Genomic DNA, 70,861 nt, shown 5'->3' with positions numbered 1-70,861 from the left:
ACATGCATGAACCCACGACATGTGACAATCTAGATTAAAATAATTCAGCCATTATGAGCATGTTATCTATTTGCAAAGGTAATATGAAAAGCAATGATCATTGAAGCACGAATAAAACCATAAGAGAGGGCCGAACAATATCAATCTAGATTGGGCAGAAGTGTGCTACAAATATATAAAATATTTAAAACATACAACACAGGATAACTTAATGAATCTATTTAGATTTTGCCGTATCTAATAGAGCCGATAACTATCTTGCTTTCACTAAGCATATTGAGCAAACGCCTGCCGCACGGTATCTACTCATAAACAAAGCATAAGCAAAGACTTCTTGATTGTCAAGCAAAGATCCGCCGCACGATCATTGAAAACAAACAAGACTACTTGCATCACGTCTAAATCCACCGCATGATACTAAACATGATAACAAGGTTGTCGGGACTTACAGAGGTCGACGGATCGATGACTCCTCTCGAAGAACTCGACGACACGACAAAAGGACTTGAAAGTTGGCATGGGGCCGGTTGTGTTGATTTGGTTGTGAACCCCTATTACAATGGTCGAGGGTCAATATTTATACCCTAGACAAAACACGAGTCCTAAAAGACTACGATTTACAAAGGAACTCTTAAATAAACTTGGAAACTATGATTCCTTGCCCTAAACTCTCAGAGTCCTTTATTATTACAACTTTCCCGAATGGAGTCACCACCTTCTGAAGTAACTGACTACACAAGCATTTAGCCGACCGCTCATTTTGTTTGCTGAATATCCTTCTTTCCGCATGTGGGTCCACCTGTCATCCTCCAGAGTCGACCAAAATCCAGTGTTAACAGGATATATGGATGATTATATAAAGAAATAGTTGGGGTCGGTAGTGTTACCTTGATGACTCGAGTGACGGGGTTTGAAGAGCTCCAGTCGAAAATGTCCGACTGGGACCCATGCTCGTTGTTTGTGATGGAGTCGGCATGGCCTACATGGTGTGTTACTTTGCTCCTTACCTGTCTCTCGGTGTTATCCTGAGCCATTAGATCGACTTAGGAAGCCCAATGGTCTCTCCTGGCGGAGATCCCGTTTCTAGGTTTTTCCATGTCCTGCCTGGGGATGCGGAGAGCTACCTGTGTGCGGTGGCGCTTTGGTTCTTGCGCCCAGCGTGCGGTAGTGGTAGGCCATACCTAGGCCACGTCCTGTCTGATTAGGCATTGTTCTATCAGGTAGGGCACGTCTCATTGATCAGGGCGCGTCCCATCGTATCCCATAAATCCTTTTGCGAACCCAGAGCAAAATGTCGGACTAGAGGTCATCCACTGTGAGGGAGTCGGTGTTTGTAACACCCCAGGTGTTTGCCACTAGTTAAGCAATGGGTTTGAGCTAAAACGTGGTATATTAAGTGATGATGAAGATGTCAAGGTCAACCTATGGAATTGAGCCCTGACCTAAACTTGGATATTGCACCCTTGCTTTACATATAGGCCCTTTTCAAGATATATGCTTAGGTGGTGTGATTGGGATATCTTCATGTGTCTCACATCAATACCCATCTATACTGGACACTCAAAAAGTTTCATAAAGTTTGGAATCAAAAAGTCACATGAAATGATAAGTTATATCCTTGTTGGAATGATTTTACTAAGTGCTTGAATTGCACTATTAAGTGAATGAGAATATGAGATGTCAACCAAACCTTGCAACCTTGCCAAAATGACTCTAGATGAACTCTACAACAAAAGTCATGAAAGGTTCATGTTGGGCAAATGCCAAGAAAATGCTCCAATGGATCAAAAAGGATAATTTAAGCTTCATTGTGATCCTACTTTGGTAAAGTAGGACAGTAGGTTCTATACTAGTTTTGAGGTTGGACCTTAAATGAAAGTTGTAGTCCATATCATGTAGAACAAACTTTGTTTTTGGACTAAGAGCTAGATCAGCTTGAAAGTAAGTCAAATCGAGGTCACAAGATCGAATTTGTTGTTGTTTTTAGCACTTAGAAATATTCTAAGTCTGGAGTTTCGCTAAGCAACGACGTTGGCATTCCGCGTTCTCCGAAATTTGTTAAGCAACTTAAGTTGGTCCAAAAATAAAAGTTGAAGGTTATACTATGGAGAAGAGCATGCAAAAAGTTGCACTGAGTTTGACCGAGTTTTGACCTCCGAAAGTGAATTTCCGTGACCGTTATCAAGGCGCTGACACTGACAGTTTGTGGCCTAATTACCCACTATTGAAGAGCTCTAATGACCTTGGTCTCTATATGAAAAATGAAGAGCAGTTCACGGGCTTCAAACTTCGTTTTAGGCCCAAAAGTTCAATTCGCACCCGAGACGGCCCAAATCGGCTTCCCACCATGTCCACTCTGTCGCCCGCCAGCTGTTCGCGGAAATGCCCCAATGGATGCCGCGTGCCCCGTGCATGGCGGCCATGCGCAAGCTACGCCTCTGCTCTCCGCCATGTGCCCTCGCCTCCCTGCGGTCGCCTCGCTACTTCTCCACGTGCGCCAGAGCTGCGCCATGCTTTCCCCCACTCGCTTTGCCGCTTCCTTCCTTGTGCTGCCGCTCACGCCCAGCGCCATGGCCGCCATGGCCAAGCTCGGCCTCGCCGCATCCCCGCTGCTTAGCCCTTCCTCTTTCCAAGCCGACAGTGCCGTCATGTTCCTCGCCTCACGCCGCCCCTCCCGCGCCCATTTTCCAGTCTCCACGGCCGTCGTATCGTCGTCGCCACCGGAGGACCGCAGCCACCGCCGCTGCATGCTGCCGGCATGCATGGTCAGGGCACCACGGCCCATCTCCCGGACATCCGTGGCAGCCTTAGGGTGCGTGTGGACCCACTGGTGCTCCCCCGCCCCTCAGCCGCCGACGGCATGGCCTCCTCCGGCCAGAGCAGCGATTCCCCGGCGTTCCTCTGCTCCAAATTCACGTCAAGGACCTCGTACAGCAATTTGAAGAAAGGGAGGGTCCTATCTGCAATGTCATAGACTCATGTGAATAGTGCCATAAGGACTGGTTTGTAATTATTTTGCAGGAACTTTGGAAATTCATAGTAAATCGTAGAAAATTCGTAAAATAGTAAATGAGGACTTTTTGGAATCCTTGTGAAATTTTCTATGCAGTGGATCTATAATATGGCATGTTTTAGTTTAAATATTTTGCGGTAAAAATAGATTTGTGCAGTAAGGTTGTAATGCTAGTTGAATTTGTTATTTTTCATAACTGTAGATCTAGGGCTCCAAATGAAGTGAAATTTTTGTGGCATGCTACTCATGTGATAGTTGATGTGTGATAAAAATTTCATGAGTATTGGATGAAGTATAAGTGAGTTATTGGTTTATCTTGCTCTCACATGATTTCTTGCTTTAGCAACTTGTCTTTTTCATAGAGGTTGCTATACATATTCAAATGAAGTGAAATTTGTACAGTAGACTATTGAGAGGATATGTGAGCCACTGTAATTTTTGTAGAAGTTATTGTGCACTTTTGGTATATGTTCATTAAGTCACCTTGTTATCTAAAATAAATTAAGAAATGCATTAAAAGAATTTATTTGGTCATGGACTCTAGGTTTTCTAGTGTTCTTTAGTCATGTGTGAAATATTGGTAAAGTTGGTTTTTCCCAATTATGTATTTGCAACATAAGTTAATAATTATTTTCTTGCCGATGTGGTTTATGGACAGATCTGGGAACTTAGCAAAGTTCTTCATGATAATGTGCTTTGTTGTGAAACTTGTTTATACAAAAGTTGCAGATAATTCATGTATCTAGCTTCTATTAAAATTTGGTGTCATTTAGCCAAGTAGTTTAAGAGTTACAGCTGTTTAAAGTTGGGTTTCAGAAATGGCTGTTTTCTGTCAATTGTGGACCAGAAGACGGTGTTTGTTGGATCTGTCCCGAAGATGGAAGGACTAAGCGAGTGCTAGGATTTAAGATGTCACCAGGATGGTGCAAGCTAATTGAACTGACTTGTGTCGGATCCCAGGCAAGCCCCGAAGCATTAATAAGTCTCCTAATTTATAAAAGCAGTTCTTTCTATATATGAGTTATATATTGTTGCATTAAGTTGTAGGAGTTGATTGAAACTGTTGATGCATTTATTACTATCCTTGCCTACCTTATTACCTTTTTACCCTGTTAGGTTAGGATCGAATAACTGCTTAGCCTTGCTTAGACCGGTAGCAATCGGTGATATCCGATCACCTACATTATAGGTGGTTACTGGAAGAATTTAGCTATGGAAAGAATGATATCCTGGAATTAACCATGTGTGATGGATAATTGGAGACCGGACAGAAAAAGTTGGAGGCAACCAGACAGGGTTCTGGTGTGCTGTTAGTTTCCGTCTGTGTCGATTAAGGACCGACCGTTGTTGGGCCTCGAGTCATGTTGAACGCATGCCTTACATTTAGCTGGCCAGATAAAGTACCTTCCGACCGTGAAGCTGGGAGATTATTTGGGCCGAGTAGATTGCCCGTAGCGCACTGTGCCAGAGTAGGTGTGGTAGGACACGGGGGCGAGATAATAAGACCAAAGTGCAGTCGGTCGGCCCCCGGGTACATGTGGTTCCTGGCAAACTCGAGATTCCTGGATAGTTGACTCGGTGATCAATATCCCACTTTAGCGGGTGAGTGAGGTTTGTGTAAGGAATAAATCACCAGCGGGTTAGGAATCGATTTGAATCGCCATTGCTCCTGGATAGTGAGCACTTGACTCGAGTTATGGCATCATAGTAATTATTATGGAACAATGATGGTTATCTGGATGGTATGGGATATGCTAAATCTAAATTAGTAACTGGATGTTATTGGTTAATCAAGTGATTGCTATAGTACATGTGCTTACCTAGATGGATAGGTCATAATAAAGATGATGCAAAGTACTTAAAATGGTTTCTTCATGATAGCTTATGCTTTTCGCAAACAAGTCAGCTAGCCCACTAAAGAAAGCCTTGCATAATCCTTGGTGTCACTTTATTTTTGGTTTACGACGGGTAAGTCTGGTTGAGTACATTCGAGTACTCAGGGTTTATCCCACCATATTGCAGGTGAAGTTTTCGGCCTGTTGAAGATGGTGGCTAACCGCTGGTGGGCTTGGTGATTCTATACCTACTTCTCATCTATATGCTTTTGTCGGATGATGTCACATAGGCTAGCAATATATTTGGAACTTATACTAATGTAATCATTTGAAAGCTATGTTGTTTTCACTAAGCAGTTTTGAAACCCAAACTGATACTTTTAATTGTGAACCTATTTGTAATATTATTTCCGCTACAACCCTGTATATGTGATGTGTATTTGCTTAATCACGCGATCTTGGTTGTGATGTTGATTTACCGAGGTCTTTCGGGACACTCGGCGGACTACCGGGTTTATATGAGTGAAAGTATGGGTGTGTCAACGTGTTAGCGGGGACAACCGTACTTGATCTTGTATAAATTGGGCGGTTCTGTCACAGCTGGTATCAGAGCGAGATTAAGCATAATACTGTTAGGTACATAGTTTTAAAAGCCAAGTTTTGGTTTTAAAAGGTCTATTTTAACTAAAACTTTAGCTACAGGCAAATTTGTCAAAACTTATTTGCAAAACTATGCTAGCGACATCCTCCTTTATGCCCAGTTAAGGACTATTAGGTGGCTATCTAAGTACTAACTTTGAGGGATGTACTTTATTGCAACTTTTCTTTTGTCGTCCATACGACATGCTATTGTATGGATGCCATTCTCTTGAATGGTACTGTATGGATCAATTGCCTCTACGCCCAGGTAAGTGTGAGTTGTGAGAGTATGACCGTCCAACTGTCGATCTAGGGAAGAGTTAGCTGTGGTTACTGGAATATTTACATGTTAAACATATGTATATATGAAGGTACTTAATTGCGGGTATATTTATCGGGTAGCTATGGATATCGAAGTATATACATCTGGGGATGTATATATGGAGAGTATCTTAGTTCACTGTTTTCATTGTGCGCTTATTTATCTCTTGTGGGGATGGGCTGCAATGAAATTGCCTGCAGGTATGCTAACCATGAATGCGTAGATGGAATATAGCTGACGACTAGCTATATATCGAGAGAGTACGTGTCATGCCACCGACATAGAACATGATTGCCACCTTAGGCTGGTAATTTCGTGAGGACGAATAGGACGAGCATGCATCATGATTGTGCTTGTGCATAAATATGCTTCCCTTCCTTTGTTCTAAGTACTAAGTAACTTGTGATTGATGTATTGCACTATCTTCCTTGTGTGGAGTTAAACAAGAATGCCTTGTTCCATGTTGCTTGAATAGGAAGTGCTTGAGAAAAGTGTGTGCTTAGCCTTGCTAGAAATAATTGTGGTTACATGCTTAACCTATAATGTCCTCTAGTTTAGCCAAGTGGTGGGTATGTATGCTTGTTATCTAATTAGTGTCATAGTTATCACCCCTTTTGTCCTCGGTAAGCATTCAAGTGTTGAAGAGCGCTATCCTAGAACCACGTCCAAGTTTTGGTAATCACTTGGTGGACACAAGACGTATATGGAAATTTGGCAAGAAGTCCCCTACCCAGTTGTCTTTGGCAATTAAGCTATGCTCTCTTGCGTTGTGTTTTGATTTTCGGATCCCCTGCTTGTTGACTCCTAACCTTGTGACTACCTTTGTTTGCTATCCCTCCTTCGCATAGTGCTTGCTCCTATGCAACCCAATTTGTGCCATGTGAGATTTCTTGTAGGTTATATGTTCAGTAATGGTGCCACGATTAGCGATCTATGGTGCCACAACAAAACCGAGAGCCTCCTATGGGCGCGCACACAAGGTTGTGCTGCTCAGCACGCGCTGGTATCGAGGTTTCTAGTCATGATCCATTGCAGAACTACACCGATATGTTATTCTCACTTGAGCTCTTCCTTGGTTATCTTTCCTTATCATGTCAAGAGATCTATAGGTCGAACTAGATGCAATAGGACTTCCTTCTGGAGTAGTCCAACGGATAACCTTTGAAGAATAGGTCACTAATAGGAACATAAACAGACTGCAAGAGGGTAGACAAGTGACTCTACTCGACGTGACTGTCCCTGTAATGACGTCGATCATCTAGTGAGCAACTTATGTCATTTTTATTGGATCAGAAAGGTGCACCATACTTAAGGTTGAACAAGTTATCAGTTAGATGATAAATGGACCAGGATATTATGTGTTGTAATAGGTCACCTGGTACTTATGAGTTTCCTGTCCAAGTTTTCAATCTTTAGGTGCATAAGGATCACATAGACGAACCGACCTTCTTTGGTGTGACCCCTTTCTACTGACTTCAATGGCGACCATCTATAGGCTTCGACCAAAATTTTTATTATCAAGAGTGAAGATTTGGAATCTTTTTAAGTGTTGAGGGACAACTGATTTGTTACCAGTAGGAAAGTTAGTCTTCAGTTAGGTAACGATCATTTGGTAACTATGAAGGCCAGATCTCACAGAACATGTTGATCAAGGAAACAGCAAACCTGGCCTCGCAATGCAAGTGCTACTTCTTCTCCAAATGTGCTATCAAGTCAATTCCATCCTTGACAATCATGTATATAGTACAAGACGTGGTATCGGCTAGGTAGGAGCTAGCGAAAGCACGTCCCTAGTTTTTAGTCAGCATCTTTGTGCCCCAAGGTGCCACTAACACATGTGTTCAGACTCTATTGGATGAAGTGCCGAAGGATATATAGGAATGGTTCCTTGTCAGTGTAGAAATGCCCTACATGTGGAATAATGTTTTGTGCCCTGCGAAAACAGCCCACAAGTCCAATGCTTGTGCATAGTCAAGTTGGTGTCTAGAACGATGGTTGAAGTGTTACCAGAGAAGCATGCAAGAAAAACTCTAGCCTCCATCCTTAGCTAGGGAAAGGCTGCTGCTACTATGAGAAAAGTAGAGAGTGCAAAACACACACCTCAACGTGTGAAGCAAAGAAAAGGGAGAACACGAAATCTGTCCAGATTTTGTGATACTAAACCGGTTATCTTTCAGCCGGCGATTAGTGACTCAAACGAAGTTGAATTGACCCCAAACTTGGTGATCTCATTCTTTGCTTAGGACCCTTCAATGTCCTAAGTTGGTTTGAGTATTGGCTGAGTAAAACATCGGATTTGAGAGATACCTTGTCGGCTCGGTTGCTGCCATTTCAGAACACAACAGTTTTGGTAGAGGAATTATTTGGATGGTCAAATGGTGTCCGTTTGAGTTGATTTTTGGTGAGTAGTTAGAAGACCCATGGATCTACAAGCCCACCAAATTTTGTGCATATTGGAGCAGTAGTTTGTGAGATATGAATAGAAAACAAAAGGGTATAGAATCTACAATTTCGCTGTGACTGCGATCATCATTTGCATTAGACGGTTGTGTTTGTAATTTATGCCAAGGAATTACAACTTGTAGGTATATTGCTGATTAGACAACCCTCCATACCCTTAAGAAGACTAATTGCACCCCTATGTGCCTTGCCTTTGCCCTCTTAGATCAGCAATGCATGAGCAGTCAAGGTGTTCTAGAAGTCAAAATTGTGCCCTTGCAATTCGAAAGCAATGGGAAAGGTGTCAAACCGCAGATTTTTGGATTATGGTTTTTAAGATATTGATTGGCCTTAGAATGGAAGCCTCGATGACAAATGTAGTAAGAAAGTTGGCTTTGCTACGATGCAAGTCAACCCAACTTGCTATGCAACTGCACCACGAAGGCAAATTGTGTTCAACCTGCTTGGTAGTGAACTAGTCCCTAGTTTTGTGATTACTTGCAACTTATGTTGTCCTCCAAGCCTCACTAACATCCTTCTATGTCAATGGTTCTCTAATGCTGACATGCCTTTGGGTACCTTATATGTGTTTTTACCCAAGAGGTTGCATCAGATTCCATCCAGAATTACTGTTGCAACTTGGATCCAAATGCTCCCTAAGGAATGATCATCGAGAATGTTGAGCCGACAGAGTCAGCTACTATGTTTACCACTCACTCAGCAGACTCAGACCATACAATATTGTTATCAAAGAAAGAACACTGAGCACATGGAACATTATGTAGCCTTCCATCAGTTGACATTTGAGTGATTGCACCGCTACAACCAGTTTGGATATTGGTTAACTAGCTTCTCATATCCTCAAAGGACGTTTACCCGTTTATGATCACATCCTTTACGAGAAGTTGTGCTCAAGCCACTTTAATAGAGAACTGCTTTTCAAACCTTGGGAGCAAATATAGCACCGTTGCAATGAATATCCGTCAACAGACTGCGGTCTAGTGTAAAGTCCATAAGGTCTGTGCTATATCCACTTGGGAAGTAGATGCTGCAAGTATTTAGTCTATGTTTGTATCGCTCTTCGTACATCAAGGACGAAGTATGTAGGACATTGCTATCTTGGATTCCTCCTAAAGTAACAATACATCATGAAGGCCAACGAAGGAAATTCTTCAGACAAAACTTACTACAAAGGACAAGTATCAGAAAGTGTCTTGACCAAATTAGCCTCTCTTATGCTTGAAGCTATGTAGCCTAAAGCTCTGGCTGATATTGGAAAATGGTAGCATGTCTCTCTTCCATAAAAGTCTTTCATCCTGAATCTCGGGACGTGATTCTTTTAAGGGGGAGGGCTGTAACACCCCAGGTGTTTGCCACCAGTTAAGCAATGGGTTTGAGCTAAAACGTGGTATATTAAGTGATGATGAAGATGTCAAGGTCAACCTATGGAATTGAGCCCCGACCTAAACTTGGATATTGCACCCTTGCTTTACATATAGGCCCTTTTCAAGATATATGCTTGGGTGGTGTGATTGGGATATCTTCATGTGTCTCATATCAATACCCATCTATATTGGACACTCAAAAAGTTTCATAAAGTTTGAAATAAAAAAGTCACATGAAATGATAAGTTATATCCTTATTGGAATGATTTTACTAAGTGCTTGAATTGCACAATTAAGTGAATGAGAACATGAGATATCAACCAAACCTTGCAACCTTGCCAAAATGACTCTAGATGAACTCTACAACAAAAGTCATGAAAGGTTCATGTTGGGCAAATGCCAAGAAAATGCTCCAATGGATCAAAAAGGATAATTTAAGCTTCATCGTGATCCTACTTTGGTCAAAGTAGGACAGTAGGTTCTATACTAGTTTTGAGGTTGGACCTTAAATGAAAGTTGTAGTCCATATCATGTAGAACAAACTTTGTTTTTGGACTAAGAGCTAGATCAGCTTGAAAGTAAGTCAGATCGAGGTCACAAGATTGAATTTGCTGTTGTTTTCAGCACTTAGAAATATTCTAAGTCTGGAGTTTCGCTAAGCAACGACGTTGGCATTCCGCGTTCTCCGAAATTCGTTAAGCAACTTGAGTTGGTCCAAAAATAAAAGTTGAAGGTTATACTATGGAGAAGAGTATGCAAAAAGTTGCACTGAGTTTGACCGAGTTTTGACCTCCGAAAGTGAATTTCCGTGACCGTTATCAAGGCGCTGACACTGACAGTTTGTGGCCTAATTACCCACTGTTGAAGAGCTCTAATGACCTTGGTCTCTAAATGAAAAATGAAGAGCAGTTCGCGGGCTTCAAACTTCATTTTAGGCCCAAAGTCCAATTCGCACCCGAGACGGCCCAAATTGGCTTCCCACCATGTCCACTCCGTCGCCCGCCAGCTGTTCGCGGAAATGCCCCAATGGATGCCGCGTGCCCCGTGCGTGGTGGCCATGCGCAAGCTGCGCCTCTGCTCTTCGCCGCGTGCCCTCGCCTCCCTGCGGTCGCCTCGCTACTTCTCCACGCGCGCCAGAGCTGCGCCATGCTTTCCCCCACTCGCTTTGCCGCTTCCTTCCTCGCGCTACCGCTCGCGCCCAGCGCCATGGCCGCCATGGCCGAGCTCGGCCTCACTGCGTCCCCGCTGCTTAGCCCTTCCTCTTTCCAAGCCGACAGTGCCGTCATGTTCCTCGCCTCACGCCGCCCCTCCCGCACCCATTTTCCAGTCTCCATGGCCGCCGTATCGCCGTCGCCACCGGAGGACCGCAGCCGCCGCCGCTACATGTTGCCGGCATGCGTGGCCAGGGCACCATGGCCCATCTCCTGAACATCTGCGGTAGCCTTAGGGTGCGCGTGGACCCACTAGCGCTCCCCCGCCCCTCAGCCATCGACGGCATGGCCTCCTCCGGCCGGAGCAGCGATTCCCCGGTGATCCTCTGCTCCAAATTCGCGTTAGGGACCTCGTACAGCAATTTGAAGAAAGGGAGGGTCCTATCTACAATGTCATAGACTCATGTGAATAGTGCCGTAAGGACTGGTTTGTAATTATTTTGCAGGAACTTTGGAAATTCATAGTAAATCGTAGAAAATTCGTAAAATAGTAAATAAGGACTTTTTGGAATCCTTGTGAAATTTTCTATGCAGTGGATCTATAATATGGCATGTTTTAGTTTAAATATTTTGCGGTAAAAATAGATTTGTGCAGTAAGGTTGTAATGCTAGTTGAATTTGTTATTTTTCATAACTGTAGATCTAGGGCTCCAAATGAAGTGAAATTTTTGTGGCATGCTACTCATGTGATAGTTGATGTGTGGTAAAAATTTCATGAGTATTGGATGAAGTATGAGTGAGTTATTGGTTTATCTTGCTCTCACATGATTTCTTGCTTTAGCAACTTGTCTTTTTCATAGAGGTTGCTATATATATTCAAATGGAGTGAAATTTGTACAGTAGACTATTGAGAGGATATGTGAGCCACTGTAATTTTTGTAGAAGTTATTGTGCACTTTTGGTATATGTTCATTAAGTCACCTTGTTATCTAAAATAAATTAAGAAATGCATTAAAAGAATTTATTTGGTCATGGACACTAGGTTTTCTGGTGTTCTTTAGTCATGTGTGAAATGTTGGTAAAGTTGGTTTTGCCTAATTATGTATTTGCAACATAAGTTAATAATTATTTTCTTGCCGATGTGGTTTATGGACAGATCTGGGAACTTAGCAAAGTTCTTCATGATAATGTGCTTTGTTGTGAATCTTGTTTATACAAAAGTTGCAGATAATTCATGTATCTAGATTCTATTAAAATTTGGTGTCATTTGGCCAAGTAGTTTAAGAGTTACAGCTGTTTAAAGTTGGGTTTCAGAAATGGCTGTTTTCTGTCAATTGTGGACTAGTTTCTGTAAATGGATATATTTGACTTAGTTAACTTGAGAATCATGCTAAGATGATTAAAGATGAATTGTAGAAAATTTCATAATATTTCCATAATGTCTTCTTGCAAGTCATTTGGATGTGTGTAACTCCAGTTATAGCTAAATCTTGTAGCTGCTGTTTGCGTGTCCAGAAATTAGCAGATTCCAATTATAGTGCTTGCTTGTATATTGTTAAGTGTGACGTATGCCTTGAATGATGACTAAGTTAGAGCACTTTAGATCTTGAGAAACTTGTGTCATGATTGGTGTTGTCGTCTTCTTTGCCATCTTAGCATGATAGATTGTGTGATGTTTAAGTTAAGCATCGCAAAGTACTTAAGTGTGTTAGTGTAAACTATGCTTGTCTTGCTTGCTATTTTGTGATGTGTCTCATGGTACTATTCTTCATATTTATGCACTTGCATATTGCATCTCATCTAGGTACGCTAGATGAACCATGTGAAGGACATGATGTTGGAGCCAAACCCGAAGACGGTGTTTGATGGATCTGTCCCGAAGATGGAAGGACTAAGCGAGTGCTAGGATCTAAGATGTCACCAGGATGGTGCAAGCTAACTGAACTGACTTGTGTCGGATCCCAGGCAAGCCCTGGAGCATTAATAAGTCTCCTAATTTATAAAAGCAATTCTTTCTATATATGAGTTATATATTGTTGCATTAAGTTATAGGAGTTGATTGAAACCGTTGATGCATTTATTACTATCCTTGCCTACCTTATTACCTTTTTACCCTGTTAGGTCAGGATCGAATAACTGCTTAGCCTTGCTTAGACCGGTAGCGATCGGTGATATCCGATCACCTACATTATAGGTGGTTACTGGAAGAATTTAGCTATGGAAAGAATGATATCCTGGAATTAACCATGTGTGATGGATAATTGGAGACCGGACGGAAAAAGTTGGAGGCAACCAGACAGGGTTCTGGGGTGCTGTTAGTTTCCGTCTATGTCGATTAAGGACCGACCATTGTTGGGCCTCGAGTCATGTTGAACGCATGCCTTACATTTAGCTGGCCGGATAAAGTACCTTCCGGCCGCAAAGCTAGGAGATTATTCAGGCCGAGTAGATTGCCCGCAACGCACTATGCCGGAGCAGGTGTGGTAGGACACGGGGGCAAGATGATAAGACCAAAGTGCAGTCGGTCGGCCCCCGGGTACATGTGGTTCCTGGCAAACTTGAGATTCCTAGATAGTTGACTCGGTGATCAATATCTCACTTTAGCGGGTGAGTGAGGTTTGTGTAAGGAATAAATCACCAGCTGGTTAGGAATCGATTCGAATCGCCATCGCTCCTAGATAGTGAGCACTTGACTCGAGTTACGGCATCGTAGTAATTATTATGGAACAATGATGGTTATCTGGATGGTATGGGATATGCTAAATCTAAATTGGTAACTAGATGTTATTGGTTAATCAAGTGATTTCTATAGTACAGGTGCTTACCTAGATGGATAGGTCATAATAAAGATGATGCAAAGTACTTAAAATGGTTTCTTCATGATAGCTTATGCTTTTCGCAAACAAGTCAGCTAGCCCACTAAAGAAAGCCTTGCATAATCCTTGGTGTCAATTTATTTCTGATTTACGACGGGTAAGTCTGGCTGAGTACATTCGAGTACTCAGGGTTTATCCCACCATGTTGCAGGTGAAGTTTTCGGCCTATTGAAGATGGTGGCTAACTGCTGGTGGGCTCAGTGATTCTATACCTACTTCTCATCTATATGCTTTTATCGGATGATGTCACATAGGCTAGCAATATATTTGGAACTTATACTAATGTAATCATTTGAAAGCTATGTTGTTTTCACTAAGCGGTTTTAAAACCCAAACTGATACTTTTAATTGTGAACCTATTTGTAATATTATTTCCCCTGCAACCCTGTATATGTGATGTGTATTTGCTTAATCACACGATCTTGGTTGTGATGTTGATTTACCGAGGTCTTTCGGGACACTCGGCGGACTACCGGGTTTATATGAGTGAAAGTATGGGTGTGTCAACGTGTTAGCGGGGACAACCGTACTTGATCTTGTATAAATTGGGTAGTTCTATCACAGTGTTGGAGTTCTTTGCCATGAAGGGGTTTCTTCCATCGAAGGAGGTGGCGCACTGGAGGGCTCCTGGGAGGAAGGATGTTTCACAACCTTGTCCCGGCGAGGTGGTCTCCTTCCTAGCCTTCCACAAGCGCGGATTAGGATACCCTGCACACTGGTTCCTGCGTGGGCTCCTTAATGAGTGGGGTCTGGAGCTACAACACCTCAATCCGATGGGGGTGCTGCATATCACCGGCTTCGTCACCATCTATGAGGCCTTCCTTGGGATGGAGCCGCACGTAGACTTCTTTCGGTGACTTTTCTCTGGGCGAACTTTGCCTATGGGGAATCTGCCCAAGGCCACGCCAATGGGGGATTCACCCTGTAGAGAAAACCGAGCACGGGGGGCTCGTATCCCACGTACATCCCTAGTGACTCCAACCGAGGGTGGCATGGGGAGTGGTTTTATATCAGGAACCCGGTGGAGGTGTCGTTCCCGGCGTTCATCGGTGGGAGGCTAGAGAGGCAGGATAGTTGGTCGTGGAGCCCTTCCCATCGGGAGAAGAAGAAGGTGGAGATCATCAATGCAAAGCACCAGAAGCTCGTGCGGTGCGACCTTGATGGGGTGCGGGTGTTCCACACCCTCTACCGCCATCGGGTTGCTCCATTAGTGGAGAGGGTGCGACCGATGTGGAGGTACGCCGGCTCATCAGACCCTGATCGTGCGTCGCTGGAGGAGCTGCTGGGCGATGAGGTCTGGAGTCACCTCGACCGGATGCTGCAGCTGAAGCCCAAAGAGAGGGTCAATGGAAAGCCCGGACCTCTCAACACCTCAGTGGTGTCTAAATTGGTATGCTCCTCTCTCTTTACTTTGTGTTCTTTTCCCCTTTGCTTTCCTGCTTTCTTTATTTTGAATCGCCTATTTCGTAGGGACTTGATGCTTACAAGTCCCGACCGCACCTTTTGAAGGGGCCAGAGGGCGTGGCCCAGCAGGCTGCCTAGAAGGAGGCAGCGGATGCTAGGAAGAAGAAGAAGAAAGCCGAGGTGGCTCGGTGGAAGTATAAGAAGGAGAAGGAGATCACCCAGTGCATGAAGACCGGGGAAAATAAGAGCGACGTCGAGTCAGAGGATTCCACAGAGGTGGATGACATGATTTTCTCTGAGGAGGAGGAAGGCCGGGAGGTCGTTGCGACCTTGGCGGAGCGTCATGACCCTACGGCGACGTCTATTGGCGATGAGCAGGAGGCGAAGCGGACGCGGTTACCGCACCCTTTAGTGGCGTCGCTGGTTTTGTCCCCACCTACCGCGGACGCGATTGAGCAAGCCAGGCAGTCTGAGGAGCGGGCTTGCACCCGCGCATCGCCAGGACCGGCGCCAGCGAGTGACTTGCAGTGGGAGGATGCCCCGCCTGCTGCCTCGGTCGGCGCATCCCAAGCTGAAGGGGTTGGTGACCCGTAGGCTGGGCAGGAGCCGGTTTGGATGACTCCGCCCCCGGCTGAAGTGAGGGGGCACGGGGCACAGTCCAGGAGCGGTCCTCACCCTACGGGCCCATCGACGCCGGGTCTTGGTTTCAGAGTCGTGTCTCTTACCTCCCAGTATGTTTTTCTTTGTTTCTTTTCGATCTTGGTGTTGAGTCTTTTTGGAGTATGACTGACCTGTACTTTTTGTCAGCGGTCGAACGATGATGGGGTTGAGCATCACCCCAACTCCCATGCAGGAGGTTTGGAAGCCCACCCTACAGCATGCCGCGGTGAGCGGCGGGGGGAACAAGGTGGTGGCAGCGAGCCCTTCCCTTCCGAGGGTGATGCTCCCTAGGTCGGTTGCTAGTACGGGGGCTTCGGTGGAGGTGTCCCTTGTGGCCTCTCCTCCACTGGCTATGGTGAAAGAGGAGAGGGAGACCGAGCTCCCTGCCTCATCGGGTGGAGGGCTACACGGCTCACCCTCGTGGTTGGAGCTAAAGGCGCCGAAGGGAGATGTGGCCGGGACGGTGTCGGAACACCCGTCGATGGCCTGTGAAGCCGAGGTGGTGGAGATCCCTTCAGACAATGAAGCGGATGGCGTGGTGGAGCTGCCAGCACCATCATAGGAACTGGTGGTGGTTCGGTCGTGTAACACCCCTGGTGGTACGAGCTTGTCTATCATCGCGATTTAGGCCTAAGTAAAATTTTTGAAACGAGTTTCTTGGGTTCTTAATTTAAAACGTACTCGACATGATGAGTGAATCATGTGTGACTTAGTTGCGTGAACTCGACTCAACGCCCAAGTCAAATTCTCAGTGCGGGAAGATATTTAGGAAATATCGGGCAACAGATCTAGCCAATAGATATCGAACGATTTGTTCTTTAAGGTTCAGCATGACGAGCAACTTTTATAAATAGAATAAAAGTCATTAATATATATATATATACTCATGGGTTTATTTTGATAAGCATGAACTGACGAGAGAGAGAGAGAACGCAACAGCTTCGTTTATTTTTCTAGCGTATAGCGTGCTCGTTGCCTGGCATTTATTACTGTCACGTCTCATATCGTGGCTTTGCCTTGCTCAGCACCATGACATGGTCCGTTTACCTGCGTCAGTGTCAATCTCTCTCATGCGTCGCATCTGAGTCTTTATGAGCACCAGTCGAGCAGGCACTGTCGAGGAGCCACTACCTCCGTTGTCCCGTCGCTCTGCAATGCTACCGTAGCACGCCGCGCTGTCCCTGCGTTGATGGAGTTGGCCGAACCCACACGCGTCTCCTTGACTGGCTCAGCTTGTCCCTGCCTGCTATGGCTTGTCTTGCCTGCCGTGGCCTGTCTCTGTCTATCTCCTGATTCCCGCGTGCTGCTTTTCTACCTCCTTGTTCTTCTCTACTGTCGAAAGGGCGTCACAGCTCCTGCCTATTTTTCCCCACTGTGCTGCCTCGTTTCTACAGCGCCGTCCTCCTTCTGTTCCCCCGCCGGTGCTGGCCCATCCCCGTGGGTGAGCACACGCCGCCCCGGTCTTCCCACGCTGGACCTGCGATCCAGCTCCTGCCTCCCCCCATGGCGTCGCCTCGCTACCTGCTGCTCTGTCTGAGCCACAGCACATCGCCAGTCCGACCGCACCGAGCTCAACCACCGCGCCTGCGCCCCTCGGTCCTGCGGCTGCCCGCAGTTGCGTGCTAGGCTGACATGCCACATCTGGTCGCCCGTGCCCCTGTCCGTGCGCTTGCGCCCACCGTTGCCCTGCCTCCACCACGCGCGCTGCTCTTCTGAGCAGGCCGCCTGCTGCACGGAGCCGTCCTGCCGGCACCGCAACTCCACACCGTGCCTGGAGCACAGTCCCGCGCTTGGAACGCCGCACCACGCGTGAGCGCCGTCCTTTTCCTTCCCTGCTTCAGACCGGTTGCAGACGCGCGTCTCACTATAGCCGCCCCGTCGCTCGGCTTTCCCACGCACGCACGTCCTCGGTCCATGACGTGTCTCCGCCATGGCCACGCTCATCGGGGCCACGCTGTGCTGGTGTCGTGCCATAGCGGCACGCCGCCCACGTGTGCCCTCGGTCCGCTACTGCCGCGCCCATGTGCTGCAGCACCCGCCTAGGCCGGGTGGTCGCGCCGTTCCACTCCGCCGCACCACGACGCTGTCATGGGCAACTGCTCCCCCGCCGTGCTATAGCCGCCAGTCGCCGTGCCCCTCCCCGTGCCGTGCTCTGCTTTGAGAAATGGTGAGCAAGGGTATAAATCCAAGAAAATATTTTATACAGGGTTCTTTACGCAAAATACTATACTCACGTGAATAGTACGTTAGTACCGCGGAGTAATTTACGGAAAATATAGGGGTTTTCTCGCAAAATGAACCGCCACCACTTCACGTTGGACCATGTTCACCTACCTGGGCCGGCCTCATGCCGCCTGGCTGGGCCGCGCGCTGTGCCTTGGTTCGCTCGCGCCCCGCCTGCCTGGGCAGGCCACGCCAGGCCGGTTTGCTGGGCCGTGCGCCCCGCCCGCCTAAGCCGTGCATGGGCCTGCTGGTCGCGCAACCACCTGGGCCACGTGCACGGATTTCCGAGTTGGGCCGAATAATTAGCTGCTGGCCCTTTTAGATTTCTAAAGCATCTGTTAATTTAGTTTCATAAATAAACTTGTAAAATTCATAGTAAATCATAGATAAATCATAAAAATACCAAACTAGTTTTATTGAGTTTCTAAAATCATGATCCACCTAGTAGTGTATTTTGCTCACCTAGGCTCGGTATGTTTTTAGGGTTGCTCTACATATTTTAAAATGCTTAATATTGTTAAAAGGAGAGCTGGTAGGAATTTCTATGGTAAATTAGTAATAGCGTTGGATCTGAAATTTCTATAGTAGATCCCTAGCAATATTAGGTACTCACTATAATTTTTGTAGCTCTGGAATAATTAGTTTGCTAAATAGATAATGATGTCTTATTTTGAATAATGATTAAATTGATAGAATAAAATAAAGAAATGATTTGGGTTTGATAACGCCTTATGCGACAACAGGGGTACGTAGGCTAGCGTTCGAGCTATCTCGTTAGCTTGTGATGCATGATCGGGTTTCTAAGCAAATTCGCATGTCGTTGATTATTTAAATCTATGCATTTGCATCAATGCATATCATATAGGTACGATGATGGGGCAACGGATCAATTGAAGGATGATTGGGAATCCGAGGATGGTGTCATGGTATTCTCTCTAGGAGGTGATGCAATGGGCTTTCTGTTCAGTTGATGGTGGATGATCCGACGATGCAGATACTAACTTTTTAATATATATCTTACCCAGGCAAGCCCCGGTGCATAACCCCTACTTTCTGTAGTTTAAATTATATTTGTGCATTAAGTTTAAAGGAGTTGAATGAAACCCACTTGCATATATTTTTTTGTCCTATGAGTCTTACTAGTATGACAGGATCGCGTAGAATGCTATGCTATAGGACTCCGGTAGAAGTCGAGTGATTGTCTGTTACTCGCGAGAGATAGAAAATATATTACTATATTATTATCACTTGGAAAAATATAAATGGTGAAAATGATAAATGGTGACCGGGCAGGGATATGGTTTGGGTATTGGTGGGTGTAAGAGGTTGTGTCGCCATGGACGCGGGGCATGGCTTGGTTACACTGATTTCCCGGTCTGTGTCAATTAAGGACCGGTCATTGCATAAGGCTCTAGGCAAGTCATAGACTTATTATCCCGAGCACATACTTGGGTATGGGCGCTTGGAAGACTTGTTGCTCTCTTGTCGTGGATCTGGCTCTTTCCGGATCGACTGTCAGGGTTTTATTTTGGTGGAGTAGGTCCTTGCATCGCACTGAATCTGGGACTCAGGGTCAGGGGCTTGGAGTCCCAGTTTGGATGGGGACCTAGACACCCGAGACAGGAGAGTGATGGGTTGGTCCTGCTTATGCCTAGGGTACAAGCGGGGCGTGTGTTTTCGGGGTACCCAGCTGGGGGCATTGATTCGTGAATCGCTGGGAAATACGGTACGGCTTGTCTACGGTTGAGCATCGTAGTAAGAACTAAAGAATGGAAGATGGAAAAAGGAAGTCTGATTGCTTACCATCTGCTTGAAAGTAGTACATGTGCTTACATAGAATGGTTAGTTAATGAACCAATGCGGCTATTAATAAAAATCCAATATAAGGACGCATGCTTAGTAATGCTTCCTGCAAATGCAATAAACCCACAAGCCAGATAGCCTTGCATATCCTTGGAGTCTTTCTTTTCTCCTATCAGGTAAGTCTTGCTAAGAACAATTGAGTACTCAGGATTTTATTCCCCCTGTTGCAGGTGACAGGTGGATGCTAGAGCTGACCCTTGTGTGTGGATACCTCCTGGTGGGCTCAACGAGGATTCCTTTACGCTGCGATCGTAGTTGTTATTTATAACTCTCACCAGACGTTTTTATAAATGAAAGTTTATAATCTGTTGTCATAGTTGCTATATATCAATACTTCAACATGTCATGAATAGATATTTATTTCCGCTGTAATTCTGACAACATGTTTATATTTCGCTGTTACATTAAATTGTTCATAACTCTGATAATATAATTACATTCCACTGTTATGGTAAATAAATATTATACTCTGATGTTGTACTAAAAGTGATGTAAGAAATGGTTAAATGATGTAAGCTTTATTCTCTCATTTGTGATCCTGATGGCAAAAATGTGGATTTTCGGGTTCTCCCCTGGGGTGTGCCCGACGGAGCTGAGTAATTTAGTGTTCTTCTCCAAGTGCTTAGTGTCTAATGGAAGACAAGCACTCCTGGGAGGCATTAGATTAGGCTGTTCTGCCATAGGTCGGAGGCTAGGCCCTCCGGTAGGCTAGAGAAGGGTGACCTGGAGTGGCCCTACTTTGAGGACCCGTCAAAGGTTCAATTTGTCCTTCGGGATTCCCTGGAGTGTCAGCTCTGGGACATCCTTGGGGGAAAAGGACTTGCCATGGAGTCTGATCTTGCCAAGCTGTCGGTGAAGCTCGAGGACGCCCAGGAGCGGGTTAAGTCTGCCTAGCAGCTGGTCAAGGTCGACCTATAGCTCACCGTGGAGGTGAGTTTCCCATGTTTGTCCTTGACCTCTTAGTCTCTTGTTGGTGGCCTCAGCATGCTTGCTTCTTATTTTTGTAGGGTCTACAGGAGATGTCATCCCGCAAGTCCTGTTTCCTCCAGATGGAGCATGCCTAGATGGCCAAGCTTGAGCATCAGTTGGAGTCTGTCTGCCGCGAGTCCTAGGACCAGGCGGCTGAGGTGACCACGGTGCGGGTGAAGGAGGAGCGTGAGGTGGAGCGGGCGACCACTGCCAAGCAGGGGCTTGAGGCGGCAAAGGCCCACCAGGCGGAGGCTGAGGCGGGGCTACGGAAATCTCTGGCAGACACCGAGGCGGTGCTCTAAAAATCCCTAGAGACCCTTGAGTCAAAGCGGAATGCCCTAGAGTCAGAGTGGAATGCCCTAGAGTTGGCGCAAAAGGCCCAGGAGTCAGAGCGAAAGGCCCGATCGGAGACAGACCAGGAAGTGCTTGCGCTCTAGGGCTGAGTGATGAGGACGGAGGAGGCGAACGCCTGGCTACGTGAGCAGGTGGCCCAACAGGCGGAGGGACTCTCCACCCTCAAGAACTTCCACCTCGGTACGTACCTTCTCTGTTTTTCATCATGTTGGTTTCTTCCTTTAGCTTGTTTCTGAGCTTGTCGCCCTTCTTCCAGAGCTGGGCGGAAAGGTGAAGTCGTTGGGGCAGGGCCTGGAGACGGTCAAGGTGACATTTGGCCAGAATGTGGAGGTGCTGGCCAAGTCCCTTGAGGAGCGACGTGCCCTCGAGGGGGAACTTCACTAGATTCGCAATGTTGCCTAGCTCGTCATCTCAGAGGTCTTCGGGTCAGCGCCAAGTACTAGCGCACCCGCCATCCAGCTAGCGGAGGTCCTAGATGAGGTCTGGGCCTTCATCACACATGGGCTGTTCTACGGAGCGTTAGGGGTGTTGACTTCGGTGGTGACGTACCACCCAAACCTAGACTTCACCACAATCTACAGCGGGTATGCCAACGGCTTGAGCACGGAGGACATCCAATCGCTCGGGGAGAGCTTGCTGCCGCACGCAAGGTTGGTGGCCTAGCAAGTCTCTGTGCAGTGGGTGATGGATGCCCGCCGTGAGGACATGGCTAGAAGCGTGCGCCGGGGGGACGTCGCCTAGCCTGTGGATGGCACGGAGCCTAGGTCGGAAGTGGATATCGCCCCACCTTCAACCGAGCCGGATGTCGTCCTGCCGGGGAGTGAGCAGCCCGTGCCTTCGCCGGTCGCATCAACAGCAGATGTCGTCGGGCTGCCCCAATAGCTTGTAAAGTATAAGTAGTTTAGCGGATGTATAAAGTTAAGTTCATGGGGGAGCCCCCGTGTAAACGTTCTTGTGTACTCAATGACTACAATCGGTTTCGTTTTTTATGATGGAGTCACTCCGTTCGGGGAAGCTTGTCCCTTTCATTCCTTAGTTTTACCTTAGCATAATTTTGTTTTTTATTCTTTCTTTTTTGTACTTGCCCATTCATCCCATAGGCTGCAACCTTAGGAGCCTAGGCGTGGCTAGCGAGGCTCAGCTGCTCGTAACCGTAGGTAGAGGCGGGGTGCGATCGGTCGGAATATTTTAAAGCAAAGCTACGTAAGGTAATTTAAAGGAACGAACTACCCTTTTGTTCAGGTAGGAAGGAGTTTCACCATATGATAGTAAACGAAAAGAGAGGTAGTAGTGCACCCCCGTGGAGCCCCCGAGCGACCCAAGCCAAAAGTGTTCGGGTCAGGGCGCTTTTATAGGAGCAAACATTAAGTAAACAATGGTAAGACTTAATTTTAGGGGAAGAAAATGACATAGCTGTTCCAAGCGTTGGTGAGAATGTCGTCGTTGTCGTTCTTCAGTCGGTAGGCGTCCGATCGGATCACCTCGACCTTCAGTCGTCCGGATCCTTGCCCGCTACGCCCCCTTTCTTGGCCGCTGCTTCTTCGCCTTTTTCTTCCTTTGGTCCGCCGGCCTATCGCAGAAGGCACTTGAGGAGCTCGCAGTCCTTGTAGAGGTGTTTGATGGGGTAGGCGTGGTTGGTGCACAGGCTCTCGATGAGCTTGTTGAAGTGACCCGGAAGGTCCTGTTGGGGCTGCTTGCCTGTGTGATTAGCCGTGGCGACCAACGTGGAGTTGGCCGATCGATGGCGATCTTTTTTTTGTTCTTTTTCTCCCTCTGCATGGAGGGGCCCTTGTCCTAATCCTGGCGCTTGGCCTTGCCTTTGCCTCGGCCTCCATTAGAGCGTTGTGGGAGCGGTGCTCGCTGGATGCATCAGACAAAGGCCTATGGTCCTGGGCCATATGGGCTAGGACTTCAATCGCTGCTATGAGCGTCTCGGTTTAGCCTGAGCCGCTCGTGTACAGGTGGTCGGTGTGGAGCGGTCGCCAAGTCAAGACGAGGCGGAGATGCGTCTTCCTGTGCCATGCTTGGCGACTATAGCGGTGAGCGGGTGGAGTGATTCGTCTGGTGCGTCCCCACTCCCCTGGTGGGGAGAGAGGCCACGAGTCGGTGTCATGATGCGGAGCTCTCTGCCTGTTGAACGGCGGTGGTCTCCACTAGTGCCCAGAGGTTCCGGTGGATCGCCTGTTCCTAGGGGTCGTCATCCATGAGGTCACGCAGAAGCATTGCCATAGTGGCGATGTTCTGATTGGCCTAAGCGAACTATGGGGGATCGTTCCTCCTGTCCATGGTGCTGCGCTAGACCCAATGGGCGTGACCCCAGGCGTCGCTCACCGGTTTATGCGCACGGAGCGCAATGTGGGGAGTCGAGCGCGCTGGCGCCGTCAGCGGCTGATTTAGCCGCTGTTGTTGTAGCTCCTCGTCGTGCTCCTGTGTGAGCGTGGGGGTCTCCACACGAGGGTCTGGAGGGGTGTGAGTCTGCAAGGACTCCATTACCACCGGTGGCTATCCTGGGGCATCTGCCATAGCGCACTCCCGGGATGGACGGTGGCTAGGCGCCACATCACCGATGCTGGCGCCGTCACTCTCAACATCGTCATCCATGAGGTCAAGGAAACAGGTAGAAGCATAGCTCACCATCCCCACAAATTCAGGCGTGAGAGGGGGCGGCGCCGGCATCCTTTGGAGCCCCCGGGCGTACGCGTTCGCGGGCAACACGAGGCCGTAGGGGAACCGGTCGCATGGCGGTCGCGGCAGGGACAACAGGGTCCCTCTGGATAATCGGCGGAAGATAGAGAATAGCAAGTAAATAACAGCATGTACATTACTCATAGCGGAGTTTGAGCAGAGAGTTTGCTCAGAATGAAGCGCAGATGCCTTGTCGTTGAAGTCGTCATGCATCCCGGAGCCGATGGAGGGTGCCCCTCCGACGGGCGCCGGAACAAGTGCCTCCTCGTGGAGGTGTAGTACGCCGAGCCGGTCGGCGATGAAGTCCAGGCTTCCAAAGAGAAAGGATAGGGACGGCTCAGAGACGGGTGGAACCCACATCCCAACAGGTGGGAGTGCAGGAAACTCCAGTGAGCCGAAGTGAGACGTATCGCCTGAGCCCGCCATGGCAAAGGTGGCAGAAAAGTGGGCCATCCGATGACCAAAAAGTGTTGAACGTACAGCGTGTTCCCCACGGACGACGCCAACTGTCGGTGCAGAAAGTGACCAACACGTAAATATTTGTAGTTTTGCCGTACGTTGTGATCGGAGGTGGCCTAGCACTCAATGACATAGGGTTTATACTGGTTTAGACAACGTGCCCTACATCCAGTTTGAGTTAGTCGGTGACTTTATTCCTGAGCCTAGGTGCTCGAAGTTTGTAGTGGGGTTACAAACGAGAATGAGAAAGATGGGGGTACAAGAGGTCCGGTCGGAAGGGCCAAGAGTGACGGGAGCCCCGCTATGAGCTAAGTGTCCGAGCGTATGCTCATGGTTTGAACCTGGTGGTTCTGCTGTTGTGTAGTAGTGAACTTGATCGATCTGAATGAACTTATCTATCTGTTGGAAGAGAGCGCATCTTCTTTTATAGATGAAGGGGATGGCCTTATAAGTGAGAGGGAGGGAGTATGTTCGCTGCTAAGTCTTGTTGCCCACGGCGATGGGTACAAGACAATGGTAGGTGCCCACAATACTGTTGAATGTCAGATCCATGTGGGAGGTTGTGTTGTCTTCTTTGGGTATGGCAGACGTCGGCACCTGCCACACTGTTGATACCTGGAGACATGCAAAGGGTTTTACCATGTTCTCCTGGTACGATTAATGCCAGCGCCCACAACACTATTGATGCCCAGAGGCATGTGCGGGGAGCCTTACCGTATGGGAGTTAATGGCACCCACAATACTGTAGGGGAAAATATCGGCGCCTACAGTACTGCTTAGGTTCCGTCGTGCTAGAAGGGTCACAGGGTACTACCTGGCAGGTGCACAGGGTATGGTCCCTGGTATTACGGTTTGACTTGTGCACCCTGCCTTACTTTCTCCGTCGGTTCCCTAGTCCTTACCGAGTGGGCGTCCCCTGTCAGTTGGTCCCAGTCGGCTCTGATCGCATCAGTCAGAGAAGAGCAGTGAGCAGGGGTTTGGCACATCCCCGATCGGAGACGCGGGCCGAAGTCGGAAGTAGTGCTTTGGCCAGGCCTTCCTGTCGGAGAGGCCATCCAGAGGCTAGCTAGAGACCGAAGCGAGCGCTCCGATCGGAGAGGTGGGCCAGAGTCAAAAAACAGGCGTCGTTCCTCCTCGGCCAAACCTTCCGGTCAGTGATTGGATCACCCTTCTGGCCTATCATTTAGATACTTGGGCCGGCCCATGAGTTGCGCGTTGTCTGCTTGGGCCGAGCCTTTGTTGGGAAGTCAATCCACGAGGGACCCCCGGTTTATGAACCCGACAACATCAATCAGAGCACATAGGCGTTCAAGAAAGGAGCAGAGCTTAGATCAAGGGCTTCTGAGAGATGGTCGACGTATGTGGCCTCAATGACCTCGGCTTTGAGGGCCGCAATTGGACCTTCGAAAGGAAGGTGGCGGGAGGCTCGTATTATCGTGTCCGTTTGGACTACGGTCTCACCACCGTGGATTGGTGCAACATATTTTCTCAGGCAAAAGTTCAGCATTTGGTAGTTGCTGCTTCAGACCATGGGCCGATTCTCCTAGAGTGGAGACTGGCGGTTACCAGGCAACGGCAGGGTAAATGGTTCACATATGAACAAATGTGGGAGACACCCGGATTTTTCAGCAGACTCCTGGCAACGGGAAGGCAAGGCAAAATCACTGAGCAAGCTGTAGGAGAAGCTGAAAGGTGTGTCGGGGCACGTGTCTATTTGGGAGCGCACAACCTTTGGTCAAGTACGACATGAGCTCTAGAAATTAAACAAGAAACGAGAGGAGATGCAGTCAGATCCGGGACGGTTGGGCCCTTCCTAGTAGGAATTGAAGTTGGTTGAGCGAATTCAAGAGCTTAACCACCATGAGGAAATTATGTGGAGGCAGAGATCTCGAGTTTTGTGGTTGACAGCTGGAGACAAGAACACCCAGTTCTTCCATCTGAGGGCGAGCCGGAGAAGAAGCAGAAACAAGATTTCACGACTAAGGAAGCCAGATGGGCAGTTTACCAAGGTTGATCTTGAGCTCCGGGCAATTGTCACCAATTTCTATAGCAATTTGTTTGCTTCTAAGGGTACGGATAATACGGAAGAGGTGCTATCTACTATTCTAGTTAAGGTAACACCTGAAATGAATAGGACCCTACTTGATCCCTACAAGGAGGGGGAGGTAAAGGATGCTTTGTTCCAAATGTTTCTGACAAAAGCACCAGGTCTCGATGGTTTTCCGGCGCACTTCTTTCAGTGACATTGGGAGCTTTGTGGCAAAGAAGTGACAGCCACGGTGCTGAAGCTTCTTAATGGTGAGGAGGAGCCAATGGGCGTCAATGAAACTTTGATCATTCTGATCCTGAAAGTGGCAGTCCAGAGGAAATTGGTCAATTTCGACCCATTAGCCTGTGCAATGTTATATATAAAATTGCATCCAAGGTGTTGGCGAATAGGTTGAAGATTTTCTTGTCTGAAATTATTTCCGAGGAGCAATCGGCCTTTGTCCCTGGCCGCCTCATCATGAGTGCCTGCATTTTATGAAGCAGAAACGAGCAAGTGATCTGAGATCCTGTGCTATGAAGCTAGACATGAAGAAGGCATATGATCGAGTCGAATGGAAATATCTCGATGCGATAATGCGCCATCTTGGTTTCCATCATCGTTGGGTGGACACAATCTTGAGGTTTGTTAGGTCGGTTTCATTTTTAGTTTTATTTAATGGTGACAAACTTGAAAGTTTCAGACCAACATGCGGTATACGACAAGGCGATCCAATTTCGAGCAAATTGGGAGAATGCCTTGTGGATGAAGGGGGTCTTACAATCGTATTGCTCAACGTTGGGACAAAGAATCGATATGGAGCAATCATCCATACACTTTGCAAAGGGCGTCAGGCAGCAAATCCCCAATGTTATCAAGAACGAGATGGAGGTTTATAATGAGGCTTTGAGTGAAAAATATCTTGGTTTGCCTTCAAATGTTGGGACTGCTACAAACGGGGCCTTTAAATATTTGAAGGACCAGGTTTGGAGTAGGGTTGAGGGATGGTTGGAACAGTGCTTGTCTACGGGCGGATAGGAGATCTTAATAAAAGCAGTGGCGCAGGCTGTTCCAACCTATTCTATGTCTTATTTCAGACTACCAAAGGGTCTTTGTGAGCATTTAACCAGTTTGATGAGGAATTTTTGGTGGGGCTGTAAGGATGGCAAGAGAAAGACATGTTGGGTTGCCTGGGACCAGATGATCAAGCCTAAATCTATTGGCAGATTGGGCTTTCGAGACATGGTGCTATTTAATCTCGCTTTGCTAGCGAAGCAAGCTTGGAGGATATTACAAGAACCAAACTCCCTGAGTGCTAGAGTTCTAAAAGTTGTCTACTATCCAGGGAGGCGGGATTTTCTGGAGGCCGATCTTTGTTCCTCCCCGTCACGCATATGGCGGTCCGTTGTTGATGGACGCGAAGTGCTAAAGGAGGGCTTGATAAAACGCATAGGCATGGGAGAAAAGACGGCAATCTGGACTACGAATTGGCTACTATTGGAAAATTTGGGATGCCCTATCAGGCTAGCTAAACCAAACCAACCTCAGTTCGTCAGTGAACTAATCAATCAAGCTAAAGCGGCGTGGAAAAGTGACATGCTAGAGGAGTTATTCACCCCTCTCGACGCGATGACGTTGCTAATATCCCTTTATGTACGAGAAGGCAGGAGGATTTTTGGGTTTGGCACTTTGACAAATGGGTAGCTTCTCGGTACGCTCAGCGTATTATATGTTGGTTCGTCGAAGGGAGCAGCACGACCCGGCTGCGAGGAATAATGCAGGCTGATCAGATCATCGAGCGGATGCGAGGGAATGGATGTCGCTGTGGAAGGTGAAAGTTCCCTCAAAAATCCGTATTTTTCTCTGGAGGTTAGCGAAAGCACTCGCTGCCGATTGGAGACGTACTTCACCCTAGGAAGATGGCACTGTTCAGTGCCTGCTTCTTCTGTGGGATGGAAGATTCGTGGAGACACTCTCTGTTGGAATGTATTATGGCGAGATGCATTTGGACACTGGAGAAGGAAGAGACAGTGGAGCTCCTGAGTGAAATTTTGGAGAATGATGCTAAGCCTTGGATGGATATCATGACAGAGATCTTACCACAAGAGGATGTCGTTAGAGTGGCAATCACGTTGCGGGCTATTTGGTATGCACGGTGGAAGGCAATTCATGAGAATGTTTATCAAAGTCCTCTATCGACACATAATTTTGTGGATAAGCTTGTGTCGGAATTAGGAGAGGAGGTGCATGTGCAGCGGCCACATGCTCGGGTGCGTGAACGGCGTACGACATCGATCGTACCCCCCTCAGGTTTCATTAAAATCAATGTTGATGCAACTTTGTCCAAGAATGTATCCATGGCTTAGGCAGCAACAATAGTGAGAGACGAGGATGGGTGTTTTATGGGCGCCTCAGCGTTGGTCCTTCGGGGCATTGTTGTTCCGGAGGAGATGGAGTCTATCGCGTGCAGAGAAGGGATGGCTCTAGTTGCAGACTTACAAGCTGATAGTTTCAGATTGGCCAGTGACTGTCTGAACGTGGTGAAGAGCATCCGACAAGGTGATCTCAGGATATATGGACAAGTTATCCGGGAGATCAATGCGAGGAAGGCAACTTTTAGTAGTGTCGAGTTTGTACATGAGCATAGGGACTCAAACACCGATGCTCATAGAATAGCTCGTAGCTCGATCCATGCCGAGGTAGGGTGGCATGTGTGGTTCTTGAATCCACCTGATGGTGTGTGTAATATGTACAATCCTATTTGAATAAAGAGAGTGGTGTTGCTCAAAAATAAAACTTAGGGCTTTTCCAACGCTGCTTTTTTACCAGTAGCCACAAATGCCATGTAGGATCGGATAAAAAAAGTAGATGCTCTACACTTTTCATAATGGCTTACAAAAACTACATATGCTTGGGGAGAGAGAAGATAATCCATACTAAAAAAAAGAAGAGGGAGAGAAAATAAAAGTGAGTTATGATAAAAGAAAAAAATTTCTTTGCAAACCATAAGTAGTAATAGCTTATATTATGTGAATAGTAGTTTCAACGTTTCCTAGTCATCACTTTATTTGCCTCTCCCTTATCTGGCGTCAATCAACATGCATACCAAGATGGTTCTGGTTGTGCCAGTTCACACTCATGCGTCTTCAGGCAAACAGCGCAGAAGCATCGATAAATTGAGATAGGCAAACAGCGCAGAAGCATCGATAAATTGAGATAGCACGATAAGCATTCTCCACGTTGCTTGGGAAGCCAGTAGCGAGTGCACGAATGAAAGGTCACCCGAGTACCGGACGAATAAGTAGATTTAATCTTATGCAAGAAAAAGTACAAGCAATGACATGCTGATCCATGGATAGCAGGATGGGGTATTCATAGTGTCATTGACAACCATCATCAGGAAGTGGACTCAAGATTTGGGCCCTCGCCGACTAGCGAAAACCAGACAGTTCTCCATTTTCAAAATTTCAATTTTGACACATTTATTACAAGATAATGTATTTGATGGTCAAAACACATTTATTCTGCCAAAAAGGGGTCATCAAATGGGGCCATACAACCACCAATCATCCATATACTCGTAACAGCTGGTGCCTCGGTGACTACATCCTAGCAGCAGGAAGCTGCCCTGCAAAATCATAATGTTTGGAAAAAAGAACTAGTAAGCATAATATGGGAAGATGCACCAAACAGAACACTGGAAACGAGCAAGAAAGGTCAACTGATGCAACAAAACATTTCGATACCAGAGCATAAAGTGCTCAGTAAGTGCAAATAAGCTTTAAAATCATACACAAAGTAGCCAAGTTAAGTTAGAATAAAAGCTTAAGTGTATTAGGCATTTTGAACTAATTGATGGTTTTGCTAACTTGTAACTGTCTGACAGCCAGGCTAACTGGGTCACCGAATCTATTGAAGAGTTCCATCGAATAGACGGCTTCTCTACAGCTTCCAAAGGTTCAAAAAGTGTACTTAAAAAAGAATAAGGTTCTTCTTTGACAGAATACTGGCAAGAAGAATAAGGTTCTATTAAATGGAACTTGACATGTTAATAACATTCTCCTTTCTATAACAACCTCTGTTCTACTGAAATGAGACAGTGCACTGTGTCACAGGAAGCTAAGGTTCTACTAAAATTGAATTCCGAGTGCCACAAACTGAAGTGGAAAACAGCTCATAAGATTGATTTACCTGCACTATGAACACCATTCTCTAGCATTCTGGAACATTCGCAGCCAAGGGCTGGGGCCACTCTTCTCAACCTGCCATTCCTTGGGATACCATGGATATTGCCACATCATGAAGCAACGCTCTGGATGCGGCATCATAGCCAGGTGCCTCCCATCAGGTGAGCAAAGGGCTGCTATACCTAGTGGAGAACCATTAGGATTGAAGGGATAAGTCTCAGTAATATTGTTAGAATCATCACAATACCGCACAGGAGCCAGATTAGACTTCACAACAGTAGCTAGAACATTTTCATCTGGGAAGAAAGCTCTTCCCTCGCCATGAGCACTCCAAACACCCAAGGTGGAACCTTCCATCCCTTTGAACATAATAGCAGGAGAATCACCAATGGACACACTGGTAAACCGGCACTCAAAACGACCAGATTCATTGTGAATAAACCTCGGCTGGGACATATCTCCACCTGTACCAAGAGAACCTCCAACACCTGATCCTGGCACCCAGCCAAGAAGAGCCATAAGCTGACAACCATTGCATACTCCTAGGCTAAAAGTGTCTGGCCTATGGTAGAAGTCCTGGAATTGCTGAATGAGGGGTTGGTTAAACCTGATTGATGCAGCCCAGCCTTTCGCTGAATCCAGCACATCTGCATAGCTGAAACCACCAACAAACGCAATCCCACGGAACTCCTTCAGAGAAGACTTCCCAGCCAAGAGGTCTGACATTGCAGTATCCCATGGTTCAAATCCAGCAGTGTGGAATGCAGCAGCCATTTCCCTGTCCCCATTGCTCCCTTCTTCACGAATGATGGCAACCTTTGGTTTCGAGGAAGCAGTCAACAGTTTCCCATCTGTGAATTTGGGGGTAAAAGACAGAGACCATGATGGTGATGTCCTGCATTTTAGCCCTTCTTTCTCAAGTTTGACACAAGATTTCAGACGTTGTAACTCCTCAAGCTGGAAGCTTGTTTCCTCCCACAGATCCCTGAGTTCCGAAGTTTTTTCCTTGAGATGCAGATTGCCATCAACAAAAATTTCTATTTCTGGTGAGCTAGTAACTTCTCCAATAACATTAGCGGAAATGCCTGCTATTTCCAGCTTTTGCTTCACGATGTTGAGATATTTCGAGTGTACTTCAACAATGAGGCCAAGCTCCTCTGCAAAAAGTCCTTCAATAAGGCTCCTATCTTCTAAGTCTATGTCAAGCTTAAAACCACAGTTACCAGCAAATGCCATCTCAAGAACACTCACGATAAGGCCACCATCACTTATGTCATGGCCTGCTGAAATAAGACGTTGACTGAGCAATTCCTGAATGGCCTCAAATACCTTCTTCAAGTACAGAACATCATCAATGTCCGGGCAGTCATTTCCAATTTGATCAAATGCTTGTGCAAGAGCAGAACCACCGAGACGGCGATTTCCTTTAGCAAGATCAATATGCAGAAGAATTCCATCCTTACCGAGCTTCAAATCAGGGGTTACTGTCAATGTTATATCAGGACATGTCACGTAAGTACTGATGACCAGATTTCCAGGAGCCTTGACGACTTCACCATCACATTGAGCTGCCATGGAAAGACTGTCCTTTCCCCCATCTATTGCAATACCAAGTTCAATCATGCAGTCAGCCAATGCAACAGCTGCATCATACATATCTGCACCTTCGCCATCAAACTTTGCAGCGTACATCCAATTCCCGCTTGCTTTGACATCAGCAAGTGATGTAACCTTAGCCCAAACAAGATTAGTCAAGGCCTCCCCAACAGCAAGTCTGGCCATGGCCTTAGGATTAAGCAAACCCTTTATTGGTTGTTCTCCAATGCTGCAAGCACCACCTGTTAGGTCTGTGTATGTCTGTGCAATCACAGCCACATCAGCAAGCGGGAGTTGGAGAGGCCCAACTGTCTGCTGTTGTGCAACAAGACCTGTCACACACCTATCAACCTTAGTGGTCAAGAAACGTTTTGAACACACGGATGGGAGCCTTAATACTCGCTTCAGAGCATCTAGTAGTGTCACCCCAGGTGCAATGTCTAAAGGCTCTGTGACTTGAGAAACACGCCTGAACTCGAAGGTCTTCTGAGGCATATCTCCTAAAACCTTTTCAAGCTCAAGTTCTTCAACAGGGGTTGGAGGAGGGAGGCCATTCAGCTTGGAATGCTCCACAGCAGCGCTATCAATCAACACAATTTTTCCACAGCCATCAATTTTCCCAATGACAGCCATTGAAACTCTTTCCCTCTCACAAAGAGATTCTAACAGGTTTCTGCTCTCAGGTTTCACAAGTAGTGCATCCTGTTCCTGGTACTCAGCACCCCATATCTCTAAGATCGACAATGTATGATCGCCAACAACAATTGAACGGATATCAATTTCAGCTCCCTTGGGATATATTATTTCCTTCACGACATTACAATTTCCTCCTGCACCCTGATCATGGATGCTGATGATAGGATTGCTCTCTCCCATTTCTGCACATGCCCTGACTACACGATACAATTTCTGTGCCATCTCGGCATCTCCACGCTGTACTGCGTTGAAATCAAGCTCTGCATCGTTCTGGCCACTAACCATACTCGAGGCAGCACCACCGCCCATACCAATTCTGTACGCTGGACCACCAATCTTCACAACTAGCATGCCAATTTCTGGGTCACCCTTTGATATGTGTGCATGGTCAATTTGCCCTATAGCTCCACTGAACATTATAGGCTTCAACCATTCACGCCGCTCCCCATTTAGCAACCTCATTCCAAATGTTCTGGTATATCCCTGAATTAGAGGCTCACCAAACTTGTTCCCATAGTCAGATGCACCATCACTAGCATCAACAAGAATTTGCAATGGAGAGGCCAGATTCACTGGGTAAGAAAATGAAGGGTCCTCCCAGGGTGCATTTGAATTGTCAATTCGAAGATTACCAACACAGTAACCAGCAGTGGAAGCAACAACAAAAGAACCCTTCCCAGTGGCATGTGTGTCCCTTATACGGCCACCTGCACCCGTCTCAGCTCCAGGGTATGGTGCAACAGCACATGGAAAATTATGGGTTTCTGCTGTGAATAAAATATCTAGCTCACGCATGATAATGGATAATGGTGAAGTGAAACCCGGAATTGTTGGGCGTAGCTGATTTACTGGGAATCCTTTTATTGCACTCGAGTTATCCTTGAATCCGATGACAGAGTTATTGGGGTTGGCTTTCAGGGGACTCTTCACTAACTGGAACAAAGTGGTTGGCATGGTCTCTCCGTCTATTACAAGCTTTCCATTAAAAAACCAATGTCTGCTATGTTCGCTATTGGATTGTGCAATATCAAAAAGTTCCACAGTAGTTGGATTGCGTTTAATATCATCTCTGAAGAGGTGTGTATAGTAGTCAATATCTTGTTTATCAAAAGCAAGTCCCATCTTCACATTTATTTCTTCCAATGCTTCTTCTCCCCTTTCAATGACTGGAACAACATGGACAGGTTCAGGAACTACATCTGATTGAAATGATGTGAGCTTCTTGGGATAAATGCACTCTGTCATTCTATCATGAACCAATGCAGCGAATTCTTTGAGCTGACTTTCATCAAGTGGGTCACTACCAGGCTCAAGGCGCAAAAGGTATCTTCTTGATCTCTCCAATCGTGTCACTTCTAATGAGAGAGATTTACAAATTGAGACAGCATTGGTCGAGAATGCTGTTGAAAATGTCATCCGGGGACCAACCTCAACAATGACACTACAAGAATTTCTAGACACTTCATCCTCCAGAAAGCTCCTAGTTTGCAACTTCTCAGGTTCATAAGTTTCTGCCAAGAGCCAATGAAGCGTTGAAAGCTTCTCAGGAGTGAGTGGATTATCCAATTGAATGTTGAAGCACTGCTCAGTCAGTATATCAACAATATTAGCAGAAACCTTCGCCTTCACTTTCCTGAGCAGCTCCATGGTTTCACTTTCTTGAAGAAATGGTATACGGTACAAGTGAATAATTCCAACATCCAACACAGTATCAGGTCTCTCAACTAATGGACTGTCAAACCCCTTGGATGCCACTGCCCAGGAGATGACGACAATCGCATATTATGAGTCATAACTCTTTGTAGACGTGGCCAACAAATATGCTGTTGATGGAAGCAATGTTGAGTCATTCGCAGTCTTCTTGATCCAAGACTTCTCGCAGGAATTAAACCACATCTTTTTCCCTATGTAGAGAACAAACATAAGGACAAGCTAATGCCAGCAAAAAATAAATTGTGTTATTTCATAGACTGTATACCATATTTCCAGGAAAGCCTTCAGTCCGTAACAGATTGCTTGCCGTCATTTGGCCAGGTGATGCCATCCCAAACCAAAGGATTTTTATTTTTTTTTATTTCTTGTTAAAAGAGTTTGGGAGATCTGCACATCAATTAGGAATCAGGGTTATGTGGAATCAAGCGTGAAATTATAGAAGGGATGCAAAGATATAAGTGTACGAGAGATTGAGCATGCCAAAGCAAAGAAGATAAAACAATCATGATAGGAGATCATTTCTTTTGAACAAGGCACTCAATTTATTTGTGACCCCAAAGATTACGGTGCCATCATTTCAAATGTCAGGAAGGTAGTGCTACTAATAAACTCATGCAAAACAGTTCCTCAAGTGAAAAATGTAGAGACATGATTAAAGAAAAACTATTTCTACAGGCTCACCACGGTAGTGTGCTTCTATAGGTAAGTTCAAACTTCAAAGACAAGGACACTCTTAGCCTGAACACATTAACATCAAAGCACATTACACCATTGATTATTACTGCAAATAGTGACAAAAACTCTGCCTACTAATCAAAAGAAACTCTCTCTCCATTATTCATGTGATGCTACAACTTGTCTTCTGAATTGTTGTAAAATACAATTGCTGTAGTACACAAAGCTGTTAAGCCCTGAACCAAATTTACCAGCTAGTACAAGTACACTGTGTACACCCTATACACATGCAAGCTGTCAAACATAGATGTTTCTAGATATACTGCATATATTATTGGTACCATATATTATTAGTAGCATAACAGAAGTGACCTAGTGTTGTCTCACGAGTCACGACAGTGACACATGGTTCAAAATATCTCGGTTTCAACTATCAGGCCGTCGGAACTCGGAACCAGTGGACACTGACCTCAGTACTTTTATCACTCCAAGCTGCTTTGATCAGTAGCCGAACCTCAAAAAAGAAAGTACTAGTAAACTGACTTGCTGCTATGCTGCTACTAGAAGATAGTTACTCAGTACTCACCACGTTGCAAAAAAAAAAAAAAAAAAAAAAAAAAAAAAAAAAAAAATCCGGAACAATGAAACGAACTGGAAGGATCGGAGAAGGACGTATGAGATTTGGATTCGATAGCTCTAGGCACAAAATAAACTCTCAGAAACAGTCGACCCAGAAAATATAGGGTTCCTTACCAACGAAAGACGCAGGAATCAACGGGCCAGTCGAACCAAACGGGAAAAAGGACGAGTAGGACAACAGCACCGTGAAATGAACTCCTCGGAGGCGCGGACGGAACGCTCCGCTCTGCTCGGGCGGAGGCCGTGAGTGTTCCCGGCGGCGCGCCGAATACGAGACAAGCTTGCGGGGAAGCAGGACACGGAGAACTGGAGAAGCAGCAGCCGCCGCCGCTGCGAGCGCGAGAGAAAAGGGGAGGAGAAAAGGGAAGGCAAGATGCCTTTCGCACTCACGCACCACAACGCAATGTTATTGGGGTTACTGGGCCGGTCCTAACCAGCGTGGCCGCCGCCTGTCGGCCCAGCGCAATGTTTGTTGGGCCACGATTCTAAAGGGAATGAGCTCGAGCGCGGGGAGAGCGGGCCCGGCCGTTGCCGCAGTCACTGAACTTTCACCTTTCCGCCGGCCGGCGTAGCAGCTGTTCGCTGACGCTGAAATTTGGCTTACGTGGATAATTATATTGAAATATCGTGAAAAAAATATTATTTTATAGTTGAAAAGTAGTTCTGGATAAACTCAAATGAACAGAGCAATCACCTGATATATTTTTTTTTCACATGGTGTTGTTTCCATCCATTCCATGAAAACTCTCAGTAAGTACCCCGCGATGCGTACGTTGTGTCTTTCTGAGGTGCAGGTGCAGGCGAGGAGACATTGCAGCATTGTGTGCGTTCAAGAGCAAGAGCAAGGGCAAGGGCAATGGCAATGGAACAACCGCGAAATGGCCCGGATCATACGTACTAGCTATAAGCCTATAACCCGAGAAAGCTTCGTGCGTACTTCACCGAGGATCTCGGGAAAATGGAAAAAAAATGCAAAAATAGCACTCGAAAGGTTGACTTCTTAATTATGATAACACTCGGATGGATGATAAGTGGGTCCATCTGTGTTTATGAATATGAGTCCAGTGTCAAATCTGTAAACGACCGATGTTTCGAGTCCCATTTTTACAAATCGCCCGAAAAAATGACACCCTATTTCCTGCCGACTACTGCCGTTATGCATGTGCTTTCCCCTAGCGCTTATATATACACATGCATGATGCATCCTCCGGCTAAGTTCATCACGAACAAGCCAAGGAAGGAGCCCAAGCCCAACCAAAAAGATCTAGCTAGAGATCGTGACGTACCCAACTAGTCAGTGTTTGCTGGTACTCCTACAGTCCTACGTTGCTGTGCTTGCATGGGTGTCCGCGCTACACCACTGTGTTCGATGCGCACGCGCAGGTTGCTGCTGGTCACGGCGCTCGTGACCTTGGCGATCACGGCGACGCAGGGTGCGAGGCCGGGGCCACTGGCCGGGAGCGCGACGAGGACGAGGAGGAGGACGAGGACGAGGACGAGGAGATCGGTGGTGGACGCCACCACGCAGCGCGGGCCATCGTGTTGCACCCATGATCGCAAGACGGGGGCGGGGGGCAGCTCGTGCTGCCCACTGACGACGCAGATGATCCCGACCCCATGATAGCACTCGATCGATTTGTATTTGGTTAACAGGTTTGTTTGCATTGATTCCAGCGTACTGGAGTATCAATTTGCAGAAAACTCCATTCGTTGAGTAACAAAGAGCCTTACTACAGCAAAGGACACTACTACACAAACTTTACTGGAGGCGGACGTTTTCTGTTTCCCGCGGCGGGCAAAGCCGTCCGCCGCGGCCTAGATGCCACGGTAAATCGTGGCTTAACCGCGGCGGGCGGCTTTGCCCGCCGCGGTTAACCGATTTACCGCGGCGGGCGGTATAACGTGCCCGCCGCGGTAAATTATTTAAAAAAACAAAAAAAAAACCAAGAGCCCGTCGGTGAGCCCATTCTCGAGCCCACCGACGAGCCCGTTCCCAGCCCAATACCAGCGCCACCGCACCTCGCTGGATCCGCCGCCGGGGTCTCCTCCTCGCCGTATCCGCCGCCGAAGAGGTCATCCTCGCCGGATCCGCGGCCAGGGAGGACGACCTCGCCGGATCTGCGGCCAGGGAGCGCAGATCGGCCGGATCCGCGGCCGTGGACGAAGAGGAGGCCGGACCTACGTCGTGGACGACGAGGGCATGACACGAAGAAAAGATCGTCGAGATTATTGAACTGATAGGATGCAACAACGATTATTGAACTGCAAATGCCTCAGATTTAAGTTTATTTCACGGCGAAAACGCTACAAAGTATATTTAACACCATCATAGGCAATTTGCTCGAGATAACTTATCAGACCAAAGGAAAACAGAACCAGAAAGAGAAAAAAAACAAACAAATTAATCAAATTCAAAAGAAAACAGATTGCAGATCTAAAAGTCTGCCTCAGTGGTAGTGACAATTTGTAGATCGTCATGGAACAATCCGATAATACGTGCATTTGTTATGCATCATCGGTAGCCAATTACCAGGAAGAAGAAACAGATCTCGGAAAAAATACAGAGAAACGAGATTTGGTTTTGGGGAAGCCAAAAGCATCAGAGAGATTCCCATTGAAGACTTAGTCTATCACGCCCAGAAAAGGGTTCTGATGTCCCTGTCTTGTTCTCGTCACCTGCTCCCATCTAATCCCAATCCAAATCGCCAAGAAAAACGATCAAAACAGTAACCAAAGATCCGGAGAAAAATCGGAAGAACATGCTGAAGCAACACGGCACAGCACGGATCGGAGCCGCTACCCGCAGGCCGAATCGAATCGAGCGAGGCATGGGGAGGTGGCTGCGGGGGATGGGGTGGAGGAGCAGTGAGATAGTGGAGGGGATGGGGAGGGGGAGTGAGAGAAGAGGGAGGGGCGCTGCCCTGCTTGCCGGCTATGGAGAGGGAGAGGGAGAGGAGGGGCAGCGCCGCACGGGGAAGGACTGAGAGAGAGGGGAGGGCGACGACTGATTGAGTGAACGGGGATGAGTAAAACCCTAACTTTCGGTATATATACAATGAGCGGATATTGGGCCCAGATGGGCTGCCTGCTGGGCCACTATTTACCGTGGCGGACCTTATAATATGCCCGCCACGGTAAATAGATTTACCGTGGCGGGCGTCTTAAGACGTCCGCCACGGTAAATCTATTTACCGTGGCGGACAAAAATGTCCGCCTCGGTAAATAAAAAAGGCCCGCCTCGGTAAATCATGGCCATTAATCGCAGCGGGCAAAAATTGTGCCCGCCACGGAGGCTATTTTGGTGACGCTGCGCAAATTCATTTTTGTAGTAGTGGGAGTAAAATCGTTTGTGAAAAGTCGTACACGTGCCTGTAATTTCAATTCAAAGAAGAAGGGTTCTCCCGTTGTCGTGCAAATGCAATCTACCTTTAAGAATGGATGAATGAATGAATTCAGCGATGTTACTTGTAGTTGTAGCACAATTGTGGTTGTCTAATCTACTCCTGTATCATGTCACATGGGGAATTATCGTTTTTGTGTATGTTTGGGATTGAAGGACTAACAATTGTGACAATAAAATGCATAAAATTCACACATTATAAAAAGTGGAACGGATTTGGTTAATTTTATAGGAACCACAATTGCATGGAATATAATTTTTTTTGGACACCCGGTTTTTCTTAAGAACATTCGACGTGAGCCTGAAATGGCACGGCAAAAAGTGACTATAAAGATTATAAATTCCGTGAGGCACACCCCGGCCCTATATAGAATCAGAAAAGGAAAATTCTCTTTCCCAGAATGGCAGGATTACAGGATCCCATTGTCGTGTCATCACTCATCACCGTCTTCTCAAAATGCCAAAGAAATCCTTAAATAAAACCATTATTACAAAAACAAAAAAACATTATTACAAAAAACAAAAAACGATTTAGAAGCACATAATAAACGCGACCGGGAAAAGGGTAGTATTCTTCTCTGCGCCCGTTACTCCTCCCCCGCCTCCACCCATCGCCGCCGCGCGGCGCGGCGACGCCCAAGCCTAGGGTTCGCGAGGGGGCTCCCACCGCCTCCTCGCCGTGCGCCGCCCCGCCACCGACGCCTCCGCTTCCCATGTCGCTCCGATCCGGCGGTCGCCAGCTATCCTTCGAGCTCCTCGCGGGCGACCTCACCGCCGACGACCCGGACGACATCTCCCCGCGCTCTCTGCCCGACACCACATCAGATGGCCAGCGCCGGCGCAGGAGGCGGTCCAAGCGCAAGCGTGGGTTCCGGAGCCCCCCGATCGACGAGGCGGCCTCGGAGGGGGAGCAGCAGCCGCGCGTGGAGGGCGGCGGCGACTCGGCCGCGGCGTTCAGGGTCCCAGATCTAAGGTCGACTGCGGAGACGGTATGCGAGGGCTCGGACGCCGAAAGGTCTGCGGCGAGCTGCGTGACCGATGTTGGCGTGGAGCTGAGGCAGAGGAGCGTCTCCGGGGCCGGGAGGGTGTTGGCGGCGTCCGCGGATGATGGGACCAGCAGCTGCGGCAGCAGCACGCGGGAGAGCGCAGCAGCTGCTGCGGCGGCGGTGGCGGATGTGGCGGCCATGGCGTGGCGGCCTGAGGCGAATGGGGGCATGAAGAAGAAGCTGGAGAAGGAGTCGTCGCTGGATTGGGAGAAGTACATGAAGGATAATAGCAACATTCTCGGAGGTTCAGATCTCACTGTTCACTGTATGCTTTTTATTATGATAATTTGATGGTCCTTTCACCACTCCTCATTCTAGACAACACATTGTAAGGAGTTTCTTAGACGATTTCGCTTCATTTCTGTGATATGAACAAAGTAGAACATGATGCTGCCTGTGAAGTTTGTTGCATCCTAGAATTAGAGCATTAGGCTGGAAAGACGGTCACAGTCTGAAATACTAATTGCTGGTCCATTCTTGGTGGATTTTCATATCTGACTAAATCTGGGAGATCTGATCCAAAACAGAATAATTATTTTAGTGGACCAATTTTCATTGCACTGGTAGATTCAAATTCAATTCCAATTTAGTAGCGTGCTATTGTATATTGAGTCAACAAGCCCTATATATGCATATTCACACCTCTATAAACCATTTGATGTTGCAGAAGTTGAGCGCCTTGACAACTCACCATTCAGATATTTCCTTGGGGAACTATATGGTGGTAATTCACTAAGAAGCACAATTGCAGTGGGCAATGAGAAGAAGCGACAGCGGGTGTACAACACTATGTTTCATGTCCCATGGAGATGTGAGAGGGTATGCATCTGCACTTCTAATGGCAATACTTGTGGTACACCTCATGCATGTGATTTGACCTTTCGAGTATTGATGCTGTTCTAGCTTATTATCTTGCTTGATGTCAGGCATTGCTGGAAAATGGATCCAATATGCAAGAGTTATTCACAATTTGACATTTTTTAAATAATTAATTTTGCATGTTGATGAAACCAATAACTCACCATGTACTTTTGACTGAACAATCATGAATGAATTCTTGTCCTGGTTTGGGTATTGATAGGCAAAAATGTATATTGACTTAAAAAAAGGGTAGAATGTGCTGTGATGAACTTCATACTTGGTTATGTGTGTACTTAACATGTTTCAGGAGTTATTATGCACTTGTTTGTGTGATGAGAGAGATGTTTGATAATGGTAAAATGCTGCAGCTAATTGTCGCAGGATTCTTCGTCTGCTTGGATTCCTTTCTGTCGTTGCTTACAATTATGCCTGCACGAATTGTTATTACCATCTGGCGGGTGCTGAAGACCAGGTGGGTTTGCAATTTTACTGTGAATTAAATGAAGTATGTTCTAGTATTTTAATTATTTATTGCATGAAACAAATTTAGACTGAACTGTTGTTTAGCAACATATTGGCAGTGCGGAGACATTCTGTGATATATGATTGTAGATTCTGATTAAGCTTGATGTTGTCTTATATGATGTTCATAAAAAGTTAACTCTTAGTGATATAATTTTTGTTTTAGATAATTGCACCTAAACATTACTTGTTGAGCCAGTCTTAGGGTACCTGTTCTGGTTCTGGTTGGGAAGCTTCTGCTTAAGCTAGTTAACCTTGCTCATAGATCTTATCACATAAACCTAGTACTCTGTTGTAGTGAAAACTTAATGCACTTTGACCATAGCTTTCTGATAAGCTAGTTTCTATTGGATGTATAACCCAACAATGGGAGCTTTAGTACATTTGGGATTTACAAGTATGATTTACTTTTTAGTATATTAACTTTTTTTAGAGAACTTGCATATGGGAACTTACTTTCTAGTTAAGATAATCTCAGTTTGAACTGCAGCAGTGGCTATCTGAAAGAAATTGAGCTCCTTGTACAGTACATGATTTACTTTGAGAGGAAATATGAACCATTGAATAATTGCATAAATAGAGATAAACTTCTTCGAAGCAATACTTCACAACACAAGGCAAAAGTGATAGAGAAAGGCCAAGAGGCTTAGATTGCTTAATGAAGAGTTTACAGGAGTATTACATATATATAGAGAGACTAAGCTAGAGAGTTAATGATGGATAAGTCTCATGTGTGGCTGGTCTTTGTGGGGCTATGATGCTCACATGGTCATGGTCCTTGTGGCTGTTTTTCTGTTTTTAGGACAACATCTTAGACTAGAGGACATCATCTTAGACTAGAGGACAGCATCTTAGCTAGGACAGCATATTAGCATCTTAGACTAGCATCTTGGCATATGCTTGGCTGGCTAGCAGCCTATAAATATGTAACCCCAACCCCTCAGGTTGGCATGGCATTTGTGTGAGAAATAGACAAGAAAATTGCCCCAACTCCTAGTGTCATCCTCTCTCGATGAGAGTAAGAATTCTCCTACTACCAAGAGTGAGAATTCAGCGACTAACAACTGGTATCAGAGCCGTATTATCCTGTAGCCTAAGCATCTCTTGCTCATCTTCTCTCCCAGCCCCACGACAGCCCCAGCTGTTGGCAGTAGCAGCTCCTCCGTCCGCTCCTGTTCACTCCTCTCCTAGCTCGTCTGAAGCAGCCCTCTCCCCACGCAGCAGCCCCCCGGTAGCGCGTCATGTCCGCAGGGCAGTCTCAGCGCTCGGTCGCCTCGAGCACGCGGCGTCGGCAGGAGGCCGAACTTGCCGCGGCAGAGGAACGCGAGCGAGCGGCGGCAGAGACCGCTGCGGCGGCGGCAAGGGCGTCGAGGCTGGCAAGCGGCGGAGCTGGCAGCAGCCAGAGCGGAGGCGGAGGCAGCGGCGGCGGCGAATGCAGCGCGTGCGGCGGCGGCGGAGGTCGAGGCTCTGCGCGGCAGCATCGGCAGCTCCATTTCCGCTGACGACACCGCCGACGCGGACCTCGAGCTGCTAGGGAGGGAGGCAGCGCGAGCGCAGGCGGCGCAGTGGGCAGCCGCGCACGTCCACGAGCGTGGCGGTAGCCCAGACAGGCGCAGACGCGCCGGCGGCGCTCCTGGAGGAGGCGCGCACGGCGGTGGCGCTCCTGGGGCAGCCGCGCACGCCCACGAGCGCGGCGGCAGCCCAGATAGGCGCGGACGCGCCGGTGGCGCTCCTGGAGGAGGCGCGCACGGCGGCGGCGCTCCTGGAGGAGGCGCGCACGGCAACGGTGGCGGACGGGTCGATGGAGAGCGCGGCCTTCACAGGCAGCGTGACTCTCTCTCTCCCCGGATCGGTACCGACGGGTCGATGGAGAGCGCGGCCTTCACAGGCAGCGTGGCTCTCTCCCCGGATCGGTACCGTGGTTACCACGGGCTCCAGGCTGTTGTCAGGGACGTCGGTCCCGGCGGTGGGTGGCCTACCCTCACCAAGACCAACTACGTCGAGTGGGCTGCGGTGATGAGGGTAAAGCTCCAGGTGCGGCACATGTGGGAGGCAGTCCGGTATGGCGACGTCGACTACGACCTAGATCGACGGGCGCTGGATGCTCTCATCGCTGTAGTCCCGCCCGAGATGCAGTTCTCGCTTACCAGCAAGCGGACTGCCAAGGAGGCTTGGGACGCCATCGCTGCGGCACGCATCGGCAGCGACCGCGCCCGCAAGTCCACACTGCAGGCACTTCGTAAGGAGTGGGAGAACCTGGCCTTCAAGCCAGGTGAGGACGTTGATGACTTTGCTTTCCGTCTCAACACTGTTGCAGAAGATGGTGCAGTTAGGCGACGACACTTACGGCGAGGAGAGAGCTGTCGAAAAGCTCTTCCGCTGCGTCCCCGAGAAGTACAAGCAGATGGCTCGCTCGATCGAGTCTCTGCTGGATCTCTCCACGATGTCGATCGAGGAGGCGATAGGTCGCCTCAAGGTCGTCGACAGCGATGAGCCACAGTCCCTCTCGGGGCCCATCACCACTGGCGGGAAGCTCCTCCTCACTCGGGAGCAGTGGCTTGCCAGCCAAGGTGACCGGAGGAAGGGGGAGCCTTCTTCCGCGACAGGCGGCCGCAAGCGTGGCAAGCCACGCAAGGCGCGCAGAGACACCCAGGCCGGGGCGCGAGGACGTGCCGAGGGTGATGTCCGCGGAGGCGCCCAGGGTGGTGCCGCCGGCAGGCACAAGCCGGCACGAGACGACGCCTGCCGCAACTGCGGCCAGCTTGGCCATTGGGCCAAGGACTGTCGACAGCCACGACGCGGCCAGGCCCACGTCGCATAGGCGGAGGAGGAGGAGCCGGCTCTGTTCATGGCACATGCCAGCATCGAGCTACCTCCAGCGGCACCGGCCGCAGCGGCTCTCCTCCACCTTGACGAGCCAAAAGCACACGCCCTCCTCGGCGACAGCTCCGGCAACGACAAGACTGACGGGTGGTGCCTCGACACCGGCGCCACCCATCACATGACCGGTCGACGGGAGTTCTTCACCGAGCTTGACTCTAGCGTCCGAGGCTCCGTCAAGTTTGGGGATGCCTCCGGCGTGGAGATCAAGGGCGTCGGCTCCATCATCTTCACCGCCGTGTCTGGTGAGCACAGGCTGCTCACCGGAGTCTACTACATCCCCGCGTTGAGGAACTCCATCATCAGCTTGGGACAGCTGGATGAGAACGGTTCGCGCGTGGTGGTTGAGGACGGAGTCATGAGGATTTGGGATCGTCGTCGTCGCCTTCTTGCCAAGGTATCCAGAAGCGCAAATCGACTCTACGTCCTTAACGTGCAGGTGGCACAACCCCTCTGTCTCGCTGCTCGTCGGGACGACGAGGCGTGGCAGTGGCACGAGCGTTTCGGGCACCTTCACTTTGAGGCCCTGAAGCGGCTCAGTGCCACGGAGATGGTGCGAGGCCTGCCGTGCCTCGACCATGTGGAGCAGCTCTGCGACGTCTGCGTGTTGACGAAGCAGAGGCGACTCCCTTTTCCCCAGCGGGCGAGCTTTCGAGCCAAGGAGAGGCTCGAGCTCGTGCACGGGGACTTGTGTGGCCCGGTGACACCGGCCACATCGGGAGGACGACGCTACTTCCTGCTGCTCGTCGACGACCTCTCCCGCTACATGTGGGTGATGGTCCTCGGCAGCAAGGGAGAGGCTGCGGACGCCATCAGACGCGCGCAGGCTGCTGCGGAGGCGAAGTGCGGCCGCAAGCTGCGCGTGCTGCGCACCGACAACGGCGGCGAATTCACGGCGGCTGAATTCGCGTCGTACTGCGCTGACGAGGGCATTCAGCGCCACTACTCCGCGCCGTACAGCCCGCGGCAGAACGGCGTCGTCGAGCGGCGCAACCAGACGGTTGTGGGGATGGCTCGGGCCCTCCTCAAGCAGAGGGGGATGCCGGCTGTCTTCTGGGGAGAGGCGGTGGTGACGGCCGTCTACATCCTCAACCGCTCGCCTACCAAGGCGCTCGACGGCAGGACGCCGTACGAGGCTTGGCATGGGCGCAAGCCGGCGGTCTCCCACTTGCGGGTCTTCGGCTGCCTCGCGTTCGCCAAGGAGCTTGGCCACATTAGCAAGCTCGACGACAGGAGCACTCCGGGAGTGTTCATCGGCTACGCGGAGGGCTCGAAGGCCTACCGCATCCTCGACCCGAAGACACAGCGTGTGCGCACGGCGCGCGACGTTGTGTTTGACGAAGGGCGAGGATGGGCGTGGGACAAGGCAGTGGACGACGGCTCGGCTCCGACGTACGACGACTTCACTGTCGAGTACGTCCACTTCGAGGGAGCTGGGGGACTAGGCAGTTCTTCGGCGAGCGCGTCTACCCCAGTCTCCGAGCCTCCACCGACCCCGGCACCTGCTACTCCGACAGCACCACGCTCTCCAGCCAGGACCTCGGCTGCGATGATCTCTTCGCCGGCTCCACCACAGCCGGCAACGCCACGCACTCCAGCACCGACAGGCACCACTCCGGGCACGTCTACTCCACCACCAGCTCGTGTCGAGCACGGCCCGGTTGAGCTCGCTACTCCGCTCTCTCACGACGAGGAGCGCGTCGACGCGTACCACGACGGCGAGCCGTTGCGGTACCGTACGGTGGAGAACCTTCTCGGCGACCAGCCGGTGCCGGGACCGGTGCCTCACGACCTGGAGGCGCAGTTGCACCTTGCGTGTGACGACGGCGAGCCTCGGTCGTTTGCAGAGGCCGAGAGACACGCGGCATGGCGCGCCGCGATGCAGTTGGAGATGGATGCGGTTGAGAAGAACCGCACCTGGGAGCTTGCGGACCTTCCTCGTGGTCACCGCGCGATCACCCTTAAGTGGGTGTACAAGTTGAAGAGGGATGAAGCCGGCGCCATCGTCAAGCACAAGGCTCGCTTGGTGGCACGAGGTTTCGTGCAGCAGGAGGGGGTCGACTTCGACGACGCCTTTGCTCCCGTGGCACGGATGGAGTCCGTGCGACTCCTTGCGCTAGCTGCCCAGGAGGGCTGGCGTGTTCATCACATGGACGTCAAGTCGGCGTTCCTTAACGACGACTTGAAGGAGGAGGTCTACGTGCACCAGCCGCCGGGATTTGTGATCCCCGGCAAGGAGGGCAAGGTGCTCCGCCTGCGCAAGGCCCTCTATGGCTTGCGGCAGGCACCGAGGGTGTGGAATGCCAAGCTGGATTCCACGCTAAAGGGGATGGGTTTCGAGCAAAGCCCGCACGAGGCGACCATCTACCGACGGGGCAATGGAGGTAATGCCCTGCTGGTGGGTGTCTACGTCGACGACTTGGTGATCACCGGCACCAAGGATGCGGAGGTGGCGGCATTCAAGGAAGAGATGAAGGCCACCTTCCAGATGAGTGACCTGGGGCCTCTCTCCTTCTACCTGGGAATCGAGGTACACCAGGATGACTCTGGGATCACGCTTCGACAGACCGCCTACGCCAAGCACATCGTTGAGCTAGCTGGGCTCACCGACTGCAACCCAGCTCTCACTCCGATGGAGGAGAGGCTGAAGCTGAGCCGCGACAGCACGACGGAGGAGGTGGACGCTACGCAGTACCGGCGTCTTGTGGGGAGCCTTCGCTACCTCGCCCACACACGGCCGGACTTGGCATTCTCCGTCGGCTACGTTAGTCGGTTCATGCAGCGACCGACGACGAAGCACCAGCAGGCTGTGAAGAGGATCATCCGCTACGTTGCGGGGACTCTCGACCACGGCCTCTACTACCCGAGGTGCCCTGGGGCGGCACACTTCGTCGGGTACAGCGACAGCGACCACGCCGGCGACATCGACACCAGCAAGAGCACGAGCGGGATCCTCTTCTTCCTCGGCAAGTGCCTCGTTAGCTGGCAGTCGGTCAAGCAGCAGGTGGTGGCCCTGTCCAGCTGCGAGGCCGAGTACATAGCGGCCTCCACCGCTTCGACTCAGGCGCTCTGGCTCGCTCGACTGCTTGGTGATCTCCTCGGCAGAGACACTAGAGCGGTGGAGCTCAGGGTGGACAGTAAGTCCGCTCTGGCCCTGGCAAAGAACCCCGTGTTCCACGAACGTAGCAAGCACATCCGGGTGAGGTACCACTTCATCCGAGGCTGTTTGGAGGAAGGGAGCATCAAGGCGAGCTACATCAACACCAAGGACCAGCTTACGGACCTGCTCACCAAGCCCCTTGGGAGGATCAAGTTCCTTGAGCTCTGCTCCAGGACCGGGATGGTTCAACTCTCCCACAAGACGACGCACAAGACTTAGGGGGAGAATGATGGATAAGTCTCATGTGTGGCTGGTCTTTGTGGGGCTATGATGCTCACATGGTCATGGTCCTTGTGGCTGTTTTTCTGTTTTTAGGACAGCATCTTAGACTAGAGGACAACATCTTAGACTAGAGGACAGCATCTTAGCTAGGACAGCATATTAGTATCTTAGACTAGCATCTTAGACTAGCATCTTGGCATATGCTTGGCTGGCTAGCAGCCTATAAATATGTAACCCCAACCCCTCAGGTTGGCATGGCATTTGTGTGAGCTTGTGTGAGAAATAGACAAGAAAATTGCCCCAACTCCTAGTGTCATCCTCTCTCGATGAGAGTAAGAATTCTCCTACTACCAAGAGTGAGAATTCAGCGACTAACAGTTAAGAGGGGGGAGAATCCCAGGCAGCACTAGGTGGAAACCCAAGAGGCAGCCGATATACAATAAATGATAGAGGAAATAAATACTCTAACACCCCCCGCAGTCGGAACGTCGTTAGAACGAACGTTCAGACTGGAGCGAAAATCCATAAAGACAGAAGAAGGAAGACCCTTGGTGAAGACATCGGCGAACTACGACGTGGTTGGAACGTGAAGTACACGGACAGCCCCAAGAGCGACCCGTTCCCGGACGAAGTGAAGGTCGATTTCCACGTGCTTGGTACGCTGATGCTGAACGGGGTTGGTGGAGAGGTAGACGGCGCTGACGTTGTCGTAGTAGACGAGGCAGGCAGTTTCCAGAGGATGATGTAGTTCCTGTAGAAGTTGCCGCGGCCAGGAGGCTTCGGCGATGCCGTTGGCAACTGCTCGGTATTCGGCCTCAGCGCTCGACCGTGAAACAGTGGGTTGGCGTTTGGATGACCAGGAGATGAGGCTGCCATCGAGGAAAACAGCATAGCCGGAGGTGGATCGTCGGGTGTCAGGGCAGCCAGCCCAGTCAGCGTCGGTGTAGACGATGAGCTGAGTTGGGGCGGAGCGGGGAATGACAAGACCAAAACTGATAGTGCCCTGAAGGTAGCGAAGAATCCGCTTGGCAGCAACAAGATGAACTTCCCGAGGATCATGCATGTGCAGGCAGATTTGTTGAACAGCGTACGCGATGTCAGGCCGGGTGAAAGTGAGGTACTGGAGAGCACCCGCAAGGCTGCGATACAACAGAAGGGCCGGCATCAGTAGAAACTTTGGCACAAGTGTCAACAGGAGTGGAACAGGGCTTGCAGTCGCTCATGCCATGGCGAGCAAGAATATCTAGAGTGTACTGACGCTGTGAGAGGAATAGAAGGTCTTGTTGTCGCTGAACTGCTACGCCAAGAAAATGGTGTAGGGAACCTAGATCCTTCATGGCAAATTCCTTCTTCAGTGCGTCAATCACCCGGTATAAGAGCGGCTGAGAGGAGGCTGTAACAACAATGTCATCCACATATAGGAGCAAATAGACTGTCTTAGTGCCGCGGTGATAGATGAACAGGGAGGTGTCGGACTTAGCTTCAGTGAAACCCAGAGACAGCAAATAAGAAGCAAACCGGCTGTACCATGCTCGCGGTGCCTGCTTCAAACCGTAGAGGGACTTGTTGAGCCTGCAGACGTGGTCGGGAAGAGCATGATCGGCAAAACCAGTGGACTGAGAGCAGTATACTGTTTCTGACAGAGTACCGTGAAGGAAAGCGTTCTTGACATCAAGTTGATGGATCGGCCAGTCCCGGGAGTGAGCCAGAGTGAGGACGGTGCGAACGGTAGCGGGCTTGACGACGGGACTGAAAGTCTCATCGTAATCGATTCCGGGGCCTTGTGTGAACCCACGGAGGACCCATCGAGCCTTGTATCTGTCCAAGGAACCATCAGCATGAAACTTGTGTTTGAAGATTCATTTCCCGGTGACCACATTTGCCTTGGTAGGCCGAGCAACGAGATCCCAAGTGTGGTTGTCCAGGAGGGCAGTGAATTCTTCTTCCATGGCCTGATGCCAGTGCGGATTAGCAAGAGCATCACGGTAGGAACGCGGAAGTGGGGATAGAGCCTCGGTGTGTAGAGCAAGACGAGGCTGCTTGTATCCGGACTTCCCGCGAGTCGCCATGCCATGAGAATTGGCAAGTGGCGGGATGGAGACCGCCCCTGCTGGCAGTGAAGAACCGCTCTTGACGTAGCGTGGTGGAGAGGGAATCATGCCAGAGCGTCGAGGAGGAGCCCCATCGGGGGACCTCGGTGGTGAGCTGGGTGCGGGGGCATGCCGTGTGGAGACGTGGACGACGGGCGGCTTGCTGAAGGAAGGAGCCGGGGGCGCCTGTACATGGGGCGCCGTGGGCACCGGTACAGGGGGCACCGTGGGCGCCTGGACAGCGGGCGCTGGTGTAGGGGATACCAAGGGCGTGGCGAAGCCGGGTGGAGGAGACTGCGGCGCTGGTGTGCCTGATCCTGGCGCTGTGGTACCTGAAGATGCCGGCTGGGAGGGAGCCCGCAGAGATGCAGGTGCTGGCGGGATGGCAGCAACGCGAGGGGTTCCTGTAGGTGGAAAAGGGACTAACGGAGGATCGTCATCAGTTAGAAAGTCCAGTTCGTGTGTGGGTGGTGAGGGCCGGCGAAGTGAGAAGGGAAACGTTGGCGAGAGATGATGACACGGTTTGTGGCAAGGTCGAGGCACCTGTAACCTTTGTGGTCGGGAGAGTAGCCGATGAAAACACATAAGGAAGAGCGCGGGGCAAGTTTGTGAGGAGTAGCGGTGAGATTAGGGTAGCAGGTGCATCCGAAAGCCCGGAGATCATGATAAGAAGGGTGAGTGCCATAAAGGGCGAAGAAGGGAGTGCTCATGTTCAGCGTTTTGGTGGGGAGGCGATTTATGAGGTGAGTGGCAGTAGCAAGGGCATCGGCCCAGTAGAAGGGGGGCATGGATGCTTGGAAGAGCAAGGTGCGGGTGACATTGTTGGTGGTGCGAAGCATGCGTTCGGCTTTGCCATTTTGTTGCGAGCTGTAGGGATATGACATGCGAAGGGAAACACCTTTGGCAAGAAAGAAAGCGCGAGACGTGGAGTTGTCAAACTCACGATCGTTGTCACATTGCACGGATTTGATGGTTCAACCAAATTGAGTGTGCACATAGGCGAAGAAATTGGAGAGGACAGTAAAAGTCTCGGACTTTAATTGAAGAGGAAAAGTCCAAAGAAAATGAGAGCAATCATCGAGAATAACGAGATAGTATTTAAAGTCGGATACACTGATAATAGGGGAGGTCCACAGATCACAATGTATCAGATCAAAAGGTTTGGGTGCTCTAGACAAGGAACTAGGCGCCCAAGCTGACAAGCATGGCAGATGGAGTCTTCTGTGGACTTGCTGCAGAAAATGGAAGATGACTGAGCGAGACGCTAAAGGGCAGCCTTGCCGGGGTGGCCGAGACGACGATGCCAGGTAGTTGGAGGAGTGGCCACAAGAGCACAAGTATCAGTAGGTGACGACGGGAGCTGCAAGGTGTAGAGCGGCCCTGAGCTGTTACATCGAAGGAGGATGTTCCTGGTACGGAGATCCTTCACAGAGACACCAAGAGGGTCAAATTCCACAGAAACAAAATTGTCAGTGGTGAATTGACGAACGGAAAGCAGATTTTTAATGATGTCAGGAGCTAGAAGGACATTGTTGAGACGGAAAGGGCCAGGAAGGGTGGAATATTCGGTGCCAACAACCGGGAGAGTAGCACCGTTTCCCACAACAATGGAGGAAGGAAAAGAGGAGGATGGAGAAACGGTAACCATACCATGGTTGGAGGCAATGTGAGACGAGGCACCCGAGTCGATCACCTAGTCCGAGGAGTTCGGAGGCGGGGTGAGGGTGACGGTGCTGAAGGCGTTGGCGAGGGACTGTTGGTCCCATGGTGACCAAACTGGGGGCGTCGGAGGTGGTGCTGGCGTCCAGGCACGAGGGGGTGCCTGGGTGGGCGTCTGGTGGTACGTCCCCTGAGTCGAAGGGTAGAAGGTTGGAGGCACGCCGGCCACCAAAGCATGCTGCTGCAGCGGTGGCGATGCAGATGGTCCAGGACGGGGAGGTGGACCGCGAGAGTCGCCGGGAGTTGACCCAGGCCACATGTGGATGGACCCTGTCCACGGATTGAGGAGGGAGGGCCACTGGGAACCGCCTGGGAAGCTGCTGGTCGAGCCTCCTTGGCCACGGCCGCCACGGTGACGCCGGTCATGGCCACTGCCATTGCCAGACGAGCCCCCCCCCCCCCCCCCCCGGCGTGCTGTTGAGGGCGCGGGTTTGCAGACCCAGAGGCCGGTGGGGAGGCAGGTGGCTTGCTGAACGAAGAGGCGACGAGGGCCGATGGAGGCGCTAAAGGAGGTGCCATGTTGAGCTCGGCCAGGCGCAGGTCGGCGCGGACGTCCGCAAAGGAAGGAAACGGCTTCTGGCGTGTGATGAACTGCGACATGAACTGGAAACGTTCATTGAGGCCGCGCAGGATGTTGAGCACCAGAGTACGGTCATGGACTGGCTCACCCAGATCAGCAAGGGCATCAGCCATGCCCTTCATCTTGCGGCAATAGGCGTCGATGGAGAGAGCACCTTGGGAGAGGGTGCGGAACTCAGCATCAAGGAGCATGGCGCGTGACTCGCGATTGTTGAGGAACTGTTGTTCGATATCGAGCCACGCAGCCCGAGCGGAGACGCCGTCACGCTTGTGGATGACGTCCAGAAGGTCGGTGGAGATGGTGTTGAAGATCCAGGAGACGACCACGCAGTCCATGCGGGACCATGCTGGGTCGGTGACTCGGGAGTCGTCACTGAGGACGTGATCCTTCAGCGCGAAGCGGCCGAGGATGAGGAGGACGTAGCCGCGCCACTTGGAGTAGTTGGAGGACTGGAGGTCCAGAACAATCGGAATCAAATTCTTGATGTTCTGGACAGCAGCAGCCTGGCTGTGCAAATGAACGATGGTTGCGGCGTCGGAGGAGAAAGAGTGATCGCCGCCGTCCTGAGAGTCGTCGTCGTGGAGGGAGTTCGGGCGGAGACGGTCCCGGAGTGCAGCGGCCTGCTGTTCCAGAGCGTCGGCCTGCGCGCGCTCCTTCTCGAGGGCGTCAGCAACGGCACGGACGCGATCCTGCGCGGCAGCAGCAGACTTGAGGAGGTCAGCCTCCGTCTGAAGCTGCTGGCTGCGGTCGGTGTTGGTGGAGTGCAGTGAGGCGGCTTCCTCCTCCAGCTTCTGAGCGGCGGCGAGAGCTTCATCACGAAGCTTGATCGCGGTAGCCGCGATGGAGGCGCCAGAGGTCGAAGTAGCCATGGGCGCGCGGCTGGGGCACTAGGCGCGACGATGAGGGCAGCACCAGGCACGCGGGCGGCCGAGAAGGACCGCGGAAGACGGCGGCACTGGGCGCGCGGGCGGGAAGGTGAGGGGGCGGGCGCCAAGAGGAGCGGAAGCAGAGGGATCGGTTTTAGTCCGATACCATGATAGAGAAAGGCCAAGAGGCTTAGATTGCTTAATGAAGAGTTTACAGGAGTATTACATATATAGAGAGAGACTAAGCTAGAGAGTTAAGAGGGGGGAGAATCCCAGGCAGCATGCCGGGAGAGTTCCTAGGCAGCACTGGGTGGAAACCCAAGAGGCAGCCGGTATACAATAAATGTAGAGGAAATAAATACTCTAACAAAAAGTATTATTTGTTTTGCCTTTTCCAATCAAGTGTCTAGTTTATGCTTGGTATCCTCGATTGTCAATATTAGTTTACTGGGTAGATTGGCTTATATACTGATGTTCTTAGCATTTATTATAGTAAACTGAAACCACCAACATTATTTACTGTTTTACATCATTTCCTGTTCTGATGATCTACATGTTTGTAGTTGTGTCTTTTCTACCATTGACTTGTTTTTGCCAGCTTTAGTTTTCACAAAGGCACTTTTTCCCATTCAGTCCCTCTTTAGTGGACATGTTAGATCATGTAATCATTTATCCAATGTATTTGTGACAGGAAGTTTCGGCGGCCAAATGCTGCTGATTTATCAGATTATGGATGTTTTGTAGTTCTAACCCTTGGAGTTGCTTCTTTGCAAATGATAGGTTAGCCCCCCCCCCCCCCCCCCCCCCCCCCCCCCCCCCCCCCCCCCCCCGTTTTTTTTTTTGCTTGAACAAGCGGACATCCTACGTATTTGATAATCCACCCACAATTATTCTTTTTTTTTGTGTCAGATATTAGCTTAATTTACCATGTCATTCGTGGTCAGGGCACGATCAAGCTTTATGTCGTATACAACGTACTAGAGGTGAGTATACTATTTATTTAAAGTATACATTTATTATTAATATTTGTGTGCTTGACGTGTGTTTTTGTTTTAGATCTTTGACAAACTCTGTCAATCATTCGGTGAGGATGTGCTGCAAGTTCTGTTCAACTCAGCTGAGGGGTTGTCAGCATGCTCGACAGATAATGTGACATTTGAACTGATGCGGTTCATTTTGGACGAGGCGATAGCCGTTGTTGCATTTGATATCCTTTTCTGCAGTTTGCATCAGTTAATTTCACTTTAAATGGTAGATGCAATTTGAATTAGAATCAGTTAATTTCACTGCCTAATGATAAAGGTCACACACAGATCTGGTGGTGAATCTAGTGATTGCAATAGCAAAATTTTCAATTGAACATACAGTGGTATGGGTTTGTTTGACATCCATGTGCTCTAATTACATTGTAGATTTAATTGTATTATCGCTACTGCTGCTATTTTAATATAAACATCGAATTTTGAATTCCTTAACAAGTTATACTTGTCCATTCATTTGTCTTGTTAGCTCAGGCGATCACCCTGTCAACATGTATTATTGCCCACAACAATGCATTATTGGCTCTACTGGTATCAAACAATTTTGCTGAGATAAAAAGTAATGTATTTAAGCGTGTTAGCAAAGAGAATCTTCATAGTTTGGTATACTATGGTGAGTGTGCTTATGATTTATACGCATATTATTCCAAACAATGTACTTTTGTATTTATTCTTTGATTCTTTACCTGCTGAGCTACTTGCTGTTTTCATCATCTTAGTCCCTTAACCATGTCAAAAAATGCTGAGTTGGACTTCATTAATGTTTATCTACATAGGCTTCTTTGCAAAAACTGAACCATCCACAAACAGCTTTTTGTACATTTTTATCAATGTAAGGTTCAAAACCATTTATGTTACACAGGATCTAAACACCTAGCTTCAATCAGCAGTTTGATGGCAAAAATCAAAATATGTTCTCTAAATTCAATCATCATGTTCTAAATTTAGCAAACTTCATATTCACCTTTGTTCAGTCTTACATGCTGTTATTTTTGATAATTAATTCATATGAAGATGCAGCTTATTTGCTTATAACATTATAACTTGCAGACATCATTGAGCGATTTCACATCACGGCCTTTCTGCTATTTGTTCTTGCTCAAAATATCTTGGAAGCAGAGGGTCCATGGTTTGACAGCTTTCTTACTGTAAGTTTAGTATTCTTCCATTTTCAGTACCTCTAATGCAAAGATTATTTTATCAAATCGAAAACTCGTTCAAACATTTTGTTTGTTATCACTGCAGAATGCGTCATTGGTTTTTTTGTGTGAAGTACTTATCGATGCTATCAAACATTCATTCCTTGCAAAATTTAATGAGATAAAGCCAGTTGCTTATTCAGAGTTTTTGGAAGATCTTTGCAACCAGGTGAGGCGCTGATGCTTATCTCGATTCTATCCGTATTTCAGGCTTAATGATGTGTGCCATTTGATACAATCATACAAAAATGGATAACTAAGCAACAATTAGGTAGTTGAACATCTTCATCAAAAGTAAGAGGTACTTGATTATTGTTATGAAGCTAAACTGTTAAAGAAAATAAAACATACATGCACAAAAGCACAAAACAGTTTAATTTTGTTAAGTGACATGTACTTTGTGACGGCTGTACTATTGCTGCATTGCTTACTGGATTTCTGTAATTCTGTCAGTGAATTCTCTGATGGTACTGTGTTACTGTATTCTATTAGGTATATTTCTCCTAATGCCAGTGTTTGCAAATGAGGTCACAAGAGACATACAAGGGGACATCCCTTGGTGTATGCTTTTCGCGGACCACGTAGTGCTAGTTGATGAAAGCCGGACAAGAGTGAATCAAAAATTGGAGTTATAGCGGGAGACTTTGGAGTCCAAAGGTTTTAGACTCAGTAGAACTAAAACTGAGTATATGAGATGTGATTTCGACACTACTACTCGGGAGGAGGAAGATATTAGTTTGGAAGGTCAAGTAGTGCCTAGGAAGGATACCTTTCGATATTTAGGATCAATGCTACAGAGAGACGAGGATATTGATGAAGATGTTAGCCATAGAATCAAAGCAGGGTGGATAAAGTGGCGCCAAGCATCTGGTGTCCTATGTGACAAAAGGGTACCACAGACGCTAAAAGGCAAGTTTTATAGGACGACGTTTAGACCTGCTATGTTATATGGTGCCGAATGTTGGCCTACGAAAAGACAACATGTTCAACAGATAAGTGTTGCGGAAATACGTATGTTGCGTTGGATTTGCGGTCATACAAGAAGGGATCGAGTTCGGAACGATGATATACGTGATAGATTAGGGGTAGCACCAATTGAAGAAAAGCTTGTCCAACACCGGTTGAGATGGTTTGGACATATCTAACGGACACCTCCAGAGGCACCGGTGCGTAGTGGAATCCTAAACCAGGATAGTAATGTGAAGAGAGGCAGAGGAAGACCGAGACGCAGAGGAAGACCGAAGTTGACTTGATTAGAGGCAATAAAAAGAGACTTGAAAGGATGGAATATACCCAAAGACTTAGCCTTAGATAGGAGTGCTCGGAAAACAGCTATTCACATGACTGAACCTTGATTGCTTCTGCTGGGTTTCAACTCTATCCTACCCCAACTTGTTTAGGACTTAAAGGTTTTGTTGTTGTTGTTGTTATTGTTGTTGTTGCCAGTGTTTCTAAATTTGTTTTATATGTTAGGATGCATTTACTGAAAATGTCAACTTGCCATTTGAACTGATGATTGACATGCATTGTGCATTAGTTTTCAATATATTCTAGGTCCTTGGGGCACAGTTTCCCTGCTTTGATTGGTTGATCATACCAAAAGTTTGTGGCATTGAAGTTCGATTGCCCAGAATTTGAATATTATCCATTAAACCACCATTAATGGCCATATTCTCTACAGATTTTGAATGACAAACCTGATGACCATAAGAAGGACCTAACATTCATCCCCCTTGCCCCAGCTTGTGTTGTAAGTACACGCCCAACTATCCATGCTCTATAGTGCCATGTTACATTGTACAGACTACTTACATGGAAAAAAAATGCCTTGTTTCTTCAGGTAATTCGTGTATTGACCCCGGTATATGCTACCCTCCTTCCTGCTGGCCCATTTATCTGGAGAATATTCTGGATTTTACTTTGGTCAGTTCTGACCTATTTTATGCTCGCCATATTCAAGATAATCGTGGGATTGATACTGCGCTGCCTTGCAAATTGGTATGTAAATCTACGGCTCACAAGAAAACAACATGTGGATTGAGTACATGGCATTCACAAGAAAACAACATCTCTGAGAAGACATTTTGCTGTGGTGCATGAAGTACAGCAAGCACTGCACCTGCTGAGAGTTATATGACAGAAGTATTGCTAGTATAGTACAGCACAGATGAATATTATAGTATCTTCTTCTAAGGGTTTTGTCGATTCGAGGAACAAATTAGTCCAATTTTGTGGTGTTTACGGTTTATTTCTGACCTCCGTTTGTGCATAGCTCAGCTTCATCCTAAATTATCTGCTGTCACCTAACCAAGATGTTCTGATCTGTCATGTAAGGCATGCTTATACATTTCCTTCAGGAAAAAAAAAAACTATCTCATATTTCGTGTTCCACATCAGCTCGACAAGATTTGTTCGCATTGCGTCTGTTTTTGTGTGCTATTGTCTGGTGCATGTCTTCGCGATAAGATTTGTTCATTATCATTGTCCCAATGCACTAGCTTTGTTTTTTTGCAGAGTGTGGCACGTCCGGGTTTCATTGCCACAAAGCCATAACTACAGGGTTTAATCGCACAACAACGTTAACAAGCTCTCGAGACAAATTACAGAATAGCTTTTCTTTTTCTTTTCTTTTCTTTTTCCTTTTTTTTTTTTTTGTTTTGGGTACTTCAGGTCGGTTCGAACCATGGATCAAAAATCATGATCCAAATCTACCTTTGACCACTGACGAGTTGGGTTAGACTTTTTGTTTTCAGATTGGCTAGATCTGGTAATCAGGTTGGGTGGGCCACGAACAGGTCTCTGAGCCATTTCCCGACGTGAAGAAATTACCGTGTGTGTAGCTGTAGCGCCTGCAAACCGGGGCCACTACAAAGTGCGAAGTGGCCGACGAGGCGACGACCCGCCCCTCCGGCCTCCGGCCTCCGGGCCTCCGCCTGTTGCTTCCTTATCCAGCAAGCCGGGCTCCAACTCTGAGCAAAACAGGGGAGGATCAGAAACATCGCGTCGAAAACACACCACTCGGTAGTCGTTACTCGCCCGCTTCTCCCACCGGTTCGGGACTTCGGGTCTCGGCTCTCGCGGATGCGGACATGTGCGCGCTTCCCCTACTTGGTTACTCTACTCGTAGTCGTGTCGTAGGCGCTCTATCTTCGCGAGGCCACCTGGGCCTTTGTTCCTCCCACTCCGACCAAGCGCTCGCAAGCTCGGGCTCCATGTCCATCACAAGGTTGGCCGCGTCGTACGTGGACCCCGGCACCGGAGTCCCCCTCCGCCGCGCGATCCTTTACGTCGTCCTGCTCCTCGGCTCCAACCTCGCCACGTTCCTCCTCTCCTCCCACTATTCTTCCTGCGCGACGCCTCCGGCCGCCGCGGCGGCGCCGCCGAAAATGGCTACTCCAACGACCACCACCGTCCCGGAGAAGCCGGTGGACCTCCCGCTGGAGTTCCACGCGTTCGCGGGGCCGCACGCGCTACCGTACGGGCGCAACGCCACCTGGGGCACCGCCGAGCTGCGGCCGCCCGTGGGCCACCCGTGCCTGGCCTTCCCGGACCTGCTCGCCGCCTTCATGTCGTACCCCGTCAACGGCTCCTGCCTAGACGACGAGCTCCCCGCGCAGCGGCTCCTCCTCCGCGGCTGCGAGCCCCCGACGCGCCGCCGCTGCCGTTCCCGGACGCGCTCTGGTCCACGCCGCCCGACCGCTCCGTCCACTGGTCCGCCTACATGTGCAAGTCCTTCCGCTGCCTCGTCGACCGCGCGCGCTCCCCACGCTTCGACGACTGCAAGGACTGCTTCGACCTCGCCGGCGGCCCGGAGCGGTACCGCTGGCTCAACGCCACCGGCAAGAAGAGGAACCCGCTCAACTTCTCCATCGACAAGGTGCTCGCGTCGGCGTCCCCGCCGGGCTCCGTCCGCATCGGGCTCGACATCGGCGGCGGCTCCGGCACCTTCGCCGTGCGCATGCGCGAGCACGGCGTCACCGTGGTGGCCACCATCGTGAACCTCAACGGCCCCTTCAGCTCCTTCGTGGCCGCACGCGGGATCGTGCCGCTCTACGTCAGCGTCGCCGCGCGGCTGCCCTTCTTCGACAACACGCTGGACATCGTGCACTCCATGCATGTGCTCAGCGGCTGGATCCCGCCCGCCGCGCTGCAGTTGGCGCTGTTCGAAGTGTACCGGGTGCTCCGGCCCGGCGGGCTGTTCTGGCTGGACCACTTCTTCTGCGGGGAGGCGGAGATGGCGGCGTACGTGGATGCAATAGAGAGCGTCGGGTTCGGCAAGCTGAGGTGGGTGACGGGTAGGAAGCTCGACAAGGGACCGGAGAGGAAGGAGATGTACCTCTCGGCATTGCTAGAGAAGCCGCTCAAGAACTCGTGGCGCCATTAATTCCGGTAACTCTTGATCAAAGGACGGAGGTGGGATAACAAAGCCACTGTGATTGATGCGATCCTCGCTGAGGCAAGGAATGCACTGTTTGTTGACTAGATGGCTTGCTTTATTTTTTACAGGAATGCTATATAACACATGTGTGTTTCTTGGTTTGTTGGCACATGAATTTTGTGTATGTTGGATTGTGACGTTGGATGTGGTCTGCTGTCTTTGCCTCTGACCTGTGGACCTAGATGTCGACGCTAGTTTTGATTTTTTTGGGAGTCACGCCCGATTCAGTGGCGTCCGTCCCCCACCTCCCCCCACCCCCGCTCCATTTTCATCCAGGACTCTTTTCATTTCGTTTCGGCTTCTTCTAGGTGACTCCAGGCGACGCGCCGCTCTGCTTGGGACCGGCGAGCTTTCCCTCCCACTCTCCCAGTGACCCAGTCCCAGATCTGCCACTCCTCTGTCTCCTTCGGCTCCCTAGCAGCCTCCCACCACGCGTGGAGCACCGGTATTTGGATGCGAGTCGACGGTGGGACGCGCTGACTGCCGACTGCAGGGGATCTGAATCTGGCGCTGCTGGCCACACGCCCTTCGATACGCTCCAAGAGGAGGGAGGGGGAGCAGGGGGAGGGGTTGGGCTGCTACTGCGATGAGCCGACCCCACCGCCGCCACAGCTCCTGCAGGCATCGCCGGTGGATGCGGACGAGACTATGGAGGACAAGGATTGCTGCATCTTCAACGAGTGTTTCTTCTGGTACGTTCCGGACCGACCTCTGTGTTTGTTTGCTGAGTGACACTGACTGGTCTCAGATTAACCTCTGTTTTTAGCACCCCAGACTACATCACGCCGGAGACGCCGCAGGTGGCCAACGAGTTCGACGAGGATGAGGTGGAGAGGTTGAGGTTTTTTCCCCTTTTTGAGTGTGGGTATTTGTCATTCCAGTGATAGTGTGATGAGTTGAGTTCAGCTCCATTTCACCTAAATGTTTGCCTGGTTTTGTTTTTGTGCAGGAGAACACCCCTTGCCCAAAATCTCCGGAGAAGTCAGCGAACCATCGAAGCAAGGTGTACAGAATGGTATGTGAGACTTCCACTCATCTAACTGATTACCAATTAATTGGAATGTTGAAACCGTTTCTGCCACAGTATCCAATGATCTAACTGTAATCAGTAACTATTTTAAACTCAATCAACTCATTGATCGACTGTTGCAGATTGTTGTCCCAAAGGTCTAGATGGAATCCATGTTTGTTCTGTTAGTCCTTGTTAATTAGGGTTTGGATCATGAGTGATTGTAGTAGATGGATCATGAGTGATTGTACTAGTTAGTCTTTTTGAATGATGGATAAGTTTTTTGGTTTTTTTGTAGCTGATGAACTCTGTTCGATATTGTGGCATACTTCGAACATTTTCCATCTTCTATGTATTTGTATTTTAGTTAATTTTTTGTTAGTGGAGGTTTGCTCAGGTGTGCCATTGTTATCATGGTCTTGCTTAACTGTAAATCACAATTGATTTTTAGTTATTTTTTGGTTAAGATGCAGTAGGCAATTTGCTTTATGCCAAATTGAGCTTGGTTCCTACAGTTTCAATGTCTCTGATGATGTTTTTTTGTGATCTATTTAATTTAATTGGTTTAACAGTAGCTATATTTTTCCTTATATACGAGTTATAGCCAGTGTCAATATTGTTTTGTCTTCTCTATTTATCTGTAGTAGCTCGTAGCTATCATGCTGAGTTGTGATTGCTCGTAGTTTACAGTAGAGTTCAACTGTACTTACGGTTGTTGATTTAGTTTAATTCATAGTTATCTTTGATGTAATTTTGCTAAATTATTTGCTTTTTTCTACAATGATGAGGTCTAGCTGCATGTGTACTAGGAGGCAAAGTTGTAGTTGTATCTGTTGTAGCTGCATCTTTTGTAATTTTTTTTCCAATTAGGCCTGGCCAGTGCCTGGTGCTTGAGTCGATAGAATGTCTGTGTGTGATTTGCAAGTTTGGATTGACGAAGCAACAGCTTGGTGTGCATGGCCACCTGTGATTTGCAAGTTGTTTATTTAGCTCCTAATATTTACACGTTGTGATTCATTTCTCCGTCTCGTATTCACACCCCTGTGATCTGTTGGCGATTTTTGTGTGACATTTTTGTGGATTTTCCATGGAATATAGATCCTGCTTTCTGCCGCGTTTGTCCCGTTCCGTGCGGTTCAGTATGGTAACTAGCTTCTTCCTTCATTGTGGCACAGAGATCTCTTTCCTATAATGATTTTCTGGACCAGTTCGTCTTACTATTGATGATCTCAAGCATCTTCTTGAGTTGTAAGTCAAGATTAACCTATTTGCTTGATTATTTGTTGTTTCTATCCTGTTTGAACCGTTGTGGTATGAGTATGAAATAATTGTCAGTGTTCACTTTGCTATGTCGGCTAGCAAAGCACGCCGTGAAGCAGAAATTGTATTTTTTTTAAATCTTTATATATGTTGCTTGTGTCCTATATGAATTTTTTCTGACTGAACTGATATCATCACTTCCCTAAAATTCCAATTGGTGGTGAGAATGATTGGGCAACCCCCTTCTCTGCCGTACTGCACCAACCCTTGCAGTTGAGGGCATTTGGCTGTAGAGAATGGTGGGGAGACATTTACGCTGCTTGCTTCTTAAGTGCTTAATCTAGCAAAGCCAAATTTTGGATGCTTTATTTTACCAAGCCAAACTTTCATGTAGTTTGTGTTATTCTGCTTTGCCTATGCTGCTACATGACGTGGTGTCAATTTACTTGATTGGTAAAATCTTCTAGCGTGAGGAGGTCATAGTGTTAGAGATTGGTGGTGTTTATGTTTGTCGTGTTGGGTTAAGCGAGCTAGCTATGGCCTGTGCTACGCGCCATGGTGTAGCAGGTTGAGCATTAGAGCAGTTTGTTACTGTTATTTGTGTGCAATGGTTTTTATGGTCAGCAATGGTGCTTGCTTTTTTTGCTTAGGTTGGCTCAGCTATTGGATCTGATTGCTCTTGATCTATAGAACTATTTTTTGCTTGGTGTGCTTGTTCAATGGTTTATTTGATCTATAGTTGAAGAGATGATTGTACCACAACATATTGCAAAAATCGAAAAGGGCTACTCTCTATCTAAATGTGCTGCTTACTGATCTATTATTGGTTTTTATCCTTAACAAAATGCTCAGCAATATAGACTGTCATCATATATGTGTAAGGACATTTTTTTACATTTACCAATGCTTGTGCTTTTCAACAGTCAGATTTCTTGCTTTTGGGTGGTGGTCTAGCCATGATTTATCCTTGTGCATTTTGGGGTACTCATGGTACTTGATTGACAGCCTCCTTTCAGTAACTATTCAGTCTTTTAGTACCAAAGAGAGTCAGTTGCTTTGTTTGTGTCCAAGTCATTAGCTCTTTTGGTAACATAGTTGACATGCTAATTGCATTTTGGACAGGAAATTTTGAAAAGTCCTATCACCATTGTACTGAATGAAGAAGCCACGGCAAGGAAGGTTCCTTGCTGGCTTGATCCTCAGAGGCCTGAATCACAGCTTCCCATTGACACTAAAAAATTTAACAAAAGGTGGCCCTGTAAAGTTGATCATATATGTACTATTAATTCCTTAATTATTACACCAATTTGTGTTATTTTGCTCTTTGTTGCAGGTTTTTGTGGTACCACGAGTGGGCAAGTGAGACTGCTTTATCATTACAAACATTGCAACAATCAAATAGTAGTATCATTGGAGTTTCTACTGCCTAAGGTTTCTATCTCCTCACCCCCAATGCACAAAAAAGAAAAGAGAAACCGATTCCATTTTTCTTTTCCCTCTAGTGTTTTTGTTACAAACTTACAAATTTTTTGTGTAGAATTTGTAGATATTGTACACAATGTGAAGCACCTGCAGAATGAAATTGAGCTCAATGATAGATTGCAGTAATTTTGGATCTCACTTGAGATAATTTGTGGGGTAGCTAATTTTGCTAGTACAGTTTAGCATGGGAAAAAGAATCAGAAGAGAACAGTTGTATCCAATCTGTTCAAAATTCTTGAGGAATGTGGACTATCAAAGCAGAGGCCATTGGGTCATGAGGTACTATGAAAGAACAAGGATGTTCTGTGAAAAATTAACGAAGATCTAGGTTTACAAGAGGTCAGTTCTGAGTTAATTTTAGTATCTAGTGCTATAGATCAGCATATATCAATTTTGTATTTATGCTTTGAGCAACCTACAGGTTAACAAGGCCACGTCTCATCTGTTGATTGTGTTGTCTGAACAACAGCATCTTGCTTATAATCTATTTGATCAGCTGAACCAATTCCAACATGCTATTTTTTTATTATGTTCTGGAGGTACTTCTCGACTTATGCCTTTTTCCTTTTATGGCTTCAAAATCAATTTGCAAAACTCACTTGTTATCCTTTATAGGAAAGAGTAAATCCTATCATCAAGCCAAAATATGTCAGGAATTTTAATTGGATGCAAACAACATTAGGAATTTTTACTTCAGAGCATAAATATGTCAAATATTTTCTCCTATAAACTACAGTACTGCTCCTTGATATAGCACTTGGTATACCACTGAACTATGTGATCCTAATTTTCTACTACATAGTTGTTGAAGTGCTCTGCAAACAAATTAAATATTTAGTTACATAATTGCAATCAACAATAATGTAAATTACAAGTATTGAACACCGCAATTGTATTTCTGAGCATATGTAATATGGTGGTGTTGAACCATTTTCCTCCTCGATTTGTCTTTTTTCTACTAGTTGATCTAAATGGCTGCTGCTAAGACTGGATAAATACATAAACATCAACAAAGGACATTTGTATACACCTTCTGTAGAATTGAAATTTGAATACATGGACTGCCTCTTTCAATGATCCTTTTTTGTCATAAAAAATATTACATAACTTAATTTAAGATTCCTACAGGTTGGTCCTTACATAATTTAATTGTCCATCTTAAAAATTATGCATCTGTCGGTTCTTGAAGTCCTTATGCACCTGCATAGGGACATATTGCCTCAGTTGGTCTCATGGGATGCTAGATGAGCATTAATCAACACCATATTTTTGTCCTTGTCCTTTCATTGAAAAAATTGTTTATTATGATTTGTGCCAACATATTTCAGATATTTATATTTGTGTTTCTATATAAGAAATTGTAGTCTGTTAATTGTGATCTGTGCCAGCACACAACACATTTTTGTCCTGTCCTTTCATAGAAAAAAAAATGTTTTTTGTGATCAGGTTTCGTGACTCTATGCATGCATCTCCTCAGTCCCTCCTCTTTTTTCATGGCTGAAAAGAGAATAATCCTGTCGGTGCCAGCAGAAGGTGGTGCTATGGATCCCCACCATTACCAACGATAGGACGAAGCAGAAGGCCATGGAAGCCATCATGGACATCTATGGTAAGCAACTAATCCAAGCTAATAACCACGTTGTTCCTTCCTTGCTTATTTGTTTTTTTAGTTTAATTAATTTGGATGGAAAAAAGAGCTATAAAATATGATATGATGAATCTCTGCAGCTGAAACTAGATAGATATGTACTTCAGGATCTGGATGCTTGCTTTAATTTTTGCTTTTCTGTTATTATTATTCAGAAACATACATGGCTTTATGGCCAACTTCTGGTAGCTGAATTATTCTTGTGATCATATCATATATATATGAAAGCTAGCACGGTCAGGTTAGATTGTTAGGTCGATGGCTGAAATAGAATTGGATTGTGATGCCTGATTATAGTTCAGAGTTGTCTTTGTGCATAGGTGCATGACACCGCCTTGTTTTGTTTACACAGTTTGTTGCAGTATATGGGTGCATTTGGCACAGGTCTAGTGCCGTAGCTAGAGCCCTCGGCCGAAGCCACTTTTCATTGCTTTGTTTCTGTACTAAAAAATGACTCTGGCTCCGTGCTTAGATGGTTAGAAGCCCGCCTTGTGAGGGCTCAGCACAAACCTAATTGATGTCTATAGAATCGGATTTGTCTTTATGCTAACATAGTCTAGAGTTTTGTGGTGAACTGATCAGTCTCCCTAACCGTAAAATTTCAAATGGTAGTGAAAATGACACGGTTAGCATACTTCCAGCCTAGTTCAATTGAGAGAAAGATGGCACTGATTGTGGTGGTGAAAACTAAGAGTGCAATGTGAAGCTAAACTCTTAATATTATCTCTGTAACAGTGTAACAGTGTAACTATATTAGCATGCTCTATTTGGTGGCACTGTCATGGTTCCTTTTATCCAAGTATCATGGATGGGATAGGTAACAAAAATATAGACTATTCCTCAGAGATACTATTAATTGTGATTTGTGGCAACACACATCTTTTTTGTTCTTGTCCTTTCGTAGAAAAAAAATGTTTCTTGTGATTTGTGCTAACATGCCTTTTCATCTGTTTATTGTGATTTGTGCCTGCCCACATCAAGTTTTTGTCCTTGTCCTTTTATAGAAAAAAATTATCTCTTGTGATTTATGCTAACTCACCTTTTTCTTTGTTTATCGTGGTTTGTGCTTGCCCAAGCCAAGTTTTTGCCCTTGTCCTTTCATAGTAAAAAATTGTCTCTTATGATTTGTGCTATCACTTTATGAACTTTGTTAATTCTGATTTGTGCCAATACACATCTCATTTTTGTCCTTGTCCTCGCACATCAATATAATACAAACCCCAGAAGCACTATTTTTCACCTGTAGCTTGTTTTGTTAGGTGGTTTTCTATCAATGACACTGCTACAGGAGCACTTATGTCTTATGCCAGTTGTACTTTAGTGATACCAAAGAACTATTTCTGATAAGACAACTTAAAAATTCAGTAAACCAAATAATTTAAAGATTCAGTTACATAATTGCAGTTTGCTATAATGTAGATTGCAAATATCAGGCACTACAATTTTAGTTCTAAGTTTATGCAATATGTTGTTGTTGAATCATTAGCCTCGTTGTTACTAAATTGTTACTTGTGATTTGTGCTAGAGCTAGTATATTTGTTACTAAATTACATTTTATATTTGTCATGATTTTGTGGTTGTGTCCTAGTTTGTCATCTATCTTTGTTAATACTGATAAACAAGTCATCCTTGCTGGCTTTACCAGTGTTGTGCATGTCTGCTTCATTTCCCAGTAGCAGTAGGTGCTGATGATGAATGTAGCTTTGGTTTCACTGCCTCACTAGGTTCTCAGGACCACACTGCATCTTTCCTGTGAACCCTATTTGCTTTAGAAAACTAACAGTAAGTGAAAAGTGTATTTGTCTTCCTTGATTTTTTAGGTTAACACCAGTCGATAGTTTATTGGTCTGGCTGAGATGGTGGGTCGAGTTGATTTTAACAAGATAGTTGAATACTTGCAGCAGGACAAGTGGACTGGTTGGTTTCATGTCAAGTGGCACATTATGAAGGACATTCCTAACAGCTTGTTGAAGCACATCATTCTTGAGTATAATGAAAACAAACCAGCTACTAACATCAGACACATGCAGGAGGTGAGTTAAGTTGGTTTTAGTTTTTCTCTTGTTTTGTCAGTTTCTCCACTGATTGTTGATGGTTTGGTTGTTTTTGTTTTGGTTCACAATTTTGTTGTTCTGAGTCACTTAGTCTGCTAAACATGCAGGCAGTGTCTTGAGGCACAAAGTGCAGTTCACCTAGAGTAACCAAGAGGATAATGCCGAGGTATGTATGTCCAGCCCTGAATTTCGTGAACTTGCTGCTATTTTTGTTACTCTAAACCAGCTATGTAAATTCATCACTCTTTTTTCCATCTCAAGAGACGCCATTTCAGATGCTTGGTACGAGGTGCTGCATTATTCTCTATTTGCATAGGGTTTTTAAGTGGTTACATCATTGCTACTTCTACATTCTAGTTTGGATAAAAAATGTGATTTGTGCCAACACACACCAAATTTTTGCACAGCGTTTTGGTAGATCTCAGGAAGGTGCAAGATGTGTTGGATTAGAAGTCTACCAAGTCTATGCATTAGATTCATTAGTTCCATGGTCTCACTGGGTACTATCGGCGTTTTATCCCGAATTTCTCCAAGTTAGCCCAGCCAATGACCAAGCTACTCCAAAAGGAAGATAAGTTTGATTGGATCCCAGCCTATGAAAAAGCCTTCCAAGCTCTGTAGACATTTCTGACCACTGCTTCTATGTTGGCCCAACCAGATATTGATCGACCATTTGATGTATATTGTGATGCCTCGAAGATGGGTTTGGGGTGTGTGCTTATGCAAGATGGGCGTGTGATAGCTTATGCTTCGCGCCAACTAAAAAAGCACGAGGTGAATTACCCCACACATGACTTAGTTGGCCGCTGTGGTCCACGCTCTGAAGATTTAGAGGCACTATCTGTTGGGCAACAAAGTGCAAATCTTTATGGATCACAAGAGCCTCAAGAATATTTTCACTCAGCCTGAGCTGAATATGAGGCAAAGGAGGTGGTTAGAATTGATAAAGGATTATAACTTGGAAGTCCATTATCACCCAGGAAAGGCCAATGTAGTGGCTAATGCTTTGAGCCGAAAGTCACACCAGGTTGAGGAAACACCTGTCTCAACCACGTAGAGGTGTTGGCTCACATTGCATTGACCTCAAAATTGTTGAAGCATATTATTCAGGAGCAAAGGGAAGACCCCAAAGAAATTCCCCATATCAGAAAATTGATTGCTGAAGGGCATGGCCCTCACTTTAGCATTGATGAGCATGATGTAGTAAGATACAAGGATAGGCTGGTGGTTCCATTCAGTGAGGAGTTGAGAATGAAGATTTTGAGCGAAACCCATCATTCAAAGTTGTCTATTCATCCCGGCAGCAACAAGATGTATCATGATCTGCGCCACTCGTATTGGTGGTCCAACATGAATCACGATATCACCTGGCACGTCATGGAGTGCGACACTTGTGGTAGGGTTAAAGCAGATCATATGCATACCCCAAGATATTTGCAGCCTTTGCCTATTCCCGTATGGAAGTGGGAAGATACCTCCTTGGACTTTGTGGTGGGTTTGCCCCGCACATCCAAAGGCTATGATTCTATTTGGGTCATTGTGGACCATCTCACCAAGTCTGCTCACTTTATCTTGGTGGACACTAGATATACGGCCAAGAAGTATGTTGAGATATATTTTGATTGAATTGTGACCCTACACGGAGTTCCCCTTACTATCATCTCTGATAGAGGGTCAGTCTTTATCGCTCATTTCTAGGAGCAACTACAACACTGTCTGGGTACTCATCTCCTTAGAAGCCCAGCATATCACCCACAAACTGATGGCCAAACTAAAAGGGTGAACCAGGTGCTCGAAGACATGTTGAGAGCTTGGGCCATTTCTTTTCCTAAGAAGTGGGATGGATGTCTAAAGTTAGCTAAATTTTCTTACAATAATAGCTACCAAGAGAGCATTCGCATGACACCATTTGAAGCCCTGTATGGAAAGAAGTGTAGAACGCCACTGAACTGGGTTGAAGTGGAAGGCCGTGGGTACTTTGGGCCAAAGTTCATCAAAGAGGTTCGAGAGCAAGTAGGCATTATTTAGAGTCACTTGAAGGTAGCTCAAAGCCGACAGAAAGCTTATGTAGATAAGCGAAGAAGGCCCGTATAGTTTGCAGCTAGAGATTTTGTGTATCTCAAGGTGTCTCCTATGAGAGGGGTGCACCGGTTTAGTATCCGTGGCAAGCTAGCCCCTCGATATGTGGGTCCTTACCATGTGTTGGAGCAGTGTGGCCCAGTTGCTTACCGTTTATAGCTTCTCGATATTTTATCTGAGGTACACAATGTATTCCATGTATCGCAGTTGAAGAAATGTTTACGGGTTCTGGATGAAGCTATGGAGATTGAAGAGCTTCCCCTCCAGCCTGATTTGACTTATGTTGAGCACCCTGTCAAAATCCTGGACGAGAAAGAAAGAGTGACAAAAAACAGTGTGGTAAAGTTCTACAAGGTGTAGTGGTAAAACCACTCTGAGGATGAGGCCACGTGGGAACATGAGAGATATATATTGAAGCATTACCCCCACCTTCTCTCTGGTCTTGATAGTTAGTTGTTGCATCAAAATGTATTTTCTATCTCCTTCTCACACTAGGCACACGAAATCTCGGGTTGAGATTTTATTTTAGGGGGGTAGATTTGTAACACCCTCGGTGTTATACTATATTGTTTTGCTAAAACACTGCATGAGCATCAAACTTGTGTGTAAATGTGTGGAATATAAGGTATACATAGATACTCGGAACTTGAAACGTTCATTTGAAACAAGAAACGAATGTTATATTTTGTGTCGCGTATTATCACTTAGGGTTCTAAATGAATATTTATCAGACGAAAATGCTACGGAACGCATTGGCGGAATGTAGTAAAGTTGGTAGCCTAAACTTCATAGGCGACGATGAAATATGTGCGGTCAAGGATGAGGTTTGCTAGCTAGTATATCAAGTAGCTCGGAAATGGAATTCGACGTGAAACCGTTTGAGGTTTAGTCATTTCGTGTAAGTCTATAAATGGGTCGACGAAGCCATGTTCGGCAATTTTTGTAGAGCGATCGGGTTAAGAGGTGGCATGATGCTTTGGCCTAGTTTGATAGCCCTAGGTACCCTCTTGAGTGTAGAATAACTGGTTTGACTTTTGAATCGTCGGGTTTGAGTTTTTGAACAGCTTTAAAAAGCGTGCAGGTCACGTGTTAAGCAAGGCCAGCGCCTGGGCGCATCACCACCCGGCTCTCGGCATTGCCGCACCGACCGTCGTCATGCCTACGCACACTCACGCATTTGGCCCCATGCTGCCGTCCACTACCTGCTGTTGCCGCGCTCTGGCACATGGCACGCACGCACGCTGGGCTCGGCAGGCCGACCTGCTCTGCCCCTTCCCATCACGTCTGCCCGAAGTTACTACCCACCATTGCATTGCGTCGCTCGCACTACACGTCGTCCGGTGCTGCCGTCCAGCTACTGCTCCTGTTGACGTCGGCCCTGCTTGCCTCATTCTCATGCCTACGCGCAAGGCCACGCCAAAAGTTCCAGTCACGTCGCTTGGAAGGTCATTGGCTGGTCGAGCCACGCCAAAGCCAACCAATGCGCTGGCCCCCTTT

The 70,861-nt window shown here is 47.7% G+C and overlaps 2 protein-coding genes, 3 non-coding genes and 2 pseudogenes across 6 annotated transcripts; 2 read left to right on the top strand and 5 right to left on the bottom strand.

Moving 5' to 3' along the window:
* Nucleotides 1–29,603: 29,603 nt before the first annotated feature.
* On the bottom strand, nt 29,604–35,772 carry LOC136519758 (probable phosphoribosylformylglycinamidine synthase, chloroplastic/mitochondrial; annotated as a pseudogene).
* Nucleotides 35,773–38,074: 2,302 nt separating this feature from the next.
* Nucleotides 38,075–38,148, bottom strand: LOC136541080 (small nucleolar RNA Z267). Its single transcript, XR_010780183.1, has one exon. It is a non-coding gene; the product is annotated as a small nucleolar RNA Z267 (small nucleolar RNA).
* Nucleotides 38,149–38,252: 104 nt separating this feature from the next.
* On the bottom strand, nt 38,253–38,330 carry LOC136541128 (small nucleolar RNA snoR122). The gene has a single exon (XR_010780224.1). It is a non-coding gene; the product is annotated as a small nucleolar RNA snoR122 (small nucleolar RNA).
* A 72-nt stretch (nt 38,331–38,402) lies between these two features.
* LOC136541083 (small nucleolar RNA R44/J54/Z268 family) lies at nt 38,403–38,492 on the bottom strand. The gene has a single exon (XR_010780184.1). It is a non-coding gene; the product is annotated as a small nucleolar RNA R44/J54/Z268 family (small nucleolar RNA).
* Nucleotides 38,493–39,766: 1,274 nt separating this feature from the next.
* On the top strand, nt 39,767–57,773 carry LOC136538184 (protein POLLEN DEFECTIVE IN GUIDANCE 1-like). 2 transcript variants are annotated; one of them, XM_066530165.1, is made up of 11 exons: nt 39,767–40,499; nt 40,923–41,074; nt 41,485–41,588; nt 53,847–53,935; nt 54,065–54,138; nt 54,212–54,362; nt 54,641–54,808; nt 55,246–55,343; nt 55,441–55,563; nt 57,076–57,144; nt 57,235–57,773. In XM_066530165.1, exons 1-11 carry the CDS (start codon nt 39,923–39,925, stop codon nt 57,433–57,435), a joined length of 1,806 nt encoding a protein of 601 aa, XP_066386262.1. In that variant the 5' UTR covers nt 39,767–39,922; the 3' UTR covers nt 57,436–57,773. The 2 variants fall into 2 exon arrangements, with proteins under 2 accessions (XP_066386262.1, XP_066386263.1); XM_066530166.1 differs by lacking the exons at nt 57,076–57,144; nt 57,235–57,773 and adding an exon at nt 55,887–57,045.
* Nucleotides 51,173–53,236, bottom strand: LOC136513231 (uncharacterized). The gene is made up of 2 exons (XM_066507230.1): nt 52,149–53,236; nt 51,173–51,413 (listed from the first exon to the last, which is right to left on the bottom strand). The coding sequence occupies exons 1-2, from the start codon at nt 53,156–53,158 to the stop codon at nt 51,173–51,175; spliced, it is 1,251 nt and encodes a 416-aa protein (XP_066363327.1). The 5' UTR covers nt 53,159–53,236.
* A 412-nt stretch (nt 57,774–58,185) lies between the features above and the next one.
* LOC136538183 (probable methyltransferase At1g29790) lies at nt 58,186–59,778 on the top strand (annotated as a pseudogene).
* Nucleotides 59,779–70,861: the final 11,083 nt, after the last annotated feature.

The sequence above is a fragment of the Miscanthus floridulus genome, chromosome 2 (assembly GCF_019320115.1).
Source record: "Miscanthus floridulus cultivar M001 chromosome 2, ASM1932011v1, whole genome shotgun sequence".
In the NCBI taxonomy this organism is placed as follows: domain Eukaryota; kingdom Viridiplantae; phylum Streptophyta; class Magnoliopsida; order Poales; family Poaceae; genus Miscanthus; species Miscanthus floridulus.
Note: the sequence above shows the minus strand (reverse complement) of the source record. Positions and strands in the feature narration are given on the sequence as shown.

Bases quoted from the DNA above. Each gene is read 5' to 3' on its own strand.
- LOC136538184 (XM_066530165.1), top strand. From the start codon at position 39,923: ATGTCGCTCCGATCCGGCGGTCGCCAGCTATCCTTCGAGCTCCTCGCG. The intron at 53,936-54,064 runs GTTAGCCCCCCC...TTTTTGTGTCAG, and splicing joins TGCTTCTTTGCAAATGATAG to ATATTAGCTTAATTTACCAT. The intron at 54,363-54,640 runs ATATCCTTTTCT...AACAAGTTATAC, and splicing joins GATAGCCGTTGTTGCATTTG to TTGTCCATTCATTTGTCTTG.
- LOC136513231 (XM_066507230.1), bottom strand. From the start codon at position 53,158: ATGGCTACTTCGACCTCTGGCGCCTCCATCGCGGCTACCGCGATCAAG. The intron at 51,414-52,148 runs GTCTGCAAACCC...GTCTCTGTGAAG, and splicing joins GCCTCCCCACCGGCCTCTGG to GATCTCCGTACCAGGAACAT.